Source organism: Zingiber officinale, chromosome 8A (genome assembly GCF_018446385.1).
Source record: "Zingiber officinale cultivar Zhangliang chromosome 8A, Zo_v1.1, whole genome shotgun sequence".
NCBI classification, from domain to species: domain Eukaryota; kingdom Viridiplantae; phylum Streptophyta; class Magnoliopsida; order Zingiberales; family Zingiberaceae; genus Zingiber; species Zingiber officinale.
Window position 1 is genome coordinate 69,178,182 of NC_056000.1, and position 72,089 is coordinate 69,250,270.

Genomic DNA, 72,089 nt, shown 5'->3' on the forward strand with positions numbered 1-72,089 from the left:
TGAGCGTCGGAGGGTCGTCGCCGGGACACCCCTCCCGGCTCGGTTTTACTGCAGGTTCACCGGAGCACTCGAGGACCCAGCAAGGAGCGTCGCATCCCCAGCATTCGTTGACCCTTGGTTCGAACAGGATCAGCTAGTTTATCATATCTTGCTTTTTACTAGGTTATCTGAACCTAGAGACGACTATGAGAGCCCATCCATTGGACCGTAGTCCCATATAAGCTGGAGCAAGACTAAATATGCTATTTTAAATGCTTCTACTGCATTTACTGAGCTATTAAAATGCCTACTATGACATTTTACTGAGCTAAACATTTTATCAAACACTTGGTGTGCACTAGAACACACCCTACGTACTGAAAATCTGTATACGACTAAACTAATGCATAAAAACATACGAATAACTACTTATACTGCAGGTGAGGGGTTTCTTACTTCCTGCGCTAATTTTCTTTACAATCCAATCGCTAGGCTTTTCCGAAGAAGAGATCTCCTCGACGATCTTCTTGCGTCTATGCTTTCTTCTCGCGGAGAGGAGCGTCCTCGTGCCGGAGTCGTCGCCGGAGGGTGCTCCTTCGACCTTAGGGAGGAAACCCTGGGTCTTCTTGAGCTTGGGTGCCGAGAGGGTGAAGAGAAAGAGGAGGCGGCGTTGAGGGTTTTAGGGAGAAAGAGAGTTGTCGTTAGAAAAAAATAATAACTCTCAACTTAATTTCTCCCTATTTATATTAAGTGATTAATTTCACCCCAACTCGATCATAAATATATTTGTTTCTCTCTTCTTTCAGCACACCCCTGCTGGGGCCACCTGGTTACTAGAGCTATCTATAAGTCGTAGGGTTCGCTAGGTTTCGGGTTCAATTCCTACTTAGGCTGTTTTATGTTTTTGCCACTTCGGCTATTCTAAAAATTCCATAAAAATATTCTAAAATTATAGAAAAATCATAAAATATTTCTAAAATTAATTTGAGAATTTTCGGGCATTACAATCCTCCATACCTTATAAAAAGTTCGTCCTCGAACTTAGAATAACTCTGGGTACTTCTGCCTCATACTCGCTTCTGTCTCCCAAGTTGCCTCTTCTGTTGTGTGATTTTGCCAAATGACTTTTACTAAGGGTACCTCCTTGTTCCGCAATTTCTTAACTGCTCGGTCTATTATCTGAATAGGCCGACTGTCATAGCTGATATCTTCGCGGACTTGTACCGACTGGGGCTCAATCACCTGGGTGGCATCTGGGACATGCTTCTTCAGCAAAGAGACATGAAATACGTTGTGGATAGCTGACATTTCCTGTGGTAGCTCTAGCTCATATACTACCTGGCCTACTCTTCTAGTGATAAGGTATGGTCCCACATATCTGGGACTCAGTTTGCCGTTCCCAAAACGCATTACTCCCTTCATGGGAGCTACTCTGAGGAACACTGTATCCCCAACTGTAAACTCTAAGGGTCGACGTCGTGTATCAGCATAGCTTTTCTGGCGGCTCTGAGCTGTCTCTATCCTCTGGCGGATCTGCTGTATAACTGCTGTGGTATCTGCCACTAGATCTGTCTGAAGTTCTAGCTCTTTCTGTTCACCACTCTCATACCAGCAGATTGGAGATCTACACCTCCGCCCGTAGAGAGCCTCGTAAGGTGCCATACCGATAGTGACCTGATAGCTATTGTTGTATGCAAATTCTGCTAAACTCAGATATTTGCACCAACTCCCCTTGAAGTCTAGGGCACACGCTCGGAGCATATCCTCGAGTACCTGATTTACTCGCTCCGTTTGACTATCTGTCTAAGGATGGAAGGTTGTGCTAAACTTTAACTTGGTGTCCAATGCTGACTATACACACTCCCCAAAAGTGGGATGTGAATCTACTGTCTCTGTCTGAAATGATGGTCCGTGGGACTCCATGCAGTCTAACGATCTCCTTGAGATACAACTGAGCTAACTGCTCCATGGAGTAGGATATTCTGATAGCTAAGAAGTGAGCTGATTTAGTCAATCTGTCGACTATTACCCAGATGGCATCAAAACCATTCGTGGTTCTGGGTAATCCCACTATGAAATCCATGGAAATATCCTCCCACTTCCATTCTGGGATCTGAATAGGCTGCAAAACTCCTCCTGGTCTCTGGTGTTCTGCCTTGACCCTCTGACAGGTCAGATAGGTACTGACATATCTAGCGATGTCTCTTTTCATCCCTGACCACCAAAAATGTTTCTTTAGGTCTTGGTACATCTTGGTGGAGCCAGAATGCATCGCATAAGGAGTCCTGTGAGCCTCATCTAGAATCTTCCTCCGTAGTTCCTCCTGATCCGGAACACATAGTGTCACCAAAATATAACACCCCACTATCAGATACTCTGAACTCTCCACTTTCTGATTCTGCTAACCCTTGCTTGATTTTCTGAGTTTCAGGGTCCTGATCCTGAGCTATCTGAATGTCACCAAGTAGGGTAGAGGCTAATGTCATAGCAGAGAGTTGTCCAACTATGAGCTCGAGTCTGAAATCTGCAATCTCCTTTTGTAGGGGCGGTGACATGGCTGATAGAGATAATAAGGTAGCACTGGACTTCCTGCTAAGTGCGTCTGCCACCTTATTGGCCTTTCCTGGGTGGTAGAGGATGTCTATGTCATAGTCTTTGACCAGCTCGAGCCATCTGCGCTGTCGCATATTCAGATCCTTCTGAGTGAAGAAGTACTTCAGACTCTGATAATCTGTATACACTATGCACTGGGCTCCATACAAGTAATGTCTCCAAACTTTAAGGGCGAACACAACTGCTGCAAGCTCAAGGTCATGAGTAGAGTAGTTCCTCTCATAGTCTTTGAGTTGTCTGGAGGCATAGGCGATCACCTTACCTTCTTGCATCAGTACTGCTCCGAGTCCCAATTTAGAGGCATCACTGTAAATATCAAAGCTGTCTGTGTTTTCTGGCAGAGTCAGAATGGGTGCACTGGTCAATCTTCTTTTGAGCTCCATGAAACTGTTCTCACAGTCCTCTGTCCACTGAAATTTTCTATTTTTCCTGGTGAGAGCTGTCAGTGGGGAGGCTATCCTGGAGAAATCCTCTACAAATTTTCTGTAGTAACCTGCTAGTCCCAAAAAGCTCCTGATTTCGCTGGCGTTCTTAGGTCTTTTCCAGTTACTCACAGCTTCTATCTTATTGGGGCCTACCATGATACCATCCTTGGAGATGATGTGACCCAGAAAGGATACTTGATCGAGCTAGAATTCGCATTTCGTGAACTTGGTGTTAGAGTGTATACTAAAAGCCTAGCTTTTGGTATAAACATTTATCTAGAAATAAGAATCACATTGGTCAAATGTCTACATTTATGATAAATGTAGTTGCTCAATTAATTTATATTATAGATAACATGGTGTGTGGTGTCACACACAGAAGATCATGTTATTGGTTCCTTATAAATTATAAACAGTAGCTCACGACCAAAATGGAAAGGAACAAACCATTAGAAGGTCGTAGTGTAATTAGGTATTAGTTTATCTTGACTATATAATTACACTAGTACACTCAGAGTGTATTGAGTAGGACCATTTGAGGTCGTTTCTTTTATACTGACTTTATAAAGGAACAAAGACCTTGGTTATTATGGAAGTGTGTGCTCTTAATCCTAATATAATAACAAGCACATATATTTGACATTTATTTCTTTAATTTATCAATGGGTGAGATTTAGTTCGATGAATCAATAAGCCTGATAAGTTGGGAAATGGTATCACTTATAGTGTGTGTTGTTGATTATAGAAGGAAATTGTGTCCTAGAGATACTAGGTTGATAATGTCCTTAAGAGGAGCTCATAAGGATTGTCATGCTAAACCCTGCAGGTGGACCTAGTCCGACATGGCAATAAGGTTGAGTGGTACTACTCTTGGACTTAGATATTAATTAAATGAGTTGTCAGTAACTCACTTAATTAGTGGACATTCGATATCTTAAACACAGGGAGACTAACACACTCATAATAAGAAGGAGCCCAAAAATGTAATTTGGGATTGGTGCGGTAGTTCAATAATAGTTCTCTAGTGGAATGAATTATTATTGATAAAATTAAGTTGTGTGTTCGGGGCTTAATTTTATCGGGAGACCAAACCAATTCCTCCTCTCGGTCCCTATCGTAGCCTCTTATTTATAGAGTACTATACCCACCTATACCCACCTTCTATACCACTAATGGGGCTGGCCAAGCTAGCTTGGGAACCAAGCTAGGGCCGACCTATAAAATTGGGTGGCCGGCCTAGCTTGAACCCAAGCTAGTGGGGCCAGCCAAATTAAATTAAAAGGAATTTTAATTTTAATTTTTATTATGTGGAAGAAATAATTTATTAAAGAGAATTAAAATTAAAATATCTCTCTTGTAAAAGATCTACAAAAGATTAAAGAAAGAGATTAGATCTCTTTCCTTATTTGTAGATTGGTGAGATATTTTATTTTCTCTTTAAAATTATCCACATGATGATAAAATTAAAATTATAGAAATTTCTTTTTATCAACCATGAAGAGATTTTTAAAGAGAAATTTTAATTTTTAAAATTTTCGGAAACAAATTAGGAAGTTTTAATTGTTGATTAAAACTTGTCTAATTTACCTCTTTTGATGTGGCCGGCCATTAGAGATTAATTGGGGAAATTTTATTTTATTTTTCTCAATTAAATCATGTCAAGGGAATTAAGAAAATTTTATTGTAATTAAATTTCTTAATTTGCCTAGGCCAAGGAATATAAAAGAAGGGGTGAGGGTGCCTTCATGAGATACAACATCTATTATTTCTCTCCCTCTTTTATTCCTTGGAGTGGCCGGCCATCCTCTTCTTCTCTCCCTCTTTGTGGTGGTCGAATCTCTCAAAGGCTTGGAGCTCTTGTGGCGGCCGGATACTACTTGGAGAAGAAGAAGAAGAAGAAGGAGAGAAAGCTAGCATCTCTTGGAGCTTGGTTGGTGTTTTGTTCTTCATCCTTGGTTAAGCTATTTGTGGCCGAACCTAGCTAGGAGGAGAAGAAGGTGGTTGGTGGTTTCTCATCTCGGAAGATCGTTGCCCACACAACGTCCGAGGTTAGAAGAGGAATACGGTAGAAGATCAAGAGGTTTTTCTACAAGGTATAACTAGTAATTTTTCTTTCCGCATCATACTAGTTATTTATGGAAATAATACCAAATACAAGAGGCTTACGTTCTAGTATTTCGAATATGTTTTTCAAAGTTGTGTTCTTTTGTTTTTTTTCCTTGTGATTTGATTGTTCTTTTCGGTTAACCTAAAGTTATTTTAGGAAATTAAATATTAGATTTCTATAAAAGGTTTTGTCTAGTCGGTGGTGGTTGCTCCCATATCCAAGAAGGCCATGTGCCTCGCCACGTCGATATTGGGAACCAATTATGGAAATTAATATTTAATGGAATTAATAACTTAAGGTGATTTAGTCGAACGTGTTAAGTTCCGCGAGAGATCCAAGTCAAAACCTAAAAGAACATATAGATTAATTTTGGATCAAGCGTGTTAAGTTCCATGAGCGATCCAAAATTTAATTTAAAATAGCACATGGTAGCTAGGAAAAGGTTCAGATCTTTGTACAAAATTTTTGTACAGTGGAATCTCTAGGTTTTTCGAGTAGCAACCAACAATTGGTATCAGAGCTAGGGTTTTGCCTCTGTGTATTTGGTATTAGTTTAATTATGCACATGTCATACATAATTTAGGCAGGTTAATAGTAGGATGTGCTAACTTTGTGGATGCAGGATCCAACTATTATGGCTTATAGTTATTATGTGTGTGATTGGACCCTTGGACATGTCAAGGGCATTTTATTGTGTGTGCATGATTGTATTATAAAATACAGCAGGAGCTGTATTTAGTTTTATTAGGATTTTATTTTTTGATCTAGTTACATGTACATTCCTTTTATGGAATATAGGATCGATGAATGTAAATTTTATTTTATATTCGATCTAGTTTACATGTACATTCCTTCGAGGAATATAGGATCAAAATGTAAAATTCTATTTATGTCGCGGATCGAATCTTGCAAAGCGTGGAACCTTCTAAGGACCAGAGGCGCAGCGGAACTAGGAGCAAGATGGATGCTAGACCCGGTGGCAGTGGCCAAATATGGCAGCAGCTTGGGATGACAACACACGGAGGACAACAAGAGATAAAAGCCATAATAGTTGAAAATTAGATTTTCTATTTATTGCTTTTATATTGTGCTGTGTGTGCATGTTAGTTTACATATTTAGTAGGCTAGCATAGTTAAAATTCCTCATTCATAAATAACTAAGTGGGAGAGGGATTTTTAAGTAAATCCCATGGTCTCCATTACTGGTTTGTAAGTGATGCAAACAAGCTTGCGCGTTGGCTCTGAGTGCCTTCCTCCATAACGGATGAGCTTGTTTGTGGATCACTAGAACAGACTTCCATTTTTTGATGACTATAGGAAGTTAATTAAGAGCGTGTGATCTTTCCCAACGGAAGGGGCATAATCTTATTAATGAACTTAGTGTCAAGTAATGGTATACACTTAGACACATCTAATAGTATCCTCCCCATCGGAGTCACTGCTATTATTTGTGTGACCAAATGATACCAACTATTAATTTTATTTGTCAAAAAGTTAGGTTGACAAGATAATAAAATTAATGGGTTAAAACCCTCCTTTTACAAATGTTAAATTTGTATACGTCCACACTAACGTGGCATGCAAAATTCACGGTGTTTGAGGTGTTGGTGAATTTAAATAATATTATTTGAGGAATCAATATTTTTTTAAATTCAAAAGTTTTTGACCAAATATTTGATCAAAGACAGATCAACTATTAATTGTATTCGTCATAAAGTAAAGTTGACGAGATAATAAAATTAATGAATAAAATCTCCTCTTCGATTTTGTATACGTCTACACTATCGTGGCATACAAAATTCATGGGGATTTTTAAGGAGTTGATCTTGACCAAGTATTTTTTGTGATTCTTAGGATTTAAAATGTTTGTCAATCCCCTAGTAGTCATACTATAAGAAAGACTTAGTAATCCCAATTGTAATGATTGGAAATAGGACTTGGACATTAAGGTAGACTATCTTCTTAGAACTAAGAACAATATAGGTGTATTTAATTCATTAGTTGAAACATGTTTAGTGGTGTTATCTACCAGAACCTGGAGTGTAGATACAGATGCCATTAATCATGTCCCAATTCATTGCAGGGTTCCAGGAAACCCGGCAACTAAATAAAAATTAAAACACCGTCTACATGGGCACTACTGTAAAAATGGTAGCTGTTGCAGTGGGAGATGTTTATCTTTTGATAAGAATAAAACATGGTTTTTTGAGTAATTGTCTTTACGCACCAAGTTTAGAAAGAACTAGTTTTCAGTTTCTAAACTATTCAAAGAACTTGATATTCTGCCTCTTTTAATAATAAAGTTGTTATTAAGAAAAAGAGGGAAGTTATCTGTTCTGGTACGTTGGTTGGCAATTTATAAATCTAATAACTCTCACGATGCAACAAATGGAAATTAGTAACACATCTTCTAACTTTAAGAGAAAGTAACCTTCGAAAATGAACCAATTATCTTTGGCATCTAAGGCTAGGTTATATTAACTTGAGTAGGATTTATTGGTAGCTGATGAACTTTTGGGTTCATTAGTAGTGGAAATCTTTCCAACCTACGAGTCTTACTTGGAAGGAAAAATAACCAAGAAGCTTTTAAGTCTAAGGGGTATGAAGTCAAAGATATATTGGAATTGGTTCATTCTGATTTGTGTGATCCTATGAGCATCCAGGCAAGAGGTTGCTTCAAATATTTCATCTAGGCAACTATTTGAGATACAGATATATTTACTTGATGTGCCGCAAGTCTAAGTGCTTTGATTAGTTCAAAGAGTACGAGGCTGATGTGGAGAAACGACAAAGTAAAAGTATCAAGACACTACGGTAAGATCGTAGTGGCAAGTACCTCTTGGGAGAATTTAGGAGTCACTTATCAGAAGTAGGGATTCAATCCAAACTAACTGCACCTGGTACACCTCTACAGAATGGTGTAGTAGAAAGAAGGTATAGGACTCTTATGGAAATAAGTAGATTGATGATGAGTTATTTTACCAAATTCATTTTAAGGATATACTCTGGAAACGGAAGTGAACATAGTACCTTCCAAAGTCAAAACTCTCTACTCATATAGAATTGCTGAATAGGCGTAAGCTTATTTTGAAGCATATTTGGATTCGGGTAGTCCAGCACATATGCTAAAGAGAGACAATGATAAGTTGGACAGGAATTCACTTGTTTGTGGGTTATCCTAGAGAAATGAAAGTAGGTTTATAGTCTTAAAAATCAGAAGGTCATTGTTAGCATCAATGACCAATTTTAGAAAAAGGACTATGTAATAAACCATGTGCCCATAAGAAAACTTGTTCTTAAGGAAATAATAAAAGACATGTCTAATCTAGTACCAATTGTACAAGATGAGATACCACAAGGAAACTGCAACACGTATCACAAATGATATACAATTGCAGAAAGTGCCTTGTCGTAGTGGGAGGGTTGTTAGGCAACCTAAAAAGATTCATGTTTTGGGAGAGTTTTTGGACTCGATCCCTGGAGGACATGAACCTGATCTCTGGACATATGATGAAGTACTCCAAGATAAAGATGCAATATCTTGGCAAAGAGTAATGAATAACAGAATTAGAATATATGTATTCTAATAAAATATAGAAGCTTGTAGAACCACCAAATGGTGTAAAAGCCTTTGGGTATAAAAAGATCTATAATAGGAAAAGAGGGATAGACAGGAAGGTAGAAACTTTCAAAGCAAGGCTAGATGAAAAAGGAAACTTTTTCACTGGTAGCCATGCTTAAGTCTATCCGGATTCTTTTATCTATTTGGTAAGTGGATGTCAAGACAGCATTCCTTAATGGAAGTCTTGAAGAAAGCATCCATATAAAGCAACCAGAAGGGTTCATTGCAAAGGGCTAAGAGCATCTTGTGTGCAAGTTCAATCAGTCTATGGACTGATACAAAGCTTCAAGGTCTTGGAACATCCAGTTTATCAAAGTAATCCAGACCTTTGGATTCATTTAGTAACTGGATAAGTCTTGTGTATACAAAAGGTGTGATGGAAGCGTGGTGGTATTTCTTGTACTATACGTAGATAACATTTTTGGTAGTTGGAAACAATATAAAAATGTTGTCAGAAGTAAGGGTATGGTTGTCCAAACAATTCGATATAAAGGACTTGGGAGAATGTATATATTCTTGAGATCAAAGTAATAAGGGATCGCAAGAAAAGAATATTTTACTTACTCCAAGCTTCATACATCGGAAAAATCCTTGCTTGTTTTAAGCATGCAAAACTCCAAGAAAGGTTTCTTACTTTTTTAGGATGGAGTAACTTTATCTAAAGATATGTCTCTGTAGACATCAAAGGAGATAAAGGAAATAAAGACAGTTCTTTATGCTTCGGCTATCGGAAGCCTAATATATGCTATGCACGAGATCAGAAATCTGTTTTGTCAAGGGCATAGTTAGCAGATATCAAAGTAACCCTGGACAAGGACAGTGGACTGCAGTAAAGCATATACCTTAGAGACACTAGAGATTATATGCTAGCTTACAAGGCAGTTAATTTGGTCCTAGTGGGTTGCATGGATTTTGGCTTCCAATCGGATAGGGATAATAATAAGTCAACCTCGGGGTTTTGTGTTTACTTTAGGAGGTAAAGTCATAACTATGAAAGAGTGATAAGCATAGGTGTTTTTCTGGACTCCACCATAGAAGCTTAGTATATGACAAGCCTCTGAGGTAGCCATAAAAGTTGAATGACTCAATAACCTCAAGATAGACTTAGATATGATTTCTGGTTTGTCCAAAGATTGTTACAATTTTTTGTAATAATGTTGGTGCAGTAGCAAACTCGAAGAAACCATAAGTCTATAAGGCAAGTAAACACAATAGAGCGCAAGTACCACCCAATACGAGAAATCGTATAAACGAGGAGAAGTTGTTGCTGCCTAGATTGCATCAGGTGATGACCTATAGATCCTTTCACTAAGGTCCTTAAGGTAAGAGCTTTTGATGGGCATGTTGAAGGGTTGGGAATCAGATGTATGGCAGCAGATATGGCAGCTTAGTCTTTTAGTATAAGTGGGAGATTGTTAGAGTGTATACTAAAAGCCTAGCTTTTGGTATAAACATTTATCTAGAAATAAGAATCACATTGGTCAAATGTCTACATTTATGATAAATGTAGTTGCTCAATTAATTTATATTGTAGATAACATGGTGTGTGGTGTCACACACAGAAGATCATGTTATTGGTTCCTTATAAATTATAAACAGTAGCTCACGACCAAAATGGAAAGGAACAAACCATTAGAAGGTCGTAGTGTAATTAGGTATTAGTTTATCTTGACTATATAATTACACTAGTACACTCAGAGTATATTGAGTAGGACCATTTGAGGTCGTTTCTTTTATACTGACTTTATAAAGGAACAAAGACCTCGGTTATTATGGAAGTGTGTGCTCTTAATCCTAATATAATAACAAGCACATATATTTGATATTTATTTCTTTAATTTATCAATGGGTGAGATTTAGTTCGATGAATCAATAAGCCCGATAAGTTGTGAAATGGTATCACTTATAGTGTGTATTGTTGATTATAGAAGGAAACTGTGTCCTAGAGATACTAGGTTGATAATGTCCTCAAGAGGAGCTCATAAGGATTGTCATGCTAAACCCTGCAGGTGGACCTAGTCCGACATGGCAATAAGGTTGAGTAGTACTACTCTTGGACTTAGATATTAATTAAATGAGTTGTCAGTAACTCACTTAATTAGTGGACATTCGATATCTTAAACACAGGGAGACTAACACACTCATAATAAGAAGGAGCCCAAAAATGTAATTTGGGATTGGTGCGGTAGTTCAATAATAGTTCTCTAGTGGAATGAATTATTATTGATAAAATTAAGTTGTGTGTTCGGAGCGAACACGGGATGCTTAATTTTATCGGGAGACCAAAACCAATTCCTCCTCTCGGTCCCTATCGTAGCCTCTTATTTATAGAGTACTATACCCACCTATACCCACCTTCTATACCCACCAATAGGGGGCCGGCCAAGCTAGCTTGGGAACCAAGCTAGGGCCGGCCTAGGTATAAAATTAGGTGGCCGGCCCTAGCTTGAACCCAAGCTAGTGGGGGCCGGCCAAATTAAATTAAAAAGGAATTTTAATTTTAATTTTTATTATGTGGAAGAAATAATTTATTAAAGAGAATTAAAATTAAAATATCTCTCTTGTAAAAGATCTACAAAAGATTAAAGAAAAAGATTAGATCTCTTTCCTTATTTGTAGATTGGTGAGATATTTTATTTTCTCTTTAAAATTATCCACATGATGATAAAATTAAAATTATAGAAATTTCTTTTTATCAACCATGAAGAGATTTTTAAAGAGAAATTTTAATTTTTAAAATTTTCGGAAACAAATTAGGAAGTTTTAATTGTTGATTAAAACTTGTCTAATTTACCTCTTTTGATGTGGCCGGCCATTAGAGATTAATTGGGGAAATTTTATTTTATTTTTCTCAATTAAGTCATGTCAAGGGAATTAAGGAAATTTTATTGTAATTAAATTTCCTAATTTGCCTAGGCCAAGGAATATAAAAGAAGGGGTGAGGGTGCCTTCATGAGATACAACATCTATTATTTCTCTCCCTCTTTTATTCCTTGGAGTGGCCGGCCATCCTCTTCTTCTCTCCCTCTTTGTGGTGGCTGAATCTCTCAAAGGCTTGGAGCTCTTGTGGCGGCCGGATACTACTTGGAGAAGAAGAAGAAGAAGAAGGAGAGAAAGCTAGCATCTCTTGGAGCTTGGTTGGTGTTTTGTTCTTCATCCTTGGTTAAGCTATTTGTGGCCAAACCTAGCTAGGAGGAGAAGAAGGTGGTTGGTGGTTTCTCATCTCAGAAGATCGTTGCCCACACAACGTCCGAGCTTAGAAGAGGAATACGGTAGAAGATCAAGAGGTTTTTCTACAAGGTATAACTAGTAATTTTTCTTTCCGCGTCATACTAGTTATTTATGAAAATAATACCAAATACAAGAGGCTTACGTTCTAGTATTTCGAATATATTTTTCGAAGTTGTGTTCTTTTGTTTTTTTTTCCTTGTGATTTGATTGTTCTTTTCGGTTAACCTAAAGTTATTTTAGGAAATTAAATATTAGATTTCTATAAAAGGTTTTGTCTAGTCGGTGGTGGTTGCTCCCATATCCAAGAAGGTCATGTGCCTCGCCACGTCAGTACTGGGAACCAATTATGGAAATTAATATTTAATGGAATTAATAACTTAAGGTGATTTGGGTCGAACGTGTTAAGTTCCGCAGGAGATCCAAGTCAAAACCTAAAAGAACATATAGATTAATTTTTGGATCAAACGTGTTAAGTTCCGCAGGCGATCCAAAATTTAATTTAAAAGAACACATGGTAGCTAGGAAAAGGTTCATATCTTTGTACAAAATTTTTGTACAATGGAATCTCTAGGTTTTCCGAATAGCAACCAACACTTGGCGTATAGCTGGTTCTGCTGGAGGGTCTGCAGTACTATCTTCAGATGCTCCGCATGTTTTTCCTGAGTTTTGGAATAAATAAGAATGTCGTCGATGAACACTATGACAAACTTATCTAAGCATTCCCTGAATACTCTGTTCATGAGGTCCATGAAAGTAGCCGAAGCATTCGTCACGCAAAGGGCATGACTACGAACTCATAATGTCTGTATCTGGTCCTGAAAGCGGTCTTGGGTATATCACCTTCTTTAACTCTCACTTGGTGATATCCTGATCTGAGGTCTATTTTTGAGAACACTGCTGCTCCCTTTAACTGATCGAATAGGTCATCTATCCTGGGAAGAGGATACCTGTTCTTAATCGTGACTTGGTTCAGTGCTCGGTAGTTGATCCTGTCCGAACGCTGAGTCTATGGTCGTTGGGCACGTAGCGCTCTTCCAGATGATGATGTGGATCTCTGACCGGCCGTATGAATCTCCGGTGAACCTGCAAGGAAGTCGAGCCGGGAAGGGGTTTCCGGCGACGACCCTCCGACGCTCAAGTCAAGCAAGAGGAAAACGATGGAGTGGCTCCAAAGATGAGAGATCGCGTACCTCCGGCGAAGTCTGAGGGCTCTTATATAGAGTTGTGGGGAGGCTTATGCACACCTACCGAGGTATACACGTGTCCTTTACCATACCTTAGTATGAGCTTACCAGAGGAGCATGCCTGACACCATACTGCTATAGTCCGAGCACCTCTCTGATGGGACAGCAGAACCTTCCGTCGTAGGATTCTGTGTATGGCTTGGTCGTCGAACATGCCTGTTGTCAGAGGATATTCCCCAATGTCCCCTTGTCCTTGTCTCTTTTTTCCCCGAGCTGAGCGTCCATCCGCTCGGCAGGCATCGGTCCGACCGGGCGTAGGTATCGGTCCGACCGGGTGCTCGGCTGAGAATGTTCCTTCACAGCATTGATGCTTTACGCCTCGGCCGAGCGGGCTACCCACTCGGCCCGACGACCCTGTTCACCATAAGCGTCGGAAACCCGACTCCCCGTCGGGTTGTCTTTGATTCCGCCTGGACCCGTTCGGCCGGTTGACCCGACCCTTCTCCGATCGGATGGGCCTCATGCTGACCCTTTTGACTTCTGACCTTCACGTGTCATTGGCTCCCCACAAAGGGGGTCCCCCGTCCTTACTGCCGGATCACTTGCCTCCCCTTCAAGTCTAGTCGAAGGAGGCGATTAGTCCGACTGACTGGACCGCCAGTCACGCCAAGCGGCGTCTCTGTGAAACTATCCTCCACTCGACCCCCACGGGGGTAGCTATGACCTTAGTCAACGCCAACATTCCTCGGATCTCTTCAAAATTTGCGCCAATCTTCGACATTAAGGCCGGGCATGCGCTCTGTGCCTCGTGAAGGCGCTCATTAAATGCACTCCAGTGGTAGAATGCCACGTGGCGCTGCTGCCGTCATCGTACGGCGGCGGCGTCGCGGGCGACAAGACCGAGGCGGTTTAAAATGGACGGCCCAATGCGTGCTTCGATTCCCGTGACCTGCATCCGACGGTGGAGGCCACTCGGGCTCAACCCTATAAAGCCTTCTCCTTCTCCCCCTCCTCGCCGCATTTGTGCCTTCTCGTGCTCCCCAGCTTCCTCTAGCGTTTCAGACTTCCGGCGATCAATCTTTTCCGTTTCCGGCGATCTCCAGCCTCCTCCTTTCAATCCTCAGCTTCTTTGTAAGGTCCTTACCCCTTCTTTGTTATCCTCGTGTTTTTTGTCGAGTTCTCGCTCTCTAGTTGCTGTATTGTTTGTAGTCTTCTTCTTTCTATCATTTGCCTCTCCTCGCCTTTTGTGGTTTCGCCCGTTCGGACAATGGCCAGTTCCTCTCATCCTCAAGACCCAGCCCTCGGCCCGTGGTATACCACCATGGAGTCGCGCTTCGATCGGCACGACGCCTATATTTTGATAAACAATTTTGACATCCCCTCTGACTTTGAACTTATCTTACCCTCCCCCTCCGCTCGGCCACACAAACCACCGCACGGAGCTATCTGTGTTTTCCGCGACCAGTTCATAGTCGGTCTGCGATTTCCACTCCATCCCTTTATCGTAGAAGTCTGTAATTTTTTCGGTGTTCCGCTCGGTAGCTTAGTCCCTAACACCTTCCACCTTTTATGTGGCATTGTTGTCTTGTTCAAAATCCACAACATTCCCCTCCGACCGGAGGTCTTCTACTATTTTTATTACCCTAAACAGTCTGAGCTGGGTACTTACATGTTCCAGGCTCGACCCGGTTTAGTCTTCTTTAATAAACTGCCCTCTTCCAATAAACATTGGAAAGAGTACTACTTCTATCTTCGTCTTCCCGAACGGGCCTCTTTCCGAACCCAGTGGCAGGTCGGACCGCCAACCTCCCCTGAGCTAAAGAGGTTCAAGACCCGACCGGACTATCTTCACGCTGCCAACATGCTAGCCGGTCTGAAGTTTGACATCAACAAGTTCTTACCTGAAGGGGTGATGTATATATTTGGCCTGAGTCCGATACGGACTCCCCTCCCGAGCGGCTTCGGTAAGAATTTTACTTGTGCATTCGCCTTGATTGCTAACTGATTTTCTCCTCTTTCCTTTGCAGCGGACATTGTCATGGAGTCCGTGATGGCCGGGATTTTGAAGAGGAAAGCGACGGCGCTCGAGGCCGTAGCTGCCAAAGAGATGGAGCAACTGGGCATCACCCCGGTCGGCTCTAACGAAGGAGAGAGCGAAACAAATGCGGGGGAGTCGGCCACTCAGGCTTCTTTCCCGGAGCCGACGGTTGGCATAACTTCTAGCCGAGGGCCTTCCGTCCGGGAGGAAGGCTCCGCTCAGGAGGAAGAGCGCCCTCTTCGACAAAAGAGGCGCCGAGCGGAGACACCACTTCGATCGGCCACTTCCGCGGTCCAGCCGTCCGAGCGGACCACCGCCGATTCTCGCGGCAAAGCCCCAGCGGTTGAGGCGATCTCGTCCAATCGGACCCCATCCCAACTGGACGCGTCCGCGGATCCCCTCGAGGCCATACCTGTCAGCGCTCTTCTGCCCTCTCCCCGCCGAGTCCAACGCTCGGCCATTTTGTCCCAGTTTTCTGCACCGGCCTCCGATCCTTCCCTAGCTTCCGCTCAGACGACTCTCGGTCGGCACCGTACCATCAGGGTCTCCTTGCATCTCCCCACCGAAGAGTTGATGCCCGAGTCTGATCGGCCAACCGCGCCTGAGCACATGATCACCATGAAGGGGCCCTAGCCGAGATGTGGGTCGACGCTCGGGCACGTGTCGCGATGATTCCACTCGGCAATCTGGCCAACAGCCATATGCAACAGGCCACTGGGGTAAGTGTGTTTTCTTATGAAGTTTTTTTTATGCCGTAATTCTGATTGGCTATTAACATTCCTTATTCATGCCAGAGATGGGTAGAGGAGATCGCTGTCTCCAATCGTCTGGCCATGGTGGACGAAGAGTTAAAGAGGCTAAGGAGTTCGGGCGGCGCGCCTTCCCAGGGTCCTTCATACGCTGATCTGCAGAAAGAGCTCAAGAAGACCCAAGATCTGTTGGCGGCTAAGCAAAAGAAGACGGCCCACCAGGCCCATACTCTGGCCGAACTCGAACGACAAGTCAAATCACTGGACCGCAAAATAAGCCTGGCAACCGATCGGAAGAAAACGGCTATCGCCGATCTGGAGAAGAAAAATGTCGAGGCCCGGGGCCTGGAGCAATGAGTCAAAGAGATGATGGAGCAGCTGGATGGCGAGAAAGCGAGCCGCTCGGCCGAGGCGACTAAACATAAGGATGAACTGAAGACTTTGCAGGAGTCCCTCGAAGCTTCCCAAGCTGCCTTCAAAGAATATCAAGAGGCGGAACCCGGCCGAGTCGCAGCCTTGAGGCTGAAGCACATCCGCTCGACCGAATTTTCAGAAAAAGTATGCGAGCGGATGTATACTGCTTTTGAGCTTGCCATCACCACCACGACGGACTATCTGAAGTCCAAGGGTCAGCTCCCTGACTCCGCCAGCATCCCGGCCCAAGACTATGTAGTGCTCCTTAGCAACATCCCTAAGGACCTTTATGATTTTCTGGAATAGAAGTCTCTATGTAATTCGGTCGTTCGACCAAAAAACTTCCTTTTTTGTAATTCGGCTGCTCGGCCTTGCTTTCTCTAATTTCAATGAAAAATTTATCTGTGTTGTGCAACTTCATTTTTATTTTGCATGCTTGTGGGTGATTGGTCGGGGCCTATGACACACAACTCGGCCAACTAGGCCTCCCGAGCGGGCATAGGTGGCATACGACTTGTCACTACTTTCCCTTGCCGCTTATCTTCAAGCGTCTTTCGTCCCGACCGGGGGGTTTATAGTCGCCGGTTCAATTCTCGGGTTTAACGTCGGAGCTCGACGGTCTTCCGGCCGGAGGGCTTATAGTCGCCGGTGCGACTCTCGATATTTAACGTCGGAGCTCGACGGTCTTCCGGCCGAAGGGTTTATAGTCGCCGGTGCGACTCTCGATATTTAACGTCGGAGCTCGACGATCTTCCGGCCGGAGGGTTTATAGTTGCCGGTCCGACTCTCGATATTTAACGTCGGAGCTCGACGGTCTTCCGGCCGGAGGGTTTATAGTCGCCAGTCTGACTCTCGATATTTAACGTCGAAGCTCGACGGTCTTCCGGCCGGAGGGTTTATAGTCGCCGGTCCGACTCTCGATATTTAACGTCGGAGCTCGACGGTCTTCCGGCCGGAGGGTTTATAGTCGCCGGTGCGACTCTCGATATTTAACGTCGGAGCTCGACGATCTTCCGCCCAGAGGGTTTATAGTCGCTGGTGCGACTCTCGATATTTAACGTCGGAGCTCGACGGTCTTCCGGCCGGAGGGTTTATAGTCGCCGGTCCGACTCTCGATATTTAACGTCGGAGCTCGACGACCTTCAAGGCTAATTTCAACACGGATGATACACGCCTTGCCGAGCGGCATTCGGCGAATAATGCCAAATGCGTTTTATCACTTTGCTTCATGCATTAAAAGGACACAAGCGACCAAGACATACGTAAAATGAATTACATCGGCGCACCTCTCACCTGCAAAGAAGTCGTGCTTCCCCTTGAGTGCCGACCGGATCTTTATCTCGGCCCAATGCTGAGATATTCTCCGGTCGGAACTCTACTGCCGCTCGGCCTGATGATGCTAACGTCGCCTGTTGCTCTAGGCGCTCGGCTTGTGCCTTTTGTTTCTGCTGCTCCACGAGCTTAGCTGCTCTTGCCTCGATTAGAGCCTCGAGCTCCTCCTGGGAGAGCATCACGGTGTGAGGTCGTCCAGCTTCATCCATCTATTCCGCTCGGATGCAGGTGCGTTCCCACAGACGGCGCTAATTTGATCCTGTCCGAACACTGAGTCGATGGACGCTGGACACGTGGCGCTCTTCTAGATGATGATGTGGATCTCTGACCGGTCGTATGGATCTCCGGCGAACTTGCAAGGAAGTCGAGCCGGGAAGGGGTTCCCGGCGACGACCCTCCGACGCTCAAGTCAGGCAAGAGGAAAACAATGGAGTGGCTCCAAAGATGAGAGATCGCGTACCTCCAGCGAAGTCTGAGGGCTCTTATATAGAGTTGTGGGGAGGCTTATGCACACCTACCGAGGTGTGCATGTGTCCTTTACCATACCTTAGTATGAGCTTACCAGAGGAGCATGCCTGACACCATACTGCTACAGTCCAAGCACCTCTCTGATGGGACAGCAGAACCTTCCGTCGTAGGATTCTGCGTATAGCTTGGTCGTCGAACATGCCTGTTGTCAGAGGATGTTCCCCAATGTCCCCTTGTCCTTGTCTCCTTTTTCCCCGAGCCGAACGTCCATCCGCTCGGTAGGTATCGGTCCGACCGGGCGTAGGTATCGGTCCGACCGGGTGCTCGGCTGAGAATGTTCCTTCACAGCATTGATGCTTTACGCCTCGACCGAGCGGGCTACCCGCTCTGCCCGACGACCCTGTTCACCATGAGCGTCGGAAACCCGACTCCCCGTCGGGTTGTCTTTGATTCCGCCTGGACCCGTTCGGTCGGTTGACCCGACCCTTCTCCGATCGGATGGGCCTTATGCTGACCCTTTTGACTTCTGACCTTCACGTGTCATTGGCTCCCCACAAAGGGGGTCCCCCGTCCTTACTGCCGGATCAGTAGTCTATACACAGGTGCATGCTCCCTTCCTTCTTCTTCACGAATAATACAGGTGCTCCCCATGGAGAGTGACTAGAGCGTATGAAGCCCTTGTCAAGCAGCTCCTGTAGTTGCTCCTGAAGTTCCTTCAGTTCTGCTGGAGCCATGCGATAGGGTGCTTTGGAGATGGGATTTGTACCAAGAATGAGTTCTATCTCAAATTCAATCTCTCTGTCTGGTGCTAGGCCTGGTAACTCCTCAGGGAAGACTGCTGGGTAGTCACATACAACTCGGACCTCTTCTAGCTTTTGGTCCTTGTTCTGACTGGTATTGACTACATGCGATAAGAACTCCGTACATCCTGAATCCAATAGTTTCTGTGCCTTCAAAGCTGAGAGAAACTTCTTAGCCTTTCTCTTTGGTTCTCCGGTGTACCCAAATTGTACTCCTGCTTCAGGTTGGAATACAACTCTCTGTTTATGGCACTCTATGGAGGCACCGTACTTGATCAGAAAGTCCATTCCTAAAATAACGTCGTAGTCAGCCATATCTAACACTATCAGATCGCCAAAAAGCTCTCTGTCTGCTATACTGACGGGCACTGATCGGAGCCAGTGCGTAGATGCCATAATTTCTCCTGAAGGTAGTGTTGTCAGGAACTGACACTAAGTGCATCAGGAGGTATTGCTAGCTTTTCGACGAATGTCCTGGATATATAAGAATGGGTTGCCCCAGTATCGAATAAGACAGTTGCACTTTGCTGTAAAATGCTAATCTGACCTGTAACAACTGTCGAGGCATTCGTCACGTCCTCTCTGGTGAGTGAGTAGATCCTCGCGTTCGTCGTGGCTGAGGGGGCTTCTAGTCTGCCCTGACTGATGTGTGGACCATCTAAAGCAGCCTGCATCTGATGTAACTGTGCTGGGTTAACTCCGTACTGGATCGGCTGTGGTGGAGGAAGACTGATCTTGTTTGGACATTGTTTAGTCATATGTCCTTTTTAGCCACATTCAAAGCATCCTCGTGTGCCCTTGCGACAAACTCCAGGGTGGAATTTCCCACAAGTAGCGCACTTAGGATAACTAGGCTGTTTGCTGGCCGGTCCTCCTTTAGGATAACTCCCTGGCTTACGTTTGTTACCAGAGTTCCCTTTCTAGTTAGAGCTGTGGCCCTAGTGTTTCTGAGTACCCGAGCCTCCTTGGCCCTTAGACTCTGAAACGGCTTGCTTCTGCTGCTTGATGCTGTTTTGGTAATGCTCAGTGGTCAAAGCAGCACTGCTTACTAGTTCTTTAGTAGTTTGCGGCCTATGAATGCCGCTAGCCACATTCATTGCTATTTCTGGCCTTAACATCTTGAGCATCAACCGGACTCGTTCTCTTTCAGTGCTGACTAATTCAGGGCATAGACGAGCCAATTTGTTGAATTTCTTCACGGCCTCCTCAACTGAAAGATTGCCCTGACGAAATTCAGTGAACTCGTTGTAGTGGCGGTTTGTGACCCGTATGTGAAAGAATTCCTCAAAGAATTCTCTCTCGAAGTCGGCCCATGCCATCTGGTTCACTAGGCACTTCGCTTTAATTCGCTCCCACCACATACGTGCGTCCCCTGTCAGGCAGAAAGAGGTGCACTTCACTTTCTCATGTTCTGGCCAGTCCAGAAGCTCCATCGTACTCTCCAGTGTTTTGAATCAGGCTTGGGCATCCCATGGTTCACTGGTGCCTGAGAAATTCTCTGGCTTGATTTTCTGCCACTGGATCAGATAGGCTTCTCTCCTTGCCCCTGCTGCTGGGGCTACTGGTGCTGCAGGTTGGACTGGTGGAACCTCTATCACTACTAGGGTTGCTAAATTCGATTCTGGAGTGACAGTGGGAGTGTTCTGTTGATTAGCCCTTAGAGTGGCTATCTCCTGTTGCTGTTCAACTAGTTGTTTCTGTAACTGAGTCACTACTGCTACAAGGTCTGGAGGAGGCATTGAGCTGCCTGCCTCATGCTGGGGCTCAGTAGCTGGTGTCTTTCTAGCTGGGCGTTCTCGTACCATTTCTAGAGAAATAGAGGACATACATAACTAATACAATCATAGGTACATAACTACTGTTATCATGTTAGATGTTATCATATAAAAACAAGCTCTAGTCATCTATAAACATGAAGGCAAACAATGCATAAATAAAGTGAGAGGTATTCTTACTTGGAAGCTGCAGGTTCAATGCTGATGTGTGTGTGAGAAAGTATGGAACTTGCTCTGATACCACTCTGTAATGACCCGCCTCCTACCAACTAAGTTGTAAGGCCGGGGGTTACATTATATTGTTGTTAACTATTCTTAGTGTGCGGAAAACTGAGTTAATTAAAAATTTTGTTAACTAATACAATTTCTTCTGCTAATTGCTATTAGATCTGAAATTCATATTTAAACTACATCTTGAATGTTGTTCCTATGCTAAATGAGGTAATCTAGGCTTCACATATGATCAAGGGCTGAAATGAGGGGTCTCCAGCTGTTATCAGGCCTCCCAATCGATCGTTGGATCGATTGGAGTGGTCTGATCGATCCACTGATCGATTCAGCTTGCTACTGTGTACGGGGTAAATTCTGGATTGATCGGCTAATCGATCCAAACTTGCCAATCGATCCAGTGATCGATTCCAAAGCTCTCTGTTCGCGAGAGCTAATTCCCCGATCGATCGGTTGATCGATCCATTAACTCTCTGTTCGCGACGGAACGCTACCGGATCGATTGGCTGATCGATCCAGAAGCTTACTGTTCGCGGAAACGAGCTCCCCAATCGATCAGCTGATCAATTGAGGGCCCTCCAATCGATCGGTTGATCGATTGGGGTTTCTGATTTCGCAGCTGAGCTCTGATTTCAGCATTGTTTCGTGCACAAATCACATATATCAACTCTATAAGCATAAAGCGAACAACTAGGCATATCACTACTCATAGTTTGCTATCTAATATCAAACTTAGTGCATACTTCACCGTTCATACTACTTAAACATTCTAAAGTATAGAAAATAACCAAATTCAGAAATGCTAAATATTCAGGTTTGCCAGTTCCCAAGCATCTTTATTCCAAGTTCCTGTCACACACATCTTCATCACATTGTCCTCCAGCCTCCGCTAATCCATCTTTCCTTTACCTTTATCTGCAGTATAAAGAAAGGAAGTATCTGTAAGCTTGGGAGCTTAGTAAAAAACCATCTACCTCACAAAAACATGCATTCGATGAAAACATGCTTTTTAAAGAATGCTATTAAAAACATATGCTGAACATGTTAAAGCATGGCATACTGAAATTACTAACATGAATACTAAAACATGTCATCAAAACTAATCATGGAATATCATTAAGAAAGAGTTAAACTGGAACATAAACTAAGCTGAACTGAACTAAGCTAATACTGAATTTAAATCATGTTCACATAACTGATTGTGAGTTTTTGAAAGCTATTTATCATAAATAGATGAAAATACTAATCATGCTGCTAATGGGCTCGATAACTGTACTTGCTATGCGCGCATCCCTAACTAGACTCGGGGTTGCAAATCTCAATTCTAGTAGGGTTACTAGGTTATCTAAACCTAGGGACGACTGTGGGAGCCCAATCCAAGGACAACTGAAGTCCAGTACAGTGCCACTGATAAAGTAAAATACTGTTTATAGCTAGTTTATCATGTCTTGCTTTTTACTAGGTTATTTGAACCTAGAGCTAGGTTATCTGAACCTAGAGGCGACTATGGGAGCCCACCCATTGGACCGTAGTCCCATATAAGCTGGAGCAAGACTAAATATGCTATTTTAAATGCTTCTACTGCATTTACTGAGCTATTAAAATGCCTACTATGGCATTTTACTGAGCTAAACATTTTATCAAACACTTGGTGTGCATTAGAACACACCCTACGTACTGAAAATCTGTATACGACTAAACTAATGCATAAAAACATACGAATAGCTACTTATACTGCAGGTGAGGGGTTTCTTACTTCCTGCGCTAATTTTCCTTACAATCCAATCACTAGGCTTTTCCGAAGAAGAGATCTCCTCGACGATCTTCTTGCGTCTATGCTTTCTTCTCGCGGAGAGGAGCGTCCTCGTGCCGGAGTCGTCGCCGGAGGGTGCTCCTTCGACCTTAGGGAGGAAACCCTAGGTCTTCTTGAGCTTGGGCGCCGAGAGGGTGAAGAGAAAGAGGAGGCGGCGTTGAGGGTTTTAGGGAGAAAGAGAGTTGTCGTTAGAAAAAAATAATAACTCTCCACTTAATTTCTCCCTATTTATATTAAGTGATTAATTTCACCCCAACTCAATCATAAATATAATTGTTTCTCTCTTCTTTCAGCACACCCCTGCTGGGGCCACCTGGTTACTAGAGCTATCTATAAGTCGTAGGGTTCGCTAGATCTCGGGTTCAATTCCCGTTTAGATTGTTTTATGTTTTTGCTACTTCGGCTATTCTAAAAATTCCATAAAAATATTCTAAAATTCCAGAAAAATCATAGAATATTTCTAAAATTAATTTGAAAATTTTCAGGCGTAACAATACCACTCGACAAGCTAGCTGACAGCTATATGCAGCAGTCCACATGGGTAAGCTTTGTTTCCTCTTCTTTGTGTAGTCTTCCCGATCGGCCTTTTAACCTTTCCGTGTACATCAGCGATGGGTGGAAAAGGTTGCTGTCTCCAACTGCTTGGCAATGGTGGAGGACGAGCTGAAGAGGCTGAAGAGGCTGAAGAGTCAGGGCGGCCCATCGTCTTCCCGAGGCCCTTCTTATGCCGAGCTGTAGAAGGAGCTCGCAAAAACCAAGGATCTGTTAGAGGCCGAGAGAGAGAAGACGGTCGACTAGGCGTACACATTAGAGCAGCTTAAGAAGCAGGTCAAAAGTTATGACCACAAAATTGAGCTCGCCACCACTCAGAAGAACACCGCCATTGCTGATCTGGAAAAGAAGAATGTTGAAGCCCGAGCTTTGCAGCAGCGTATGAATGAGCTGGCCGAGCTACTATAAGGGGAGCAGAAAGGCAGGTCGGAGGAGGTGACCAAACTCAAGGATGATTTGAAGGCCTTGCAGGAGGCTCTTGATGCTTCTCGCGCTGCCTTCAAAGAGTACCAAGAGGCGGAGCCGGGCCGCGTTGCCGCCCTGAGGCAAAACTACATCCGCTCGGCGGAGTTTGTGGAGAAGGTGTGCGACCGGCTGGTTATCGCCTTCGAGTTGGCCATCACCGCCATGGCGAATTATCTGAAGTCCAAGGGTTAGCTCCCCGAGTCCGTGGTCATCCCTGCTACGGAGCATGCGGCACTTCTCACTACTATCCCAAAGCATATTTTTGACTTCCTTGAATGAAGTATTTTCAGTAATTCTTCCGACCGGCGAGACTTTAATTTTCATGTGGCGTCTGTAACTTTTAAATGCTAATTTTAAATGAATACCCACTCTTGTTGCGTTAGCCTTTCATTTCGAGTGTTCCTTTTAACTATGCCGATCGGTCGCTCGACCTTTTTTCTGCAGGGAATTTCTTAACTTCGTCGATCGGTCAAACGACCTCCCACTCTGTGATTTCTTTACTAGGCGAGTGTTCCTTTTCACCTAGTGTTTTTCTTTACTGCGTCGATCAGTCAAACGACTTTGCACTCCTTGGGATTTCTATGAGCATTTCGCTTAGCATTTATCTTTACTACGCTGATCGGTCAAACGACTTTCCATTTTTCATGGACTTTTTGCTAGTGTCTCGTTGAAGTGCTACAACGTGACGCTGCCTAATCTGGGGGGTTTATAGTCGCCAGTCCGACTCTAGGGTTTAACATCGCCGCTCGACGGTCTTCAAGCCGGAGGATTTATAGTCGCCGGTCCGACTCTAAGATTTAACGTCGCTGCTCGACGGTCTTCCGGCCGGCGGGTTTATAGTCGCCGGTTCGACTCTAAGATTTAACGTCGCTGCTCGACGGTCTTCAGGTCGGAGGGTTTATAGTCGCCAGTTCGACTCTAAGATTTAACGTCGCTGCTCGACGGTCTTCAGGCCGGAGGGTTTATAGTCGCCGGTTCGACTCTAAGATTTAACATCGCTGCTCAACGGTCTTCCGGCCGGAGGGTTTATAGTCGTCGGTTCGACTCTAAGATTTAACGTCGCTGCTCGACGGTCTTTAGGCCGGAGGGTTTATAGTCGCCGGTTCGACTCTAAGATTTAACGTCGCTGCTCGACGGTCTTCAGGCCAGAGGGTTTATAGTCGCCAGTTTGACTCTAAGATTTAACGTCGTTGCTCGACGGTCTTCCGGCCGGAGGGTTTATAGTCGCCGGTTCGACTCTAAGATTTAACGTCGCTGCTCGACGGTCTTCAAGCCGGGGGGTTTATAGTCACCGGTTCGACTCTAAGATTTAACGTCGCTGCTCGACGGTCTTCCGGCCGGAGGGTTTATAGTCGCCGGTTCGACTCTAAGATTTAACGTCGCTGCTCGACGGTCTTCCGGCCGGAGGTTTTATAGTCACCGGTTCGACTCTAAGATTTAACGTCGCTACTCGACGGTCTTCAAGCCAGGGGGTTTATAGTCACCGGTTCGACTCTAAGATTTAACATCGCTGCTCGACGGTCTTCAGGCCGGAGGGTTTATAGTTGTCAGTTCGACTCTAAGATTTAACGTTGCTGCTCGACGGTCTTTCGGCCGAAGGGTTTATAGTCGCTGGTTCGATTCTAAGATTTAACGTCGCTGCTCGATGGTCTTCAAGCCGGGGGGGTTTATAGTCGCCGGTTCGATTCTAAGATTTAACGTCGCTGCTCGACGGTCTTCAGTCCGGAGGGTTTATAGTCGCCGGTTCGACTCTAAGATTTAACTTCGTTGCTCGACGGTCTTCCGGCCGGAGGGTTTATAGTCGCCGGTTCGACTCTAAGATTTAACGTCACTGCTCGACGGTCTTCCGACTGGAAGATTTATAGTCGCTGGTTCGACTCTTCGACATCGAGCATGGGGCTCAGATAATATACGCCCGGCCGAACGGCACGGGGTCTTCGACATCGAGCATGGTGCTCGAATAATATACGCCCGGCCGAACAGCACGGGGTCTTCGAAATCGAGCATGAGGCTCGGATAATATACACCCGGCCAAACGGTACGGGGTCTTCGACATCGAGCATGGGGCTCGGATAATATACGCCCGGCCGAACGGCACCGGGTCTTCGACATCGAGCATGAGGCTCGGATAATATATGTCCGGTCGAATGGCACAGGGTCTTCGACATCGAGCATGTGGCTCAGATAATATACGCCCGGCCGAACGGCACCGGGTCCTCGACATCGAGCGTGCGACCCGGATACTATACGCCCGACCAAACGGCACGGGGTCCTCGACATCGAGCGTGCGGCCTGGATACTATACGCCCGGCCGAACGACACGGGGTCTTCACCATGCCTTCATGCAACTACCCGCTTGTCGTACAATGCTCATGCCTTTGCTTTGTTCTTATAACTTTCATTCCTGCAGCCAAAGGATACAACCGAACGAAATATTCATAAAATATATTACATCAACGCACCTTTCATCCGGCCCGATAGGGCTAGAGGTGGTTTGCGCTCCATGGTCTCTCCAGTCGCCGTCCATCCTCATCCTCCTAGTAGTAGGCTCCCTCGACTCGCGACACTTTCCGAGCGGACTTGGCTTATGCTCGGACCATCTCCACATAGCATCTTCGAGTTGCCAGTTGGTCTCCCCGCACTTCCCCTACTCGATCTTCCACCGGGAACTTGATCTTCTGGCAGAAGGTAGAGACGACCGCCCGGAACTCGTTAAGAGTCGGTCGCCCCAAGATAACGTTGTACGCAGAAGGAGCATCAACCACGATGAAGTCGGTGGTCCTTGTCCTTCTGAGCGGCTCCTCTCCCAACGAGATAGCCAGCCGGACCTGGCCGACCGGCAAGACTTCGTTCCCAGTGACCCCGTAGAGGGGGGTTGTCATTGGCAGTAGTTCAGCTCCGTCGATTTGCAGTTGATCGAAGGCCTTCTTGAATATTATGTTGACCGAACTACCTGTGTCAATGAAAATGCGGTGAATAGTGTAGTTAGCTATTACTGCTCGAATGATCAGGGTGTCATCGTGTGGGACTTCGACCCCCTCGAGGTCCCTAGGCCCGAAGCTGATCTCGGGTCCGCTCGCCCTCTCCTTGCAGCAGCCGACCGCATGTATCCTCAGCTGCCTTGCGTGTGCCTTTCTGGCTCTATTGGAATCTCCTCCAGTCGGGCCTTCGGCAATAATGTTGGTCTCGCCTCGAGATGCATTGCCCCTATTCTCCTCCTCCCGAGCGGATGGTCGAGGTCGTTCATGCGACACCAGATGGTGGGCTCCGGGCTGCTGACGATGCTGGCGCTCGGGGGATCTCCTTTCTATTATTTGAACGGGGCTCCGTTGTCGATGTCGCCGGTCTGGTGAAGGTGATCGGCGGCGGTAGCTCCTTGGCGCAGGATGAGTGATGGGGGGAGGCTCCGACATTCGCGGGTGTTGTGAGTAGCTGACGGATGGGGTGAACAAAACATCGGGGTCCATACCTTCCCCTTGGGCTTGGCCCGATCGACCGCGACTTGCTGGACGGCGTGCGGCCGAGTGTGCTGATGAGGACAGGCTGCTTCGGCTCGCGGTCCTCTGGGGGCTGGTGACTGACTGGCTGCTTCCGCTCAGCGGAAGCTAGTTGGTCCGTCAGGGCTTCCTTTCTTATCGCCGCCTGGGCTTCTTCCACATTGATGTACTCGTTGGCCTTATGTAACATACGGTCGTAGTCCCGGGGCGGCTTCCGGATGAGCGAGCGAAAGAAATCACCATCCATGAGCCCTTGCGTGAATGCGTTCATCATTGTTTCCAAGGTGACTGTTGGAATGTCCATGGCCACCTGGTTGAAGCGTTGGATGTAAGCTCGGAGCGATTCCCTCGTGCCTTGCTTGATGGCGAACAGATTGACGCTGGTCTTCTGGTGGCGCCTGCTGCTCGCAAAATGATGGAGGAACGCTGTTCGGAATTCCTTGAAACTCGTGATAGATCCGTCCGGCAGCCTTCGGAACCACCGATGCGCCAATCCCGAAAGGGTGGTGAGGAACACTCGGCACTTCACACCATCTGTGTATTGATGCAGAGTGGCAGTGCTGTCGAACTTACCCAGATGGTCGTCTGGGTCGATTGTCCCATTGTATTCCCCGATCGCAGGGGGCACATAATGCTTCGGTAGTGGATCACGCAGGATGGCATCTGAGAACTGCCGGTTGATCAGCTCGGGTGACGCGTCCGTTCGGGACGCTTTTCCTTTTCTTACGTCCCGGACGGGTGCTTCGTCTGATGAAGATCCTTTGTCCTGATTAGCTTGCGCGACCTCCGAGGGCGTCTGGAATAGAGCCCGATGAAAAGGTATCGGGGCGGGCGGTGCCCCCATCTGGGTGTCGGTCGGTCCCTTATTTTGCCCCCATATTGAGAGCTGCTCCGACCGCTCTTCGTGTGCCGCTCAGCCCCCCGATGCTGATGTCGCTTGCTGTGCTGCCCGCTCAGCCTGAGCTTTCTGCAGCTGCTCCACGATTTTTGTTGCTCGCGCTTGGACGAGTGCTTCGAGCTCCTCAGGAGAGAGCGTTACCAGGAGTTGACGTCCAGCTTCTTCTATCTTCTAGACTCAGATTCAGGTGTGTTCCCACAGACGGCGCCAATTTGATCCTGTACGAGCACTGAGTCGACGGACGCTGGGGACGAGGCACGCTCCGCTGTCTCCGACTGTCGATGTAGATCTCCGGCGAACCTGCAAAGAAGCTAAGCCGGGAGGGGAAAAATATAAAAAAAAGATTGAAAAAAATAAAAAAAATAAAAAAAGAAAAACTACATCCGCTCGGCGGCCCGTCGTCTTCCCGAGGCCCTTCTTATGTTGAGCTGCAAAAGGAGCTCACCAAAACCAAGGATCTGTTAGAGGCCGAGAGAAAGAAGACGGCCGACCAGGCGTACACGTTGGAGCAGCTTAAGAAGCAGGTCAAAAGTTATGACCACAAAATTGAGCTCGCCACCACTCAGAAGAACACCGCCATTGCTGATCTGGAAAAGAAGAATGTTGAAGCCCGAGCTCTGCAGCAGCGTGTGAATGAGCTGGCTGAGCTGCTAGAGGGGGAGCAGAAAGGCCGCTCGGAGGAGGTGGCCAAACTCAAGGACGATTTGAAGGCCTTGCAGGAGGCTCTTGATGCTTCTCGCGCTGCCTTCAAAGAGTACCAAGAGGCGGAGCCGGGCCGCGTCGCCGCCTTAAGGCAAAACTGCATCCGCTCAGCGGAGTTTGTGGAGAAGGTGTGCGACCAGCTGGTCATCGCCTTCGAGTTGGCCATCACCGCCACGACGGATTATCTGAAGTCCAAGAGTCAGCTCCCCGAGTCCGTGGTCATCCCTGCTACGGAGCATGCGGCGCTTCTCACTACTATCCCAAAGCATATGTTTGACTTCCTTGAATGAAGTATTTTCAGTAATTCTTCCGACCAGCAAGACTACAAGAGATTCGAGCAGAAAGGCCGCTCGGAGGAGGTGACCAAACTCAAGGACGATTTGAAAGCCTTACAGGAGGCTCTTGATGCTTCTCGCGCTGCCTTCAAAAAGTACCAAGAGGCGGAGCCGGGCCAAGTCGCCGCCCTGAGGCAAAACTACATCCGCTCGGCGGAGTTTGTGGAGAAAGTGTGCGACCGGCTGGTCATCGCCTTCGAGTTGGCCATCACCGCCACGGCAGATTATCTGAAGTCCAAGGGTCAGCTCCCCGAGTCCGTGGTCATCCCTGCTATGGAGCATGCGGCGCTTCTCACTACTATCCATAGCATATTTTTGACTTCCTTGAATGAAGTATTTTCAGTAATTCTTCCGACCGGCGAGACTTTAATTTTCATGTGGCGTCTGTAACTTTTAAATGCTAATTTTAAATGAATACCCACTCTTGCTGCGTTAGCCTTTCATTTTGAGTGTTCCTTTTAACTGTGCCGACCGGTCACTCGACCTTTTTTCTGCAGGGAATTTCTTAACTTCGCCGATCGGTCAAACAACCTCCCACTCTGATTTCTTTACTAGGCGAGTGTTCCTTTTCGTCTAGTGTTTTTCTTTACTGCGCCGATCGGTCAAACGACTTTGCACTCCTTGGGATTTCTATGAGCATTTCGCTTAGTGTTTTTCTTTACTGTGTCGATCGGTCAAACGACTTTCCATTTTTCATGGACTTTTTTCTAGTGTCTCGCTGAAGTGCTACAACGTGACGCTGCCTCATCTGGGGGGTTTATAGTCGCCAGTCCGACTCTAGGGTTTAACGTTGCCGCTCTACGGTCTTCAAGCCGGGGGATTTATAGTCGCCGGTCCGACTCTAAGATTTAACGTCACTGCTCGACGGTCTTCCGGACGGAGGGTTTATAGTCGCCGGTTCGACTCTAAGATTTAACGTCGCTGCTCGACGGTCTTCAGGCCGGAGGGTTTATAGTCGCCGGTTCGACTCTAAGATTTAAAGTCGCTGCTTGACGGTCTTCAGGCCTGAGGGTTTATAGTCGCCGGTTCTACTCTAAGATTTAACGTCGTTGCTCGACGGTCTTCCGGCCGGAGGGTTTATTGTCGCCGATTCGACTCTAAGATTTAACATCGCTGTTCGACAGTCTTCAGGCCGGAGGGTTTATAGTCGCCGGTTTGACTCTAAGATTTAACCTCGCTGCTCGACGGTCTTCAGGCCGGAGGGTTTATAGTCGCCGGTTCGACTCTAAGATTTAACGTCGCTACTCAACGGTCTTCCGGTCGGAGGGTTTATAGTCGCCAGTTCGACTCTAAGATTTAACGTCGCTGCTCGACGGTCTTCAAGCCGGGGGGTTTATAGTCGCCGGTTCGACTCTAAGATTTAACGTCGCTGCTCGACGGTCTTCCGACCGAAGGGTTTATAGTCACCGGTTCGACTCTAAGATTTAACGTCGCTGCTCGATGGTCTTCCGGCCGGAGGGTTTATAGTCGCCGATTCGACTCTAAGATTTAAGGTCGCTGCTCGACAGTCTTCCGGCCGGAGGGTTTATAGTCGCCGATTCGACTCTAAGATTCAACGTCGCTGCTCGACGGTCTTCAACCCGGGGGGTTTATAGTCGTCGGTTCGACTCTAAGATTTAACATCGCTACTCAACGGTCTTCAAGCCGGAGGGTTTATAGTCGCCGGTTCAACTCTAAGATTTAACGTCGCTGCTCGACGATTTTCCGGCCGGAGGGTTTATAGTCGCCGGTTCTTGTAGTTTCTGCTCCGAGCCGTACGCAGGATCGTACGGTGGAAGCTTCCACCATCACATCCGGGATATGCTCGGATGATTGCGGAGCGACGTCAGAGGTGCTTTTCTGACATGGGCTCGTTAAGGTATGTTTGGCGAAGCGTGCACGCTTCAAGAAGTGTGTCCGTGCCTCCCCGGGGTCCTATATAAGGGCCCCCAGACGTCGACGAAGGTATGCACATATATTCACTGTAGCCACAGTTACGCTGCCTCTCTCATTTCTCGTTGCCTGACTTGAGCGTCGGAGGGCCGTCGCCGAGAAACCCCTCCCGGCTCGGCTTCTTTGCAGGTTCACCGGAGATCTACATCGACAGTCGGAGACAGCGAAACGTACCTCGTCCCCAGCGTCCGTCGACTCAGCGATCGGACATGATCATAATCAATTTCCATCATTCATGTCTTCACTTGTGCTCTCGTTCCTAGTCTCCTTCTTCCGACTAGTATTTAATCACTAACACTTGAATTGCTTGACTTCAGGTATGTATCTGGGTGCAGCAAGTGGGATGTTTTTTCTCCCTAGTCTGGTAAAATTCAAAGGCATGTGATACCAGTATCACCCAGCCCGTTTTAGGTCAATAGGATGCACTTATGTGGCCCGATTTCAAGTTAGCCCTGAGTCACATTCAACCATTATATCAAATTGTCGACAGGGCTGAGGTGTTGTGGGAGCCCAATCTCGAATGGGTTGGGGTCGTCAAAATCTTGAGCACCCAAATGCGAGTGGATTGTGCTCTCGAGTGCTTGAGTGGTCAAGCACCCGCTCGAGTGAAGAACCGAAGCCCAAATGCTTGGCACCTTAGAGTTGAGAACTCAGAAACACGAGACTGATTGCACTTGGGAATCGAAGACTTTAGGGCTCGAACCCGAGTACGTGAATCTTTATATGAAGACTTTGGACTTGCGAGATTAAAAAAAAATCTGAGTTCATTGCTCAAGTAAGTGAGGAAACAATATCTTGGCAACTAGTATGGGGCGGTTATAGCATAATGGTGGTGTTAATTACAAAAGGTATATATTTTTTAAAAATTGACATCAAGTATTCAGCTTAATTATTCATTAAAAAAATTATTTGTTAATTTATCAAAGTTAAGATTCGATTCTTATCTACCTAAAAAACTGATAAGGTGTTTTATCATGGCATAATTGCTTAGGGGAGAGATAATTTAGTAAATATGAAAGAGGTGTCTTATTGTGAAAAACAGGAGAGATAATTTTTTTCCGTTCTCTTTTGCTATATAAGATAAAATAGAGATAAGTCTAACTTACAGTTTGAGTGATTTTCTTAAAGTCCGTCTCACCCTTTTCTATTTTCTTCCAGTGAGTGCAAGACATTAATAGTCAAGGTGTCATCCTAATCCTTGCACCAAACCTCCTTTTTGCTGTCAACTTGTCGTTCTGCGAGTGCGACTGACTTGTCTGAATTCCTTGTTTGTCATCAACCCTTCCATCCTGATCCTAATCGGATCAATCTGTGATTGGTGTTCTTAGTTGAAGTAGCATTGGGTGCCATTTTGATAATCCTTTGGTTCAAATTTGTTACTGACTCACCTCAATCAAATCATCCAAAAGCAACCTCTTTTGCCTATGTTTCCAAGATACCTTCCAAATCCTTGTTCTTATGTTTACCAATTTGGGTAATCATGGCGAGTAGCTTTGCTTGCAAATAAATGTTGAGCTATATAAAGTTAGTATAAGAATAAAAAATTATCGGTAATTTAAAAAATAAGAATATTAAGATGGATATATAAATAAAATAAAGAATATTATAAAATTGGCTTATATTTATTGAGAGTAAATTTTAAAACGTCATTTATGCATTCAAATAAATACTCAGAAGTAATATGAAATCATGATAAATAAGTAAATTAATAGAGATTTAATGAATAAAAACTTAATTATTGTCATTGTTACAATGCATCCGTTAAGACATTTTAAGGAGGGAAAGAATATTTTGAAAAAAAAAATTTTAAATTACCATTTGATAATTTTAAAACTACACTGTGAAATTGAATATTTAGAAAAATAGGAGCGTGGTTTCGATAAAAAATTTAAAAAAGGAAAAAAATACGGAGAATAATTTGAAATGTGGTCGGTATATCCCATTCGGGAAAAGGAATGGAGTTGGGGTCACCTTCGCCTTCACTGTGCAAGTGAAGGCCGGTTAATTGAGGCCTTCGGCGTGTCTGCTCAGCTCAATCAATCCCGCGCGATCCCTCAACGCCTCCACCACCGGCGCTAGGGATCGATCCTGATCACGGATCTCTTCTTCGATCTCTCCGAGCCCTCATCCTCCTTCCATGGATTCCGCCGCTAGGGCTTCCTCCTCTTCCTTCCCCACCACTTCTTCCGCTTCCGCTGCCGCCCCGCCGCTGCCGCATCTCCCGACGGCAGCGGTGGCAGCAGTGGCGCCTTCGTCATCGGCTGCCGCCTCCCTGCAGAACGAGCCGCCGCCTACTGACGGGGCCCAGAGGCTTCGGTTCTCGGTGACCCTCAAGCCCGGGGAGACCACCATTGTGTCCTGGAAGCGTTTGCTTAAGGATAACGACAAGGGGCAAAGATCCCCTCCCGTTGCTGCCCTCGCTGACCGGCCCCTCGCTGCTCAGTCCGGAGAAGTCGATGCGGTAGGGTTTTCCCTCTGTAATGATCTCACCGCTCCCTTTCGTATGCAGCATCTTGTTTCGTTATTCCTGCTGTTGTAATCTGCGTTTGACTTTTTCCGGCGAGAGAGCTCAATTAGTTTGCAATGTGCTACATGCTCCCGGGACGTGCGTTCTCTCCAGTTAAAACTTGTTATTGATTTTGTGTATTTGTTTCTTATTCAGTATCGCATTTTATATAAATCTAGTTTATTGTTTGTGGGGACATCAGCCTTCAGCAGCAGATCCAAAAGATGCAGTTCCGCCTCCAAACCGCTTTAGCGCAGTTATAGAGAAGATTGAACGCCTGTACGTGGTATGGAGTGCCTCCTACATTCATATTCTTGCTTATATGATTTTGGATTTTTTATGAAATCATTATTTTCTGATCTTTTACACGCTGGCTAATGGCTTGATGAAGTGTAAGTTTGTTGACCTAGGGAAACCAAAGTAGTGATGAAGAACTTGATGGCATCCCAGATGATGATCAATATGACACGGAGGATTCATTTATAGATGATGCTGAATTGGTTAGTGACACTTACCCATCTATGAATGTTATTGCAATAATTAGTACTGAGAGAGACCCTAACATCACTTTTTTTTTATTCCTATCTTTGTTATTTTTCAAATGTTTGTTGCATCATCAATATGCTAAAAACTTTTTGAACTAATTGAATGATTGGTTAGTTTTTGGTATATAACTAGTAGATTTGAAACACCAGTTTAGTGAAGCCACTGAAGTTTAAAACACTGGCTAGAATATTGATATTAGCAAGTTTTTGTATTAAACAATTTTGTTCGATTTTCTACCTTGATTTCATCCTACAAAATTTATTTGACTTCAATTGCATGTTCTGAGAAGTGGTCTATGCACCTGTATATGATAGACAATCATATAATTTAATATTCAATTGGCTTACCTTGACGAATGTAGTTTATTAGTTTAGCTCTTTTTGATGTTGAAGTATGGATAAGCTAGAGATGAAGAAGATAAATGACATCCTTTATGATTAATCTTTGTGATTTAATATCATGGAGATGAAAAAGAAATAGATTTCTTCTACTTGACATTTCGATGGATCTTATTCAATGATTTAGAATAAAAAATATCATAGATTGCAAAAGAAATGATTTAACTTGATAAATCTAATTTTAGACTTCCTGAGCCGAGGTGGCCAAGGGAGAGCTTCAATAATTAGATGATAGGTGTTGCTTCACTACTGTTGTTAGTGAGACATTGTTGCTGCTGACAAAAGGTGGCTGTCACTAGAAGAGGTCATCTTCTATAGTGGAACCAGGGGAAGGAGGAGGTCTCCTGCTGGTGGTTTAAGCAGAGGGAAGAATTTATCTCCTTTGTGGTAGAAGCAGGGGAATAAGATGATCTGATAACTATAGTTGTCATGTGGGTCTTAGCAGAGGTGGAATGGAATAGGCTGTCAGCTACCTGTTGGAAGAGGACAAAGGGACAGTTTTGGTGGCTGGGATGCTGGTGATGAAGGGGTTGGGTTTTCCACCAGAGGAACCGGTGGCTGATGTCTGATGAGGATTTTGGGAGGAGGCATTGGGGTGATGGTCAGTTATTGTAGACCCAAAAGGAACTTTATTTGTCAATGAAGTTGAGATGAGAAGGCAATGACTATGGCATGGGCAATATTTGCCATTCTTTTCAGGTATGTGGGTTGAAAAGTACTATTGTGCACATTGAAAGTAAAATGCCTTAGTTTCATGTTGATAAAACATTTTCTTATCCCTAGTTAAAATCAATTTTCTAACTTCAGTGAGGTTGTATAAACACCTCAGTATGTTCAAGTTAAGACTCATTTAAACTGGTTGCCAATGTTATGGAAAAGGTAAATTGACATTATCCAAAAACATAATAACCTAGCATATCCTCTTTATTATAATATTTTATTTATTGGGTTAGCCATTTTATATGAATAATTTTCTTAGTATAAGTGTTCCATGTTTAAATACTAAATCTCTTCACTTTGAAATTTTCCCTTTGATAAGCTTTGCTTTACATGATAATGCACTAACCATTATACTGCTGTAATGAGATGCACCTTCTAGCTATGTTCATACTTTATTGCAATTTGATGGATAAACATTCTTAAATTCTTAAAACATGCAAATAAATTATATTATACCTTTGATTCTGTTTTCTTCTTTTTTACTGGTTTAACATTGAAGGTTATATTGATTCTGCTGTTTTTTTTTTAATTTTTGCAGGATGAGTACTTTCAAGTAGACAAAATGTCGACAAAACATAATGGATATTTTGTCAACAAAGGAAAGTTAGAGCAAATGTAACTTTCTGCCACATGATTTGTATTTTCTTGGGTGCTTATTTGCTTCAAGATAACTAATCTTGACTTATTCAAACATGCTTTGCTTTATGTTCTCTATATCTTTTCTTTAGTCATTTTAATTATCATTGAAATTGTGGAGAATTTGCAGTTTAAGTAGTATGGTTCTTTGGTATTGTGTTATTTGCAGCAATGAAATGTTAAATTGCAAGACTTTGTAATCATTAATCTCTCATGTTTTTTGCTTAATTGAAGTACAATAATATATAAAAGCTCATTACTCAATCGACAAGTGAGAGTTAAGAATTGAGGTATATATAGGGGGAAACCTGGTCCATATTGACAGTTTTTCCCCCGATTGGGATGTCTAGTTATTGAAAAAAAAAAGATCTTTGCGTAGAATGGTAGGATTCTATGTGAGGACCCTCCAAAGGCACTATGCTAAAGGCTTTGCATGTTTGTGCCCCATTAAAGGACATATTTAGAGTATTTTTGTTGGATAACAAACTGCAATATATGGTTCCTTATGTGCATGCTGGTGAGTAGTGGCCTTGTTTCATATGGCTAAGCAGACATAGTTAGAGTGTTCTTGTTGGATAACAAATTGCAATATATGGTTCTTTACGTGCATGCTGGTTAGTAGTGACCTTGTTTCATATGGCTGATATAGCCTATGTAGTGGAATGTTAGTTATCTTTAGTCACAAACAATTACCGATTTCTTAGCTTTTGATTATTTATCTCTTTTAGTCATTTATCTCAGACGAGGTGGATGATGGTAAGGATATATTTCTAAAATGGCCTCACCTATCTGGACTTCTCTTGGAACTTGATTTAAGCCAGTGAAAGTTTTGATCATTGATTTTGTTTGCCCTATAGTAAATTCAATGACTGTTAAAGTTTCTCTGGATTGTAAATTGAATTATAATTTCACAAGATTTTTGCTTTTGTTTTCTGTAATAGTGAGTCTAGCTTGACACCTAAAGAGGCACCAAAGAAAAGGAGAAGAAAGGATACGCCCAAGCTGCATGGCGATGGTAGTCATATCATAGTTTCTAATGACCCAGCAAATGCTGGCAAAGTACGAGCTAAAGATGCTGCTAGGAGCAGTTCAGTGGCGGGAAGGAAATTAAATCATGCAAAAGTTTATGCATCATATGGTGAACATTACAATGAGGAAGGAAGATCGTTAAAATATCGACCAAAAGCTACTACAACAGTCAGTAAAAGGAAATCTGTGGATTTCACCACCACATCAGAAGAACAATCAATCGCAAGACTACCATATAAAGACATTTCATCTACACCTTCTGGGTTGAAGGATTTTGATAAGCATAAAGCCAATGTTGGAACTTCTCACAGGTCAAGGGCAAGTGACTTTTTAGACCAAGCACATCGTGATAAAGGACAAGTATATTTTCAGTCAAAAAAGTTGCTAAATGGTGGAACTAGGGAGGCATCCACAAAAGTCAGACATGCAGATAGATACAATTCTGGTGATGCTTTTTCTATGAATTCCTCTGGGAGTTCATATCATGTACATTCAGCGGTTAGTTCTTTGCTCTTTGATGATCATTGTATTTCGTTTATTTTACCTTTCTCATAAAGAAATGAACATCATTTCAGCTTTCAATGACTTGTTTATTTGACCATTTCATATTTGCTATGAACTTCACCTTGTCTGAATGACCCGTGCACAGTGATTCTATGGACAGAAGGGAGTGTCTCCTGCAAAATAAAACTGTCAATAGTTTTTTTCCTGAAAAAGAAAGCCAGCTTTCCTAAAGCTCAACCTCCTAATCCTTTGTTAATGCATCTGTTAACTTCATGGGAAGTGTAGAGTTGAAAGTTAAATTATATATATCTTGGTTGGGGTACGCCAAGTGATCACCTTAAAGAGAAAATGACGCTGTTATTTTAATCTTCTTTAATTATATATATGATTAGGTTAGCCTTTTGAAATTTTCTTTGTTGAAATATTGCAATTTTAAGCTAATTAAGGGGTCATAGTGCCACATAAATCTGTCACGCTGCTTACATATTAATCCTGTCTCCATTGAAATTAAAAAATGAGTTCTTGCTTTTCAAATTAAGGATGCTCACTGTCTTTCTCTTTACATACTGAAATTTACTAGTCACTTTGGTTGCCTCTTTTATTCATCTGTTTCTCTGATTTTATATCAACATTGGACTTAGAGCTTTGTTATAGTATTCTCTTGGTTATACTGCAAAAATTTGTTGTAACAAAGAATGCTTTGTGTATTTGCTTAGCTTGGCTTCCTTCAGATAAATTCGAGGAAATTATTTTCTATTCTGGTATTAATTAGGGATTAGGAAATTTAGACATTTATCTACATTTTGAAGGAATAGGATGGAAATATGATTGCTTGTGTGGAGCATGGATTTTTTTTGTAATATATAAAATAATTACTTGTCTAGTCACTTTTCGGTATCATTAACTATCATATCTTTGGGCATTCAAACCTATATTACTCGACCATGGACTTGATTTTGTATTAAAGAGATTATTCTATTTTCTAGTTTTCCTTCATTTACTTTTCTATACAGAACGTAGTAACTGTTATACCTTATGACCTACGCCTTCAAGATTAGAATACTTCATTTATTGGTTTTCATCATCCTTATGAAGTTGTATTTCTTAGCGTCAATGCCATTTAATGTTGGTTGTCTAGCAAGCCTCAACCTTTTAGTTTTACATCATTTGTTGTTTTTCTCTACACAGATGCATGGTGAAATATGCTTTTAAGAGCATTTCTTGTACTGGTTCTTCAAAATGGAGCTCCAATTCCCATCTTTTTCATTAATGATCCCTAAACTAGTTTTCTGACAGCATTAACATGACATTATGAATATTTGTGAAGTTATGTGATTAGTCATTATTTTACTTAGTGGAGGAAGAACTCTTGTATACCTATCTTCTGTAAACTTTGATGAGTCAGTGCGTAAAGCAAAGATTGGTGGATAAATACCTTAACATTTTCCTATCTTCTTTCCCTGTAATGGAAAAAATCTTTGTAGTGCCAAATATTGGATTAGAAATGGAGAACTGCTTAGATGCAATCAGTGGATCACCCTGGCCTTTTCCCTATACATACATACATACATACATACATACATACATACACACACACATATATATATATATATATATATATATATGAGCCTGCAAAACCCCCATAAAAATAAAATATAGATTCACAGTTAGCTAACATTTCTAAAAGATTAATCATTTTGCTCACACCTGTGACTCTAATAAGTAATGGTGCCAGTGGATCTTCACCTTTATTTTCTGGGAAAAAATTGTTTAATGTGTATCTGCTAACTAGTTCTTTTACATTGCTTCTGCACAGTTTTAGTGAAACAATCAGTTAAGATTTTTTTTTTGAGTTTTGACTCATGCTCTTCAAACGAGGAAGACGAAGACCAAAAAAGACTTGGTAATAATAAAACAAGATAAAATTTATTTAAGTATAGATGATGATATAGTAGGAGATAGAGCGGTGTAAAACGATCAGTATAGCTGACTCCATCTAGTGGGATAAAGCTTATGTGTTGTTTTAACTCATGGTGTTCACTCTGCCATTTTGTAGACTACCTGTTTTGCGTTTTTTGTGGCTGGGAATACTTTTGTTATGCCTAATTCATCTTGCTTTGCTATTTGTTGTGTATTAGCAGAAACCATTCTCAAGGGTGAAAGAAGGCTCTTCTGTTAGACCTAAAGGTACAACACTTGAACGGGCTATACGCGATCTCGAAATGATAGTGGCTGAATGTAAACCTTCTGAACTCCAGATTATTTAGTCATTAACAGCATTTTATTTTTTGAACTTCAAGAACATGGTTCTGTAGGTAGACCACCAACTCTTATTGTTCGAGATGCAGATCCTGCATTTCAAAGCATCAAAAGGAGACTTCCCCAGCCTGTAAAACAGAAGCTTGCTAAAGTAGCCCGATTATCGGTATTGTTGAATGGCCTTTATTCTCATTACCTTTGTAGAGATCTCCACTGCTACTAAAGAAAAACATCAACGTACCCTATATGTTTCCAATTTGTTGGAGCTCATACTAGAGGATCTTTAAAAGTTTAGTATGGCACGCTTTGGTTTTGACATAGGGGATTAGTTGCCTTTAGCTAGGAGAATGAGACTTCTATGAATTCCTTAGTTCATCTGTATGTATTCAATACCTACTAATTGGACTTTTTTTTTTCTTTTGCTTTTCTGTAGACATATTAGGGATTTACTACCCTGGTATGTAAAATTCAGTTGTTTCATAGCTGTGATCAGAGTTTTAAACATGTTTTTACACACATTGGGGCACCATGTAACATTACGGGCAATCTCCTTCAGATGGAACACTTTGAGATGATCAAGCGAAGCTCTGGAACAACTCTGGAACATCTTTTTCTTTTTCTTCCTACAATCTGTACCAACACATGGTATGGGCGTTGGCATTGAAACCAAAATCACTTTAGTCATTCACTAATATCAGTATCTGAACCTATATAATTTTGGCCAATCACCATTATCGACTTCTAAATTTTTGTTGTAATTGCTATGCATCATAGACCTATTACTCTTAATGCTATATAATGTTTCTGTTTTTGTTTAAGTTGCAAAGCTTCAAAAAGGTTATATATGTAAAAAAAAGGATAGCTCGGTGCATGAAGCTGCTGCCAATGCAGGATTCCGGGGAAGGGTCTATTATATGCAACCTTATCCTTTTGTAAGAGGCTATTTTCAAGACTTAAACATGTAACCTTTAGGTCGATATCAACTTTATTATTGCACCAAGACTCCCCTTCAACTTTACATATGGAACAAGAAGCAAAAATAAATAAATATTGAATTCATGTTACCTCTTCATGTAGTATTGTCATCTTCCTCTTCCTATCATTAGCATATGCCAGCGAGACTCAGTTGGCAACAAGCAGCAGTCAGCATCCAAATCTCTTGTATATTTCATCAGGAATTCAAATCTAATGAAACATAAAAAATTTGTCTGGCCATGTTTGTGCTTGTTCCGATTATTTGCATTGGGCTGCATATGGATGTTATCCATCCATCTGAGTTATATGCAAAATATCATTATCATCGTTACAGCTCAATATGTTTCATGATACAAACAAACACTTAATAACTTTATCTGATTGGAAGAAGAAAAAAGTTTTTGCAATTTTCCAATGGATACAGTTTGGTGGGTCTGACTAAATTGTATCCACCTATTTCAAAATGTTATTTTCTTGTAATTTATGAGCCTCTTGGCACTGGTCGCATCTGCTAGCACATGATGGAATTCCAACATGCTCACTGTGTTGCTTTTGTGACTTTTCTTTGATTCTTCAACATTTCTTTTCTTGTTTACCTGTAAATTATATCAAATGTTAAATTATGCTTAGCAAATTCTTTTTCACCTCTGGATCAGCAGTTCATAATCAAAAGAAGTCACTTTTTTTAGGCGAGCCAAGGTAAAATTTCAGAAGATGAGTTGGTAGATCGACTTATGGGCATTCTAGGTCACCTAATGCAGCGCAAGACATTGAAGGTAACCTTTATGACAAGTTAAATGGAGTAGGGAATTAGGTATGCTGCTTTATTTTGACAGAATATAATTAATACTCGTTATTTACCTATTCTAATGGTATACATTTTATTAATTCAATATAATGGCTTCAAATTTCAGTGCTTATGGATAAACACAAGATTTAAAGTATCATTTTGTGCTAGAGTTTTGGTGTACGGGTTGGAATAGGATGGTTTTAGTATTGTGCCGTGTTGACACTCAGCACACTTCTTATTATTCTTGCTTTTCTTGACACTTCAACTGGTTCAATGGTGTATAAATGAGTTATGATTCTCTATGTTGACTGAATATAATTTTGAAATTATTTACCTAGACAAATGATATAGTTATATTGCTCTATGTTGACCGAATATAACTATGACATTATTTATCTAGTCTAATGCTATACCTTTTTATTAAATCAATATAATGGGTTCAAATTTCAGTACCTGTGTTGATTGGTATCAATCAACACTTAAATTCATTAGCCAAGAATATGCAAAATGATAAATAAACCATGGCTCACAGTTAATAAGCTACTACATCATTTCCTCACGGCTTGAAATTGTAAGCACATGCTTCAAATAACTGATCAATTCACTTCCTTCTTAATATTTGGTTACTGGTTTGGAAAGAGATAAATCAATCAGTCTGAAGGGACATATGTTCTTGTTTCTGTATTTTTTTTATTAAATATTTCATTTCTATTTGATTGGTGGATGTTTTATGTGGTTAAGTATTCCTTCACTTCGATTCTTTTTCTTTTGTACATCTTATTAGAAAAACATGCGAGCAATGGTTGAGTTAGGCAATTCAGCAAAACAGCAGAAAGCCAATAGATTCGAACAGATAAAAAAGGAGGTTAATGAGATGGTTAGAGCACGGGTTTCTCAGTTGAAGTCCCAGGTAATAGTTAATTGCTGGGCACGTAAATTTCTGAGATTGCATACCATTGATAGATCCATAACTTCAAATAGTTGGGATTGATGGTCTGTTATTGTTGTCTCTCATTAGTGAATTTATTTCAGCTATTACCTTGTCAGTTCTTATGGTGAACTTATATTTCAGTTGGCTGAGCAACAAGAAGGTTCAACTATTGACTTTAGGGAAACCAATAATGATGAAAGAAGAGCCCTGAAAGGAAGTATGGATTCTTCACTAGAAGACAAAATTTGTGAACTCTATGATTTGTATGTTGAGGTACCAAGTGCTGCTAATATCTTGTTTCTTTTTATGATGACATACAGTTTTGATACAAAATTTCTCTAATATACTGAAGTCAAAATAGATAGTTCGTGGAGATTACTGTGCGATTAGATAATGTTAGTGTTAATGGAATTTTAAAAGGCCAGTGTTAGTAAGATAGGCCAGTGTTAGTAAGATTTGAAATCGTATCCTAGAATTGATATTGTTGAATTATCCAGCACAAGTTGAATACTCCAATGATCCATTTTTAGTCTGCACAAGGTTTTAGGTCTCAGTCCAGTGCTAGCATGCTACTTGATATGACACAGTTTAACGGCTCCTACCTGTACTCAAACAGTATTGGCTGGCACAGGTTCTTTGCTGACCTGACGTCATGCCAATCCTGGTCCACACATGACCTTATACTCGAACCAGTACGTGTTGCCCATCTCAGGTCACGCGACTAGGATTCCAAACTCCAAGTTAGGTATTGGATGTTGGGTTATTTGAAAATTTATATTATTCATTTCAGGGAATGGACGAGGACAAAGGCCCTCAAAGCAGGAAACTCTATTTAGAGGTAGTATTAAATTATTAAAATGTTCTCTTGATCAGTTACTTGTTGATATTTCTTTTTGGAGGTCTCTTTATTAGTTACTACTTTATATTTAGTAACTATTTTTCATTAGTTACTATTTATTAATTTTATTTCACTTTGATGACTTATATATATATATTTTTTAATTGAAATGTTTGTTCTACATCCCAGCTTGCAGAATTGTGGCCAAATGGTTACATGGATAACATAGGCATCAAAGATGCTATTTACAGATCGAAAGAAAGGAAAAGAGCACTTTTGCAGCATAAGGTCTTAATTTCCCACCTATCTGTTACCCTTCTTTTGTTTTTTTTTTTTTTTGCAAATTATTTCCTTATCTGAACCTTTAATTAATTAATTAGAATGTTATTTATCTTTAGTACATGCCATTATGTTCCATTTAACATTTAAAACGTGTTATACCTAAATGTTATTACTTTGTATTTTTTTTCATGAAAAAAAAATGTTTGTAGATTTGGTAACGTGCAACTGTTTGTTGATTTAGTGTCATGAAGCTGACATTCTCTTTGCCTGGAACTTGTAATTATATTACTAAAAATAAATGTAGCTTAAGAATAATCAATCTGAGTCTCAGGATGGAAGATGTTTTTGTTTGATCTCTTACACAGAATATTTTAGTTTCTGAAGTTGCTAACAAATAGAGCTGCCAATTTTGATTACAACTGAAAATTGACTTGTATGCTTGTAAATATGACAAATGGTCTTATGTTTTAGTTAAAAAGAATATTGCTCTACGCATCAAACATGTTAGGCATGCAACCATACTTGTCTTTGTTATTCCCCTGCAGAATTCAAATGATGTTTCTGAAGTTTGATAAAGATTGAGAAATCTCTCGCTGACAATGGAGCATTAGTAATAAGAACTTGTAGGCCAGGGTTTGCCTGCCTTAAGATATAGCTCAAGAACAAGAGAAGATTTTCTTCCCACTGAAATGCATTGTGAACAGATATTATATAATTTGATTTCACCCACCAACTTTTCTGAATCAACAAAAACCTACCGACTACACAGCATTGGTTTTGATATCCTAATTATTTTTTAGAAAAATAGTCTGCTCTCCGCTTCTTGTTATTGTTGACCTTTCTTTTTTTCCGTATGCACGTTAAATTGGCATTCTTTTATACTCTTTTCAGGCTCGTGATGAAGAGAGAATCAAAAGAAAAAAGTTGGCTTCCGCGATTAGAGCAGGCGAATCCAGTCCAGCTTCTCAATCACGGGGTTCACAAGAGAAGACATTTCCTGCCATTGATACAGCTGCCAAGTACCTCCCAACCACTAAGCTTGTTCCTAATCAAGTTTTGTGTTCAACCAGCACAGCCGTGGATGCAACACTACCTTATACTAATTCTATCCAACCTGTATCGAAAAATTCTGACAAGGCTAGAAATGCTGATGCGAGAACAAACCACGAGGATGTAAAGAAAAATTTGAGAAGGAAGATGGAATCTGAGTCGAGCGAGACCCGTGTTCATCCCGATAAGCTCCTGTCTCAGCATGCCATGGATAAACAAAAGTCTCCTAAGCTTCCTGATGAAACAAATGCAAGCAATCATCCTAAGCCGAACCCTGAATCGGCTGGCCCTCCAGGTTCTGACCAGGCAAACTGATTTCCCAACAAAGAAAGATTAAAAATTAATCAAGGCTCAAGTGATTTTTTCCCCTTCTTTTTCTAATTCTATATCATAATCTTCTCGACCAATCGTAGTCCCTCTGAAGTATCATTTGATGTGAATCGCTGACATGGCTTGACATTTAGGCTGTCCCTGCGATTACGAACTGATCTTTTTACTAGAACAAATGAGTATTGCCATGTCTCTTTCAATGAATATTCTCAAACCGTTTGAGTTTCATTTACTTTATTTTTTAAGTTGTATTTACTTAAATCTTAATAGCTTTTTAGCTTAGCCATTAATCATAGTTCCACAAGATTGGCATTTTAACATGCTTTAGTTATTGTAATTATTTAGATTTATATAATTGATTTTTATGTAAGATTTAATGCTTCTATAAATTATTTTTAATAAAAAATTTAAAATAGTTAATTTCGGATGATTTATAAAATTGTAATAGGTATGCTTTATTATTATTATTATTATTATTATTATTATTATTATTATTATTATTATTATTATTTTAGCTTCTATAAATTAATATATGTTTGTATTAGGTTTTTTTTTACCGTTTCTTATTCTTAATTAGTTTAATGACATGGTCAATTTTAAATTTAATTTTCATTAAATATTCTACACTAAGTTACTAAATTATGTAAAAGTTGTTCCAGGAGTTATGGTGTCTTGGTAGGATATTTAGGTACCTAAGTTATGACATATTTATAAAAAAAAAAATTCTTTAAATGGGGTACGCAATCAAAGGATGTTAGACTCTTGGGTTGCCTATTGCGTGTGCTTTCTAATTATCTAAGTGGTTGGTGAAAATATTTTGCGAGACTGGATTGGTCATTGCAGGATTAGTTAATGAGGTTAAATGGGTTTATCAATTTTTTTTTAAATTACGTAAAAGTTGTTAAAAATTCAAATTATTGGTAAGTTTTAAAATTATTAAATCACATATCTAATTTCATTTTTGCCCCTTTAAATCGATTGTTACATTGCAACAATAAATTCAAATATTATTCATTAACACAAAATGTCTTAAATCTAGTACTATACTGTAATAATCGATTAAAAAATTTAATTCGTGTTTAAAAAATTACTGCTCTCAATATGGTATATGAAAATGACGTTTGAGAACATGAGTATAATTCGGAGAATTAGATAAATATATATGATTTGGTTTCATATTATTTTGAGCTCATCTAGTTTTCCTTATTTAATACGTCATTATTGAGAGTAGTAATTTTTGAAATACGAATTAGATTTTTCGAATATATTTGTGTTTAAAAAATTATTACTTTTAATATGATATATAGAAATGATGTTTGAGGATATGAATATAATTAACAAAACTAGATGGACACATAGATGATAGTATAATAGGTTGATAAATCTCAACGCAAATCTTATGCATTCTATTCAATTCTTAAGAAATTATAAATTGAGTAGATAAAATTATGGAAGCGTACTAGAATCCATAGTATACAGTCAATTTTGGGCAAGATCTTCAATTTGCAAATTTTCCTTAGTATCCAGAGAGTTTTGTCGATGAGGAAAATAAAATAAAAGCATCATCTACAAACTGGGACCATACCCTTATTTATAGAACATAAGTTTACCTATTTCTATTTTGACCCCTCAACAAATTAGAAATTACACATGGTATCCACATTAATATATTCATAACAATTAAACCCTTAAGTTATATTCCTTAATGATAAATTTGATCATATTAAATTATGACTTATTTAATTAATGACATTAGATATTTATAATTACAATTATGGTCCCAAAATTCTAACAATCTCCCACTGGACCATATGTATAAACTTATAAATGTTAACCTTAATGAGCTCATAACTTTTGTCATCATAGTCGTAGGGATTCCTTAACAATCTCGTCCATTAATTATATAGATATAGGATCAATGTTGTCATTAGTGTATTTATCACAACTAAACCATCAATGGTCACGTACATCAATATAATCAAATGACATAGATCAATTATAAATATGTGGCATGAATACATGCAAAGTGATCTATTCATGTCAAATTTTAACTGATCCTCCTTATAATCAAAGTGAGATCAAAACTTTAACTTAAGTTATACAAAGTATAATGAAGTAAATATTGAATTTTATATCTGATCAGATAATCTGCAAATACATAAGTTTTAACAATATAGCCAAACATATATAGTACAAACTTCCACTAGATCTAGATTTTACCAAATTGAATAACACTCATATGAGTGGTATACTCATAAAAGGCATTGGGTGGTAAACCCTTTGTAAAAAGATCTACTATCATAGAGTTTGTATTTATGTGTTCTATAGAAATTTGTCTACTTTGTACTCTTTTTTTCACAACAAGGAACTTGATATCAATGTGCTTCAATTTTGTCAAGCTCTTATTATTGTTAGAATACAATACAGCTGATCGATTGCCACAAAATAACTTCAATGGTCTTTCAACCCTTCCCAAAATATGCAATCTAGTGATAAAATTTTTCCGTCGTATTCTATGATTAGATGCCTCGTAACATGCTATAAACTCTGCTGCCATGGTGGAAGAAACTATCAGTGCTTGTTGGCACTTCTCTAAGAAATAACTCCACTGGCCAACAGAAAAACATAGCCTGAAGTGGATCTCGTGCTATCTTGGCATCCTGCAAAATTAGAGTCAGAATATCCCATGATCTCAAGAGTATTTGACCTCTTATATGTGAACATGTCATAAGTTGTTCTCTTTAAGTATCTCATTACCCTCTTTGCTGCTTTCCAATGATCCATTACTGGGTTGTTTAAATATGTGCCCAATACTCCAACAATGTACACAATATCCGAGCGCGCACAAACTTGAGTATACATAAGACTTCCTATAGTTGAAGCATAGCGAATCTTTTGCATTTCTTGAGTCTCGAGGTTTCCTTTAGGGCATTGTTTAAGATTAAACTTGTCTCCTTTAGCGACCGGGGTATTACCATATTTGCAATCTTGCATGCCAAATCTTTTAAGCACCTTATCGATATAGTTCTTTTGCAATAATCCAAGAATACCTCGAGAACAATCTCGGTGTATTTAGATTCCTAATACAAAGGATGTGTTACCAAGATATTTTATTTCAAAATATCTAGATAGAAATTTCTTGGTATCGTTTAACATACCTATATCGTTGTGGCAAGCAAAATGTCATCAACATATAGAACCAAGAAGATATGCTTACTCCCACTGAACTTATGATACACACAATCATCTACCAAATTCACTTCAAAACCAAATGAGATTATTATTTGATGAAATTTGTAGTACCATTGACGAGATGCTTGTTTTAACCCAAGATGGACTTCTTAAGTTTGTAAACCATACTCTTTGGATCTCCCAATATAAAGTATTCTGGTTGCGCCATATAGATTGTTTCATCAATGTCTCTATTGAGAAAAGTTGTCTTGACATCCATCTAATTAGAGGTGTAATCGAGCCGAGCCGAGCCAAACTCTTGGATGTTTGAGTTTGGCTCGTTTATAATCGAGTCGAGCTCGAGCTTTATTTAACGAATATATTCATGGCTCACGAGCTTATTAGAGCTTTTATCGAGCCTAAACGAACTTAATAAATATAAATTATAAATTTAAATATTCATTAAAAACTAAATTATATATTTTTAAAAAATTATAATATTCTTGTTAAAATTTATAATTTTATTCTAATAAATAAATTTAATATTGATCCGGTAGTAAGAGTGGGCCCCCCCCTTTCTTGCAAAGTCAACGCCAAGGGGAAGTCACCGGAACAGCCGCCCACCCAGAGGAGAGTGTGGTCCGACCGGACGGATGGCCGTAGACGGCCGGTCCGATTGGACTGCCGGCCGGCCGATGGAATCGAGTACCCGGAGGGGCCCGGCCGGCTCGCACTTGTAGTTGGGAGGCACCCTGTCAAATCGGGGTTCCGACGCTCAGTTAAAAAGGTCATGGACCGAGCTGACCTTTTGACCGACCGCAGTCATAAAACACCCCTGTTTGTTAGTCTCCACAAAGCACAAGTAAACCACTGCGGATGTCCGGTCGGATGTTTAGGTATCTGTCCGCTCGGACTACAAGTTTGGAGCAAAGGAAAAGGCCAGAGGATTTCTTTCTTTGACAACCTGTAGGTTTCACGTGTGTGCCATGCTCCAAATCTTGTGACAGGGGATTCTGCTGTCCCATCGAGGGCATGCTTTGACTGTAGCGATATGGGTCAGGTAAACTTTCTGACAGCCGCGTACCTAGGAAAGGACAGGTAAGCTTTCTGACAGCCGCATACCTAGGATAGGACAGGAGACACTTATGCACCTTGGTACGCGTGCCCAAACCTTAAGAACCTCAGGTTTCATCGACAAAGGATTCTGGTATGTACTCTGAGACTTCTGGAGCCACCTTGTTCATCGTGATTTACCTGACTTGAGCGTCGGAGGGTCGTCGCTGGGAATCCCCTTCCCGGCTCGACTTCTGTGCAGGATAGCCGGAGCATCTCGACACTAGTTGGAGATCTACATCAGCGAGCCTTGGAGCGTCACGTGCCCAGTGTCAGGAGCATCTCGACACTAGTTGGAGATCTACATCAGCGAGCCTTGGAGCGTCACGTGCCCAGCGTCTGTTGACTTCTGGTTCGGACAGGATCAAATATATTTGTCTATGTTTTTCATAAGTAGAGTGTAAAATCTATAAATTTAATATCAAAACTATTATTTTTTTTATTTAAAGTTGATTTATGAGCTTAACGAACATGTTCATGAGCTAACGAGCCGAATATTGTGAAGCTTGAGCTTGGTTTGTTTATCTTAACGAGTCTCATTAAACGAGCTCAAACAAGTTATTATCGAATCGAGCTTCGAATAGCTCACGAGCGGCTTGGCTCATTTACACCCCTACATCTAATAGAGTTCCATATCGAAGTGTGCAACAAGTACCATGATTGTCTTTAAAGAGTCCTTTGTTGAAACTGGAGAAAAGGTCTCCTTAAAGTCAATCCCATATTTTTTAGTATAGACTTTAACTACAAGACGTGTTTTATACCTTTCCACATTACCGTTTGAATCCCATTTGGTTTTAAAAATTAGCTTACAACCAATGAGTTTCACGCCTTCTGGTAATAGGACAAGTTTTCAAACTTTATTGTCTTGCATTGATTTATACTCCTCATTCACTACCTCAATCCACTTTTGAGAATTTGAATCTTGCATGGCTTGATGAAAGTTGATCGAATCATCCTCTATCATACCATCCTTTTCCTCATGTTCTTGAAGTAGTACTATGTAATCATACGAAATAGCACTCCTCCTTTCTCTAGTGGACCTTCGTAAAAGCACTTGTTCTACATACACTGGTTCTTGAGGTTGTTGTGTTTGTTCTTCTATGAGTGATTAACAATGTCTTGCTGTTCTTGTATTGCATCTTGATCACTGACAAGAATAAAATCTTGATCATTATCAGAAGCAATTATAGGAATATAAACCATTTCCTCTTGAAGAGTAGTGAAAATACATTCCTCCTCAAAGACAAAGTCTATTACTTTATTCTTCCCCCCAAACTCAATATCCTCAAAGAGCGTTGCAGTTCTCGTCTCAAATATGGTCTTTACTTTGGGATCATAAAACTTATAGCCCCATGATCGCTCAGAATATCCAATAAAGTAACTACTTACAGTTCTGGAGTCCAATTTCTTTTCATGTGGCCTATATGGTCTAGCTTCAGCTGGACATCCCCAAATATGAAAATATTTGAGACTTGGCTTTCGCCTTTTCCAAAGCTCAAAAGGTGTTTTAGTAGCCACTTTAGTGGGTACTCGATTTAGAATGTAAGCAATTGTCTTTAATGCTTGCCCCCAGAGTGACATTGGTAAGGTTGAATGGCTAACCATACTCCTTATCATATCCTTAAGAGTTCGATTTCATCATTCAGCTACACCATTCATGCTTGGTGAGCCTGGCATGGTGTACTATGAGACGATTCCACACTCTTCTAGGTATTGAGCAAAAGGTCCTGGACGTTGCTCACCTGAACTGTCATATCTACCGTAGTATTCACCACCATGATCAGATCTGACTTTCTTAATTCTTTTGTCGAGTTGATTCTCGACTTCAACCTTAAATGATTTAAAAACATCCAAAGTTTGAGCCTTCTCATAAATAAGAAATAGGTATGCATATCGAGAATAATCATCAATGAATGATACAAAATATTGTTGATCATTCCAAGAAGGTGTTGGAAATGGTCCACAAACATCTATATGTATCAATTCTAATACTTCTGTAGCTCTATGTGCACCCTTTTTCTTTCTTTTGGTCTGTTTGCCCTTAATGCATTCAACACAAATATTTAGGTTTATAAAATCAATAGGGTGTAAAATTCCATCTGATACAAGTCGTTCAACTCTATTTCTAGATATGTGTTCTAAACGTTTGTATCATAAGGCACCTGAGTTTTCATTATTAAATTTATGCTTAGTACCATGTGATTCCACATTCAGGATTTCAATATAAGAAGCATTTATATCAAACATATATAGATTATCATAAATTATAAGTGAACCAGTTCCAACAACAGTAGAATTAATAGATAAACTAAACTGACCGTTTCTAAACGAACAACAATAACCTAATTTGTCCAAATAAGAAACAGAAATCAAATTCCATCTAAATGACGGTACAACAAAGTATCTATTAAATCTAAATAATAATCAATGTTTAACAACAATCTAAAATGCCCTATTGCTTCCACCTCAACCGACTTGTCATCACCCACATAAATGCATCTTTCAATATCACTTGGCTTTCGGCAACTCAGGTAACCTTGCATTGAAACACTGATGTTAGTAGTGGCATCGGAGTCTAACCAACAAGTGTTTCTATGTACTGAAGCTAAATTTACTTCAGAACAAACCAAATTTAAAAATGTACCATTTTTCGCACACCAAGTATGGTACTTAGGACATTCTTTCTTGGCATGATCAAGCTTGTTATAGAAGAAATAACTTTTCTTGTCATGATCCTGCTTTTGTTTCTTTACATAAGGACCTTTAGTAGCCTCATTCTTTCTTTTCTTACCCTTATCTTTAGGGGTGCTTGCCAAATAGACACTTTCAACCTTATTTTGCTTCAACCTCTCTTCCTCTTGAACACAGTAAGAAATGAGCTCATTAAAAGTCCATTTCTCCTTTTGACAATTATAATTGATCTGGAACTGATTGAACTAGTTCGGAAGAGAAATAAACACTAAATGCACAAGCATATCATCTAACAATTCAAGATTAAGTGTCTTCAACTTTGATGCAAGGTAGGGCATTTCCATGATATATTCCCGAACATTTCCCTTGCTTTATACTTCATGGAAATCAAGCTCTTTAGAATTGTGCTTGTTTCCGCCTTATTACTTCTGGCAAAGCGCTTTTCAATCTCATCAAAATATTCCTTAGCTTTGGTGACACTATTAGACACCGCGCCCCTAAAAGCTTCAGGTATGCCGCGCTTGATAATCATAAGACATGAGGTTAGAGCAATCCCACTTCTCATATTTAGCCCTCTGTTCAGAGGAACTAGCATCTGTAGGAACAGTGGGTTGCTCTGTCCTAAGCGTAAGATCTAAATCCATACAGCCAAGAATAATAAGAATATTTTCCTTCTAATCCCTAAAATTTGTACCATTAAGGATCGACACTGAACTTAAGTTAGCAGAAATAATAGCAACATTTACTGAAAAGAAAACACAAGAATTATAACATAAATAACATACTCATTTGGAATTAATTAAAATAAATGGTAAAGCTCATCTAAAGATACCTAGTGCAACAACAATATCAAATCTTTGGACAGTAATATCATTTGCAAATGATATTCTTGTTGTAATAATCAAATACTAACAATAATGCATGACAAATAATTAACTTATCTTTGGATCGATTTATTACATACATAAAGCATAACAAATAAAACCTGATAATTGCTACATATTATTATCACAAGTAAATGTATAATTTATTAAGTATAAATCTTCTTTTTGGTTGATTAATACTCACATAAATATACATATTTATACTTTATTTAATACTAATTCAATAATATTTTAAATAAAATTAAATTTAAATAATAGATATTAATAGAATCTATACGACTCATTAATCATATGGATAAAATAATTTATTTACTTAATTAAATTATTTTATAATAGTGATTTAATTGACAAACAAAAAAACATGGCCCTCACATAAGACGCTGCCTATACATCATGTACATGGCCTTCACGTCACACGTAGTTAGGATTTTAATCGTGGATATCTGGATAATAATTTGGATGTTTTACCACAGCACCATGGCCTTGGGGACGAGTGACTCTGATACAAATTCATAGTATAATAGGTTGATAAATTTTAATACAAATGTTATGTATTCTATTTAATTCTTAAAAAATTATAAATTGGGTAGATAAAATTACGAAAGCGTATCAGAATCTATAGTTTATTTTGGTTAATATCTTCAATTTATAGATTTTTTTTAGTATCCAGAGAGTTGGTCGATGATGAAAATAAAACAAAAGCATTATCTATAAACTGGAACTATAATCCTTATTTATAGAACATAAGTTCGTCTATTTCTAATTTAACCCTTCAATAAATTAGAAATTACACATAATATTCATATTAATATATTCATAACAATTAAACCATATTCCTTAATCATAAATCTAATTGTCACAGGGTCATGGTGTCGCGATAAGACATCTAGGTTATCACTCAGACATCCGTAATTCAAACCCCAGCTACAATGTATTTATAGAAATTTTTTCTCTAAATAAAAAACTTCTAAATTGATCATCGTGTGCACTTTTCAATTTACTCTAATGATTAATAGAAAAACTTCCATGAATCGGACAAGAGATTATCATTAATGCCAAGGTGAAAACTAAATTGGAAACAGATTTGGTAATTTTAAAATTTATGTATGGGATTGAATATTTGAAAATTTTGACTTCCTGGGTTCAGTAATTTACTAAATATTCTATTTAAACTGATCAATTTTTTCCACAACAGGCAATGTGAGTTGCACCCTTCGGTTCGGTTTTAAAAACACTGGCCAGCAGTTTGCTTGTGAAACCGGACCAACACTTTATTTTATAAAAAAGTTAAACCGGTCAAAAGATGATTGACTGCGAAGTTTGAGCTGAACCTAGAACTGTGCTGGTACCTTCGCAGCTGTATTGAACTGCCTGGTGAGGTAAGCTTCATATGCCTCTACCACAGGTCTTAGGGTCTCTACAGGCATAGTTAAGTTGGTAAATACTAGGTTGATTGAATCTCGGGATTGACGGGACATAAATCCTTATAACCTGTGTAAACTCACCCCACTTGTCACTATCTCCTCTATGTTAGTCTTGACGTTAGGATAGTATATTCGTCTTTTGTCAGGCCACGAGCCTGTTGGTTGCTACTCGGAAAGCCTAACAGTTCCACTGTACAAAAATTTTGTACAAAGGTCTGAACCTTTTCCTAGCTACCATGTGTTCTTTTAAATTAAACTTGGATCGCTTGCAGAACTTTAGACGTTTGATCCTAAGTTTAACTTATTTGTTCTTTTAGGTTTAGACTTGGATGTCCTGCGGAACTTAACACGTTTGATCCAAATCACCTAGGTTACGAAGACAATTAAATATCTATTTCCAAAATTGGCTTTCAGTACTGACGTGGCAAGGCACATGACCTTCTTGGATATGTGAACAACCACCACCGACTAGACAAAGCCTTTTAAGGAAAGCTAATATTTAATTTCCTTAAATAACTCTAGGTTAACCAAAAAGAACAATCGAAGCACAAGTTCGAAAAGAAAACAAAAGAACACAACATCGAAAACTAATTCGAAACCTAAAATCACATGCCTCTTGTATTTGGTATTTTTTACAAAGAAATAAAACTAGTATGATGCGAAAAATAATTACTAGTTATACCTTTCTTTGTGAACTTTTAATGACCTCTTGATCTTCTACCGTATTCCTCTTCTAACCTCGGACATTGTATGGGCAATGATCTTCCCAGATGAGAACCACCAAGGCACCTTCTTCTTCTTTGCAAGGTTCGGCCACCACATGACTCCAAGAAAGGATGAGGTTCGGCCACCACCATCAAGCTCCAAGGGATGCAAGAGCGAAACCTCCTTTCTCTCATTTTCTCCAAGCTAGATCCGGCCACCACAAGGACTCCAAGAGAACAAGATGGTTCGGCCACAAGAAGGAGAAGAGAGAAGAGAAAGAGACCAGCCACCAAGGAAGAGAGGGAGGAAAAGAATAATAGAGTCGTTCGACCTGAAGCCTCATCTACCCCCTCTTTTATAATCCTTGGTCTTGGCAAATAAGGAAATTTAAATAAAAAACTTCCTTAATTCTTTTGTCATGAAAAGGAAAAATTTATTTAATTAAAACTAATTTTTCTTTTCATTATAACATAGCGGCCACTTATTTCCCCAAATCAAGGAGAGTTTTAATTAAACAAGAATTAAAACTTCTTAATTTGTTTCCGGAAATTTATAAACATTGCTCCAATAATTTTTATCCCTTCATAATTGGTTTATAAAAAGGAAATTTAATAAATTAAAATCTTTCTTTTAAATATGTGGATAAAAAGAAAGTTATCTCTAAAAATTAAAATCTCTTTTAATCTACAAATAAGGAAAGATATCAAATCTTTTCTTAATCTCTTGTAGAAACTTATAAAAGATAATATTTAATTTTTAAACTCTCTTTTAAATCATGAACATGGTTAAAAAAGAAAGTTTTCTTAAAATTTAAAATCCACCTTTTAATCAACAAATAAGGAAAGATTTCAAATTTTAAACTCTTTTTTTAAAAACATGTAGATGATTTACAAATAAGGAAAGTTTTTACCAAAAATTAAAATCATCTTTTTAATCTACAAATAAGGAAAGAGGTTAATCTCTTCTCTTAATCTTTTGTAGAAAGCTATAAAAGAAAATTTTTAATTTTTAAACTCTCTTTTAAAACCATGATATCCACATAAGAAATAATTTTAATAAAAATCCTTTTTAATATTTTAGTGGCCGGCCACCTAAGCTTGGGACCCAAGCTTTGGCCGGCCACCAACTTGGCTCATCCACTTGGTCTTGGCCGGCCCTAGCTTGGATTCCAAGCTAGCTTGGCCGGCCCCATTGGATGGGTAAGAAGGTGGGTATGTGGTGCGTATAAATCTCTATATACAAGAGGCTACGATATGGACCGAGAGGAGGTATTGGTTTTGGTCTCCCGATGAAATTAAGCATCCCATGTTCGCCCCGAACACACAACTTAATTTCATCAATAATAATTTATTCCACTAAATAACTATTATTGAACTACCGCACCAATCCCAAATTACATTTTTGGGCTCCTTCTTATTATGAGTGTGTTAGTCTCCCTGTGTTTAAGATAACAAATGTCCACTAATGTAATGCCCGAAAATTCTCAAAATAATTAATAGAAATATCCTAGTATTTTTCTGGAATTTTAGGATATTTTTATGGAATTTTTAGAGTAGCGGAAGTAGCAAAAATAAATAAGAACGTAAAATAGCTTAAGCGGGAATCGAACCCGAGACCTATTGGGTCCTACGACTTATAGATAGCCCTAGTAACCAGTTGAACCCAGCAGGGCCGTGCTAAAAGGAAAGGGGAACAATTATATTTATATTTGAGTTGGGCCGAATTACCCATTTAATATAAATAGGGAATTTAAGTGAGGAATTGTTATTTTCTTAAACGAGAAAACCTTTCCCTCAAACCCTTACACGCCGACCCCTTCTCCTCCCTCATCTCTCGGCGCCAACCACAAGCAATCCTAGGGTTTTATCCCAAGGGTTATAGGAGCACCTTCCGGCGATGACTCCGATACGAGGACGTTTCTCTCCGCAAGAAGAACGCATAGACACAAGAAGATCGTCGAAAGGATCATCTTCTCCGGAAATCTAGCGATTAGAATCGTAAGAAAACTAGCGCAGGAGGTAAGAAACCCCTCACCTGCAGTATAAGTAGCTTCCGTGTGAATTTTATGCTTCAGTTTAGTAGTATGTAGATTTTCGGCACAAAGGATGCGAATTAGCGCATACCAAGTGTTCGATTAAATTATTAGCACGGTTAAAATGCAACTTAAGCATTTTACTAGCTTAGCTAAATGCGATATAAGCATTCATTCAGTATGTTTAGCTTTAGTACAGCTTATATGAGACTACGGTCCAATGGGTGGGCTCTCATAGTCGCCTCTAGGTTCAGATAACCTAGCTCTGGGTTCAGATAACCTAGAAATAGCAAGAACAGCAAAAATTCAGCTATAACCAGTATTTTATTTTATTAGTGGCACTGTACTGGATTAGATATCCATTGGGTTGGGCTCCCATAGTCGTCCCTAGGTTCAGCTAACCTAGTAACCCTACTAAATTCGGGACTTGCAAACCCGGGTCTAGTTAGGGATGCGCGCATAGCACGTACAGTTGCCGGGCCCAAACAGCAGCATGATTATTATTTTAATCTATCTATGAAAATAGTTTTCAAAACTTCACAAATAGTTATGTGGATTTAGTACAGCTTTAGCACCAGATTAGTATTAGCCTAGCCTAGCTTTGGTACCAGTTTAGCTTTCTGTTGATACAACATGCTAGTTTATAATTAGCTTTATTGTCATGATCAGTTTTGCTTCTATGTGTTGTATGTCATGCCATGCTTAGCATATTCAGAATGTATTTCAAATAGCATGTTTTGAAAACATAATTTGCATCGTATGCATGTTTTAGTGAGGTAGATGATTTCTTACTAAGCTCTCAAGCTTACAGATACTATTTTCCTTATACTGCAGATAAAGGTAAAGGGAAGATGGACTAGCGGAGGCTGGAGGTCAATGCAACGGTGAAGATGTGTGTGGATGGAACCTGGAATAAAGACCTTGGAAGAACTAGAACATTTAAGAATTTAGTGTTTCTTATCATGTTACTCTTTGCTTATTCAGTATCTAAATGCATGGAATTATAGAAAATCTGCTTAGATTGTTAGTAACCATGTTTAGAATGTTAGTTGTTTGATATTAGAATGCTCTCCAGTTATTTTAGAACTTATGTAGGTGAGGTTGGCACGACACAGTGCTGAAATCAGAGTCTTGCTGCGAAATCAGAAACCCCAATCGATCAGTGGGTCGATTGGGGGCCCTCAATCGATCAGTGGATCGATTGGGAGCCTGGTTCCGCGAACAGTAAGCTTCTGGATCGATCAGCCGATCGATCCAGCCGCATTCTGTCGCATACAGTAAGCTTCTGGATCGATCAGCCGATTGATCCAGTCGCATTCTGTTGCGAACAGAGAGTTTAGGGAAATCGCTCCCGCGAACAGGGAGCGCTGGAATCGATCACTAGATCGATTGACCAGTCTGGATCGGTCAGCCGATCGATCCAGAATACTACCCCGAGCACAGTAGCCATCTGGATCGATCCAACAACTTGCAATCGATCGAGTTCAATCTGGATCGATTGGGAAGTTGGGTTTAGACCAAGAGACCTTGTAGTTCAGCTCCTTGACCATAGAGGATGTGGGGTATGCCATGAATACCTTAGATTGCATCCCTTAGCACATGTAGGACCAAGAACTTGTATTAGCTTAGCAAAGTTTTAATTGGTACAGTTTTCCGCACCTAGACTTAGTAATGGTCATGGATATAGCTTAGCACAACATAATGTGACGGTCCGGCCTTACAGCCTAGCCAGTAGAAGGCGGGTCGTTATAGAGTGGTATCAGAGCCAAGTTCCATACTTCCTCACACACACATCAGCATTGAACCTGCATCTTCCAAGTAAGAACATCTCTCACTTCATTTATGTTTTGCTTTTATGTTTACAGATAACTAAAGCATGCTTATGTATGATAGCCTCTAATGTGATTATGGTAGCTAGTTAAACATGATAACAATAGTTATGCAACATGATCCTATTAGTTATGTATGTCCTCTATTTCTTTAGAAAATGGTATGAGGACGCCCAGCTAGAAAAACACCAGCTACTGAGCCCCAGCATGAGGCAGACAGCTCAGTGCCTCCTCTAGACCTTACAGAGGTAGTGGCTCAATTACAGAAGCAGTTAGCCGAGCAGCAATAGGAGATAGCCACCTTAAGGGCTAGTCAGCAGAACACTCCCACTGTCACTCCGGAACCTAACATAGCAACTCCAGCAATTATAGCGGTTCCACCAGTCCAATCTGCAGCACCAGTAGCCCCAGCAGCAGGGGCAAGGAGGGAAGCCTATCTAATCCAGTGACAGAAAATTAAGCCAGAGAATTTCTCAGGCACCAGCGAACCATGGGATGCTCAAGCCTGGTTCAAAACACTGGAGAGTACGATGGAGCTTCTGGACTGGCCAGAACACGAGAAGGTGAAATGTGCCTCCTTCTGCTTGGCAGGAGACGCACGTATGTGGTGGGAAAGAATTAAGGTGAAGCGCCCAGTGAACCAGATGACATGGGATGACTTCGAGAGAGAATTCTTTGAAGAGTTCTTTCACATGCGGGTTACAAACCGCCACTACGACGAGTTCACTGAATTTCGCCAGGGAAACCTTTCAGTGGAGGAAGTCGTGAAGAAATTCAACAGATTGGCTCGTCTATGCCTTGAACTAGTCAGCACTGAAAAAGAATGAGTCCGGTTGATGCTCAAGATTCTAAGGCCGGAAATAGCAATGAACGTGGCCAGCGGCGTCCATAGGTCGCAAACCACTGAAGAACTAGTAAGCAGTGCTCTGACCACCGAGCACTATCAGAACAATATCAAACAGCAGAAACAAGTCCTCACAGAGTCCAAAGGTCAGGGAGGCCCAGGTACTCAGAAACACCAGGGTCACATCTCTAACTGGAAAGAGAACTCCAACAACAAGCGCAAACCAGAGAGTTACCCAAAAGGAGGACCAGCCAGCAAACAGCCTAGTTATCCCAAGTGTTCTACTTGTGGGAGATTCCACCCAGGAGTTTGCCGCAAGGGCACACGAGGATGCTTCGAATGTGGACAAGAGGGGCATATGGCTAAGCAGTGCCCGAACAAGACCGGTTTTCCTCAACCACAGTCGATTCAGTATGGAGGCCAGCCAGCCCAGTTACACCAGATGCAGGCTGCTTTAGACGGTCCATACATCAGCCAGGGTAGACTAGAAGCCCCCTCAGCCACGACGAACGCGAGGATCTATTCACTCACCAGAGAGGATGTAGCGAATGCCTCGACAGTTGTTACATGTCAGATCAGTATTTTACAACAAAGTACAACTGTCTTATTCGATACTGGAGCAACTCATTCGTATATATCCAAGGCGTTTTCCGAAAAGTTAACGATACCTCCAGAGGTACTCAGCGGTCAGTTTCTGACAACACTACATTCGGGAGAAATTATGGCATCCACACACTGGCTCAGAGCAGTGCCAGTCATTATAGCCGACAGAGAACTCTTTTGTGATCTGACAGTGCTAGATATGACTGATTACGATGTCATTTTTGGAATGGACTTCCTGATCCGATACGGTGCCTCTATCGAGTGTCGTAAACAGAAAGTCATATTCCAACCTGAAGCAGGAGTACAATTTGAGTACAGCGGAGAACCAAAGAGAAAAGCCAAGAAGTTTCTCTCAGCTCTAAGAGCACAGAAATTAATGGATTTAGGATGTACGGGATTCTTAGCACATGTAGTCAATACCAGTCAGGACAAGGACCAACAGCTAGCAGAGGTCCGAGTCGTATGTGACTACCCAGCAGTCTTCCCTGAGGAGTTACCAGGTCTAGCACCAGACAGGGAGATTGAATTTGAGATAGAACTCATTCCCGGTACAAATCCTATCTCCAAGGCACCCTACCGCATGGCTCCAGCAGAACTGAAGAAACTTCATGAACAACTACAGAAGCTGCTTGACAAAGGCTTCATACGTCCTAGTCACTCACTATGGGGGGCGCCTGTATTGTTCGTGAAGAAGAAGGACGGGAGCATGCGCGGTGTATAGATTACCAGGCACTGAATCAAGTCACAATCAAGAACAGGTATCCTCTTCCCAGAATTGATGACCTGTTTGATCAGCTAAAGGGAGCAGCAGTGTTCTCGAAAATAGACTTCAGATTAGGTTATCATCAGGTGAAAGTTAAAGAAGGGGATATACCCAAGACAGCATTCAGTACTAGATACGAACACTACGAGTTCGTAGTCATGCCCTTTGGCATGACAAATGCTCCAGCTGCTTTCATGGACCTCATGAACAGGGTATTCAGAGAATACTTAGATAAGTTTGTTATCGTATTCATCGATGACATCCTTATCTATTCAGGAACTCAGGAAGAACACGCCGAGCACCTGAGAATAGTATTGCAGACCCTTCAGCAGAACCGGTTGTACGCCAAGTTCACGAAATGTGAATTTTGGTTAGATCAGGTGTCCTTCCTGGGTCACATCATCTCAAAGGATGGTATCATGGTAGACCCCAGTAAGATAGAAGCTGTGAGTAGTTGGAAAAAACCCAAGAACGTCAGTGAGATCAGAAGCTTTCTGGGATTAGCAGGTTATTACAGAAAGTTCGTAGAAGATTTCTCCAGGATAGCCTCCCCACTGACAGCTCTTACTAGAAAGAACAGAAGGTTTCAGTGGACAGAGGACTGTGAGAACAGCTTTAGCGAGCTAAAGAGGAGATTAACCAGTGCACATATTCTGACTCTACCAGAAAAGGCAGCTTTGACATTTATAGTGATGCCTCTAAATTGGGACTAGGAGCAGTGCTGATGCAAAATGGCAAGGTGATCGCCTATTCCTCCAGACAACTCAAAGACTATGAGAGGAACTATCCTACTCATGATCTTGAGCTTGCAGCAGTCGTGTTCGCTCTCAAAATTTGGAGACATTACCTGTATGGAGCTCAGTGTAGAGTGTATACAGATCATCAGAGTCTGAAGTATTTCTTCACTCAGAAGGATCTGAATATGTGATAGCGCAGATGGCTAGAGCTGGTCAAGGACTATGACATAGACATCCTCTACCACCCAGGAAAAGCTAACAAGGTAGCAGATGCACTTAGCAGAAAGTCCAGTGCTACCTTACTATCCCTAGCAGCCATGTCACCGCCCCTACAGAAGGAGATCACAGGTTTCGGTCTCGAACTCATAGTGGGACAGCTCTCTACTATGACCTTAGCATCTACCCTGCTTGGTGACATCCAGATAGCTCAGGAACAGGATCCTGAAATTCAGAAAATCAAGCAAGGGTTAGCAGAATCAGAAAGTGGAGAGTTCAGAATGACCAATAGTGGGGTATTGTACTTTGGTGACAGACTTTGTGTTCCAGATTAGGAGGAACTACGCAGGAAGATCTTAGATGAGGCTCACAGAACTCCTTATGCGATGCATCCTGGCTCCACCAAGATGTACCAAGACCTGAAGAGACGTTTTTGGTGGCCTGGGATGAAGAGAGACATCGCTTGTGACGCCCCGGCCCGGGCGGGCCCCACCCGAACCGAACCAGGAACGACACCATAATTACCTATCAGTTTGATGACTAACTCCACAGACCACCGGAGGTCCTTTCAGCGTGCTTTGTCCTCACTCGCACGCACCCTGGAAAACTTCCCAGGAGGTCACCCATCCTCAGATTTCTCCAAGCCAAGCACGCTTAACTTTGGAGTTCTTAAGTTTGGGCTTCCGAAAAGGAAGGTGCACCTTGGTGATATGGATAGTAACATCTAACCTTTTAAGTCATACTTAACCAGAATCTCAGAATCGGGGTATTACAATCACCCCCACTTAAAGACACAACGTCCTCGTTGTGTAACCACAAATCACACCACAAACAAATCCCAGAATCTCCCTCGCTAGGTGGTGCCCTGGGTGCTCCTACCACAGGCGCACTCACGGTCGCAAGGTCGCTCTGATACCATCTGTAACGCTCCAGCCCGGGCGGGCCCCACCCGAACCGAACCAGGAACGACACCAGAATTACCTATCAGTTTGATGACTAACTCCACAGACCACCGGAGGTCCTTTCAGCGTGCTTTGTCCTCACTCGCACGCACCCTGGAAAACTTCCCAGGAGGTCACCCATCCTCAGATTTCTCCAAGCCAAGCATGCTTAACTTTGGAGTTCTTAAGTTTGGGCTTCCGAAAAGGAAGGTGCACCTTGGTGATATGGATAGTAACATCTAACCTTTTAAGTCATACTTAACCAGAATCTCAGAATCGGGGTATTACATCGCTAGATATGTTAGCACCTGTCTGACCTGTCAGAGGGTCAAGGCAGAACATCAGAGACCAGGAGGAGTTTTGCAGCCTATTCAGATTCCAGAATGGAAGTGGGAAGATATTTCCATGGACTTCATAGTGGGACTACCCAGAACCACAAATGGTTTTGATACCATCTGGGTAATAGTCGACAGATTGACTAAATCAGCCCACTTCTTAGCTATCAGGATATCCTACTCCATGGAGCAGCTAGCTCAGTTGTATCTCAAGGAGATCGTTAGATTACATGGAGTCCCATGAACCATTATTTCAGACAGGGACAGTAGATTCACATCACACTTCTGGGAGTGTGTACAGTCAGCTTTGGGCACTAAGTTAAAGTTTAGCACAGCCTTCCATCCTCAGACAAATGGTCAAACAGAGCGAGTAAATCAGGTACTCGAAGATAGCTCCGAGCATGTGCCCTAGATTTCAAAGGAAGTTGGTGCAAATATCTGAGCTTAGCAGAATTTGCACACAACAATAGCTATCAGGCCACTATCGGCATGGCACCTTACGAGGCTCTCTATGGGCGGAGGTGTAGATCTCCAATCTGCTGGTATGAGAGTGGTGAACAGAAGGAACTAGAACTCCAGACAGATCTAGTAGCAGATACCACAGCAGCTATACAGCAGATCCGCCAGAGAATAGAGACAGCTCAGAGCCGTCAGAAAAGTTATGCTGATACACGGCGTAGACCTTTAGAGTTTTCAGTTGGGGATACAGTATTCCTCAGAGTGGCTCCCATGAAGGGAGTAATGCGTTTTGGGAAGAGGGGCAAATTGAGTCCCAGATATGTGGGACCATACCTTATCAGCAGAAGAGTTGGCAAGGTAGCATATAAGCTAGAGCTACCCCAGGAAATGTCAGCTGTTCATAATGTATTTCATGTCTCTATGCTGAAGAAGCATATCCCAGATGCCACCCAGGTGATTGAGCCCCAGTCGGTACAAGTCCGTGAAGACCTCAGCTATGATAGTCGGCCTACTCAGATAGTAGATCGAGCAGTTAAGAAATTACGGAACAAGGAGGTACCATTAGTAAAAGTCATTTGGCAAAATCACACAGCAGAAGAGGCAACATGGGAGACAGAAGTACCCAGAGTTATTCTAAGTTCGAGGACGAACTTTTTATAAGGTATGGGGGATTGTAACGCCCGAAAATTCTCAAAATAATTAATAGAAATATCCTAGTATTTATCTGGAATTTTAGGATATTTTTATGGAATTTTTAGAGTAGCGGAAGTAGCAAAAATAAATAAGAACGTAAAATAGCTTAAGCGGGAATCGAACCCGAGACCTATTGGGTCCTACGACTTATAGATAGCCCTAGTAACCAGTTGAACCCAGCAGGGCCGTGCTAAAAGGAAAGGGGAACAATTATATTTATATTTGAGTTGGGCCGAATTACCCATTTAATATAAATAGGGAATTTAAATGAGGAATTGTTATTTTCTTAAACGAGAAAACCTTTCCCTCAAACCCTTACACGCCGACCCCTTCTCCTCCCTCATCTCTCGGCGCCAACCACAAGCAAGCCTAGGGTTTTATCCCAAGGGTTATAGGAGCACCTTCCGGCGACGACTCCGACACGAGGACGTTTCTCTCCGCAAGAAGAACGCATAGACGCGAGAAGATCGTCGAAAGGATCATCTTCTCCAGAAATCTAGCGATTAGAATCGTAAGAAAACTAGCGCAGGAGGTAAGAAACCCCTCACCTGCAGTATAAGTAGCTTCCGTGTGAATTTTATGCTTCAGTTTAGTAGTATGTAGATTTTCGGCACAAAGGATGTGAATTAGCGCATACCAAGTGTTCGATTAAATTATTAGCACGGTTAAAATGCAACTTAAGCATTTTACTAGCTTAGCTAAATGCGATAGAAGCATTCATTCAGTATGTTTAGCTTTAGTACAACTTAAATGGGACTACGGTCCAATGGGTGGGCTCCTATAGTCACCTCTAGGTTCAGATAACCTAGCTCTGGTTTCAGATAACCTAGAAATAGCAAGAACAGCAAAAATTCAGCTATAACCAGTATTTTATTTTATTAGTGGCACTGTACTGGATTAGATATCCATTGGGTTGGGCTCCCATAGTCGTCCCTAGGTTCAGCTAACCTAGTAACCCTACTAAATTCGGGACTTGCAAACCCGGGCATAGCACGTACAGTTGCCGGGCCCAAACAGCAGCATGATTATTATTTTAATCTATCTATGAAAATAGTTTTCAAAACTTCACAAATAGTTATGTGGATTTAGTACAGCTTTAGCACCAGATTAGTATTAGCCTAGCCTAGCTTTGGTACCAGTTTAGCTTTCTGTTGATACAACATGATAGTTTATAATTAGCTTTATTGCCATGATCAGTTTTGCTTCTATGTGTTGTATGTCATGCCATGCTTAGCATATTCATAATGTATTTCAAATAGCATGTTTTGAAAACATAATTTGCATCGTATGCATGTTTTAGTGAGGTTGATGGTTTCTTACTAAGCTCTCAAACTTACAGATACTATTTTCCTTATACTGCAGATAAAGGTAAAGGGAAGATGAACTAGCGGAGGCTGGAGGTCAATGCAACGGTGAAGATGTGTGTGGATGGTACCTGGAATAAAGACCTTGGAAGAACTAGAACATTTAAGAATTTAGTGTTTCTTATCATGTTACTCTTTGCTTATTCAGTATCTAAATGCATGGAATTATAGAAAATCTGCTTAGATTGTTAGTAACCATGTTTAGAATGTTAGTTGTTTGATATTAGAATGCTCTCCAGTTATTTTAGAACTTATGTAGGTGAGGTTGGCACGAAACAATGCTGAAATCAGAGCCTTGCTGCGAAATCAGAAACCCCAATCGATCAGTGGGTCGATTGGGGGCCCTCAATCGATCAGTGGATCGATTGGGAGCCTGATTCCGCGAACAGTAAGCTTCTGGATCGATCAGCCGATTGATCCAGCCGCATTCTGTCGCATACAGTAAGCTTCTAGATCGATCAGCCGATCGATCCAGTCGCATTCTGTTGCGAATAGAGAGTTTGGGGAAATCGCTCCCGCGAACAGGGAGCGCTGGAATCGATCACTGGATCGATTGACCAGTCTGGATTGGTCAGCCGATCGATCCAGAATACTACCCTGAGCACAGTAGCCATCTGGATCGATCCATGGATCGATCCAACAGCTTGCAATCGATCGAGTTCAATCTGGATCGATTGGGAAGTTGGGTTTCGACCAAGAGACCTTGTAGTTCAGCTCCTTGACCATAGAGGATGTGGGGTATGCCATGAATACCTTAGATTGCATCCCTTAGCACATATAGGACCAAGAACTTGTATTAGCTTAGCAAAGTTTTAATTGGTACAGTTTTCCGCACCTAGACTTAGTAATGGTCATAAATATAGCTTAGCACAGCATAATGTGACGGTCCGGCTTACAGCCTAGCCAGTAGAAGGCGGGTCGTTACAACTAATTAAGTAAGTTACTGACAACTCACTTAATTAATATCTAGCTCCAAGAGTAGTACCACTCAACTTCATCGTCATGTCGGACTAAGTCCATCTGCAGGGTTTAACATGACAATCCTTATGAGCTCCTCTTGGGGACATTCTCAACCTAGATTACTAGGACACAGTTTCCTTCTATAATCAACAACACACACTATAAGTGATATCATTTCCCAACTTATCGGGCTTATTAATTTATCGAACTAAATCTCACCCATTGATAAATTAAAGAAATAAATATCAAATATATGTGCTTGTTATTATATTAGGATTAAGAGCACACACTTCCATAATAACTGAGGTCTTTGTTCCTTTATAAAGTCAGTATAAAAAGAAACGACCTCTAATGGTCCTACTCAATACACTCTAAGTGTACTAGTATAATTATATAGTTAAGATAAACTAATACCTAATTACACTACGACCTTCCAATGATTTGTTCCTTTCCATCTTGGTCGTGAGCTACTGTTTATAATTTATAAGGTACTGATAACATGATCCTCTGCGTGTGACACCACACACCATGTTATCTATAATATAAATTAATTGAACAACTACATTTATAATATAGACATTTGACCAATGTAATTCTTATTTCTAAATAAATGTTTATACCAAAAGCTAGACTTTTAGTATACATCCTAACAGAGCCTTAGGTCCTCCATCAGTTCCTTGTACTCTTCTCGTTCCAATGGCATTTTCGTTGTTCACTTTAGATGTCATGAACTTCTCATGGAAGATCTTTAGATGTTTCTCTCGTGGACTTAGGATGCCACGAACACTCAAAATATTAACATGAACTAATCCAAGCTAACAAATGTGGACCGACCGAAGTATATGCTTTCATATCAACTTAAGACATTGCTCAAGGTAGAGATCCAACAACATAAGAGTATCCTTCACCTAAAGCTAACAAAGAATATACCGAAAATAAAAACAATTAGATTCACACAAAATTGATTTAAGATTTTCTTTCTCTCACACACAGATGAATTAGTAACTTACAATGCAGTCCGAGCTTCTCGAACATAAAACGAAGACATCATAATATAGACTCAAATACACATCTATACCAGCATTGGCAAGAAACTTATGCACTCGCTATGCTACCAGAGAAGGTAATTAAACCTCGCTCACTTGCTTGTCATTTAATTTGGCCTCCACATCGTCTTTTGTGCGCATAACAAGCCTTCATTGTCCTTGGAATATGTCAGCCGGATCTCCCAGTGAAGAGACTTGAGAATGATTTCTATTTCACTGATGATATTGACATGATCTCTCACAATCAAGTTTCCTTGCGGTCTCAAAATCCGGTCTACCTCGACAATTACTGGCAGTAATTGACACCTGAAACACAAAATCACAGGCATCAACGGAAGTAATAGGGGAGTTATTGTGGTCGGAATAGCAAATGGAAAACTCAAATTCAAGTACTTAACAAATCCGTAATTGATGCAAGGAACAATGTATTTCTCCAAGAACATACGTGTTAGATAATATATATGATTTTTAGTAAAGGTTGTACATTGTTAGCTAATTGACCAAAAGTAATAGGTTGCATAATCATTGTTGTCGTGGTCATCAAGCCATGTTAGTTAACTATTTTGGTTTAGCTACATAAATATTATCCACCTATTGATCTCTATACAAGGATAAGTCACCTCTAATAATCCAAATTAATTAAATTAAAAGATTAATGTTTTCTTTGGTCTCCCTTTTCCTACCTATACAATCTACTGGTCATCTTTGAGCATATTTACTATGACCGATATACATAATTAGGCCAAAACTTAGTCATGGCTATTTAGAACTTCCAGTACACTAATTGAGTTTTCCACCAATAGTAAATATCAGCAAGATGGTAATCTTACTATCTAAAACTTCTGCCTCTTCGATTTTCTATCTATCGTATCTCTAAGGGTGTAAAAAAGGGCAGCCCGTGCACGAAGCTCCCGCCATACGGGTCCCGGGGAAGGATCCATTATACGCAGTCTTACCCTGCTTTTTTGCAAAAGACTATTTTCAGGATTCGAACCCATGACCTTTTGGTCACATGGCAACAACTTTACCGTTGGCAACAACTTTACCGTTTCCAGTATCTCTAAGGGTGTGTTTCCTACAAAGGAAAGAATAAACTGGGAAGGAAAAAAAGGTTACAGAAAAATTTCTCCAGCGTTGGTATGAGAGAGATCCTTTGTGAGGGTGCCAGATCAGCTCCAGCACTAATTACAGGGGTTGAGGCCGCTCTAACATCACTAGCTGATATTGACACAACAAAAGAAATCACTAATAAGAGCAACACTAACAAGGTAGATGCCTAATCCATCGCCACAAACCATCTTCTGTAGATTGAACATGGCGTGTCTAGAATGCAGAAATCATTGACTACCTTGGTTGATGTGATATTTATTTACTTGATTGACATATATCATGACAAAGGATTGGAAGCAATTTAATCCAGGTATCCAGCTCTTACGATTGTAAGCAATTTAAAGCCATAGATGTGGTAGTAACTGAGGCATCCCAATTGTGATGAGCGATCCAAAGTGGTCAAAGCTGAACAAACACCAAGAAGTTCATGAAGAGTTGACCATCTTTAACCTAGTACTTTGACAGGTTCTATTTACCTCCCTTCATCCGGCAGCTAAATAATATTCAATTAACGCTCAGAAATTTCAAATTCTAAGGGCATCAAACTTTTGTTGACCTTGTGAACCAAACAATTGCATTTAGTGTTAAAACATCTCTCAAGCATCCCCGAAAGACAAGTGATAGATAGATCATAGAAGTCTAAGAGGCATTTACTGACCTCTGCTTGGTTTTTGAGAATAAATGGTCTGCATGAAGAAGATCATACGATCTTGGATAGGTGCTGAAAGATTCACACCAATCGTGGTACATGCCGAATAGACCCCGTTCATAAATGATAGGAAGTGTATCTGGTGAATCAATCGAGACAACATTCATCACCCAAACTTTCATTTCTCTCAAAGCTGCAGCAAATCTGAAAACAAAAACAAAAATAAGCATGCTGATGCTTTCGAAGGCATAATGATATTAAAAGAACGGGTAAATATTAGGAATTTTCAATCACTAAACAAAAAGGAGATATTTTACAATATATAGTCAGTGCAACAAGTAATAGAAAAGAAAGAAGAAATAGTCTCAAAACTGTGAAGAGCCAGATGAAAATTAACAATCAAATCAAGAGGTTAACTAATAAAAGCATTTCGTCAAGAAGGAAGATCCAACATCTAGCATCCAATTATATGAACAACCAATTGTCAACATGGAAGCCATGCAGAACAACCACTAAGATGTAATTAGACTGTTAGCGGACTATAGCCTATGTCAAAATAAAGATGGGATCATGATTCAATCTTGCTTGTCATGCAACTGCATTGCAGAAGAAACTTCATATTTAATGGAACTAAGAAATATTTAAGAGAAGCTTAGAGATCTTAGTGCAAACAAACTATGCAAACTTTGTAATTCTTGTATGCATCTAGCATCAAGAAGCTACAATTACTTTTTTTTTGGAAATAGAAAGTTGTAGCAGAAAAAGAAAATCTATATCAGAGCTAAACTGGATTGGACATTAATATCAACTTACCCTCCATATACAGATCTCATGTCCATAACATTTCTCACAGTAGACCAATTAATTCCCATTCCACTGACATACGATTTCCTAACGACATGTTTCCAATGCTCATAATCTGATGTAAAGTCTGCAGGTGCAGGTTTTCCATAAACCCCAAGTTGAGAATTATTTAGCCAGTAAGGTACCTTCTCCACCCTTAGGGGCCACTGCTCTGGCCACTTCTTCCCTCTGCTAGTTAAATCTACAGGCAACTTGTGCATGCATGCTTGGAGTGTGATATTCCTGTATGCTAAAAGATGTCAATTGACTGAAAATGCACATAATTTTGATAAAAAGAACATGCCAACTGGTGTCCCCTGTCCATCTAACAAAGCAAAGAGCATACCAAGCTGCATCTGGATCATCAGATGCTTGGCAGAGTGGAGGATTATCTTTGATTCTTTGCTCATAGCATTTGTTATCAGAAGGCTTTCTATAGATAGCTAAACCAACTTGGTTGAGTGTATCACTTGTCTTCTTAACCATCTCCCAGCACATGGATTTTGTCAATGCAGTCATGGCTGTCAATATTTAAAAAAAAATAGGATTAGTACCATTTAAGCTTATTCAGTTTGTAATACATCAAGAGGAAGAATAGTTGTTTGGTTATTTTCATATATGGCAGCATCTTGTAGGGCAATTAAGGAACTTTTAATATAAAAGAACGGAATCACAAGAGAAGTTCATACTTTGATATTTGGACAAGATTCCTCATGACAAGATTGAAAATAATTTCCCTCAAAACAAGAAACCAAGTTTATATTTATGCCAAGATAAAAAAAATGCATATAGTTCTTCGTTGATTGATTTTTTAGACATTCATTTACCTGTTAAAGAGCCATGAACATTTTGTCCAAGTTATTTGTTAAAACAATATTATCCTTCCAATTAAATTTATTTGAACTAAAATTTTGCACCTTTCCATATCCCAACATTTTCTTGATCTGTTCGGTAAACTGGAGTTGCAGACCAGACAAAGTAACCACCAGGGCGCAGCAACCGATTCAACTCCAACAAGAGCATGCCACCTATAGTCACCAATATATTAACAATCCAACCCCATAAATCAAAGTAAAAAAATTCATATTGAATAGACGCAGCACCTTCAATATGCCAAGGAACTCTACACCGGGCACAATGAATAACATCAAAGACCTTACTAGGAAAAGACAGTCTTTTAGTACCCATCACTGCGGATATGGCTGGGATGCCCCTCTCTAGAGCAAACTGGACTTGAGCCTCATGCTCATCTTTGGGTGCAAATGACATAGTAAGCACATCTCTATCAAAGAGATAGCCACCAAAGCTAGCCACTCCACAACCAACATCCAGAACCACACGGCTGCGTTGTCCCCATGCTATATCAGGCAAAGACTGCATTTATTCTCAAAAAGGAAGTATCTTTCAGTGTTTCTAGAGTGTTTCCAACAAAAATCTTTTAAGATTTTGTAATAAAACTAATGGCCATCACAAATTATTCTGTCCTATCAGAATCTAGATATCAGGATGTGGAAAAGAAAACAACAAAGGTCTCCAAGTTTTCACATTGAGTTCTTTCAACCTCTGAAATTACTTCAGGATTTTTATGTTCAACAAATTTGATAAAATAAGAAATAAACATGAATTAACTACAGCAATCTACAAGGAATAAGTTAGGCCAGGTGCAAACTTAGAAATTCTCCATATAAGCATACAGATTGGTAGGTCATTGCAGAAATAAAAAA

The 72,089-nt window shown here is 41.0% G+C and overlaps 2 protein-coding genes across 7 annotated transcripts in view; one reads left to right on the top strand and one right to left on the bottom strand.

Moving 5' to 3' along the window:
* The first annotated feature begins 33,110 nt into the window (after positions 1 to 33,110).
* LOC122009403 (ubinuclein-1-like) lies at positions 33,111 to 45,204 on the top strand. 6 transcript variants are annotated; one of them, XM_042565542.1, is made up of 14 exons: positions 33,111 to 33,620; positions 33,868 to 33,951; positions 34,076 to 34,165; positions 35,868 to 35,944; positions 36,907 to 37,492; positions 39,637 to 39,736; positions 39,814 to 39,923; positions 41,422 to 41,508; positions 42,307 to 42,432; positions 42,595 to 42,726; positions 43,244 to 43,291; positions 43,481 to 43,579; positions 44,465 to 44,592; positions 44,711 to 44,892. In XM_042565542.1, the coding sequence occupies exons 1-14, from the start codon at positions 33,297 to 33,299 to the stop codon at positions 44,748 to 44,750; spliced, it is 2,031 nt and encodes a 676-aa protein (XP_042421476.1). In that variant the 5' UTR covers positions 33,111 to 33,296; the 3' UTR covers positions 44,751 to 44,892. The 6 variants fall into 6 exon arrangements, with proteins under 6 accessions (XP_042421476.1, XP_042421472.1, XP_042421473.1 ...); XM_042565538.1 differs by having other exon boundaries at positions 44,465 to 45,204; XM_042565539.1 differs by having other exon boundaries at positions 39,640 to 39,736; positions 44,465 to 45,204.
* A 22,440-nt stretch (positions 45,205 to 67,644) lies between these two features.
* LOC122009405 (probable methyltransferase PMT26) overlaps positions 67,645 to 72,089 on the bottom strand; it is a 6,826-nt gene continuing 2,381 nt past the window's right edge. The window contains exons 4-9 of the mRNA XM_042565544.1: positions 71,469 to 71,739; positions 71,283 to 71,393; positions 70,712 to 70,886; positions 70,336 to 70,608; positions 69,532 to 69,726; positions 67,645 to 68,069 (exon numbers count right to left, since the gene is read on the bottom strand). Of these exons, the coding sequence (XP_042421478.1) occupies positions 67,871 to 68,069; positions 69,532 to 69,726; positions 70,336 to 70,608; positions 70,712 to 70,886; positions 71,283 to 71,393; positions 71,469 to 71,739 (1,224 nt within the window). The 3' untranslated portion in view covers positions 67,645 to 67,870. The remainder of the gene's footprint in view (positions 68,070 to 69,531; positions 69,727 to 70,335; positions 70,609 to 70,711; positions 70,887 to 71,282; positions 71,394 to 71,468; positions 71,740 to 72,089) is intronic.

Excerpts from the sequence above, each read along its gene's own strand:
- LOC122009403 (XM_042565538.1), top strand. The coding sequence starts at position 33,297 with ATGGATTCCGCCGCTAGGGCTTCCTCCTCTTCCTTCCCCACCACTTCT. Across the intron at positions 33,621-33,867 it reads AGTCCGGAGAAGTCGATGCG|CCTTCAGCAGCAGATCCAAA; the intron begins GTAGGGTTTTCC and ends TGGGGACATCAG. Across the intron at positions 42,433-42,594 it reads TTTCTCAGTTGAAGTCCCAG|TTGGCTGAGCAACAAGAAGG; the intron begins GTAATAGTTAAT and ends CTTATATTTCAG.